We start from the raw sequence: 72,089 nt of genomic DNA, 5'->3' as shown, positions 1-72,089 counted from the left end.
AATTTCATCTGGGTCTCCCATAAAGGTACTAGGGGCACAAGCACCTAGGCCGTCATCTACTGCTCTCTCAGGGGCATTGACAGGAATTTGGATCAGGAGTAGAACGGTGAAGACTTGAATCACACTCATATGAAATGGCAGTATCCCTGGTGGTTATTTAACGTGCGTCTCTGCCATGCTTGCCCCATTAGGTAATTATGGTGGTTATTCACATCTTTTGCTCATTAGTTTGACTTCTAAATAGGTTTTAAAATTCTTTGCCTCTTTCTTTGTTTCTATTCCCCCGTTTCTGTCCCCCCCCTTTTTTGATTTGTCTTGTTTGTCACTGTTATGAGGTAAATCACTTGCCCCGCCAAGTGAAGTCATACAAAATTTTCTTCTAAAATTTTCTTTTTAGATCCAGTGGCAAGTAGGGGGAAGAACAGCATTGACATGGGACTGAAAAACACATGTTTTGATGATAGAAGGGTCTACTTTGAGTCTCATCTCTCCAGTTTGAGCTATGTGACCATATGGACAAGTTGCTTAACACTTTTGAGCCTCTTGTTTCCCACCTGGAAACAATGGGAGCAAAGCCCCTGTCTCAGGCTCTTCACAAACATTAATAAGTTAGTTTCCTGAATGGACAGTGTCTGGCCTACAGAAAATGGATTTGATTTGTAAAGTAGGTTTGAACAAGGAAAGTTCTTTAAAATGTAGAACCCTAATAAACACTGTATTCTGAAAAAAGTAGAAAACAAAATGGAGAAGCAAACAGAATAAAATGACAGAGCTGAACCTCTTTCCATCTTTATCATCCCTAATTAGCTAAGTAATACAGAGATTTGCCATGTCTGAAATAACCATTAATATTGCAATCCCAACAGGCATTGAAGAACAGTGCAATTCTTCAAGCTATTTTGCTCATCTGCATTGGTAGTCAAAATCACATCAAATGGTGAAATTTCAAGAAACTCGAATGATTACAGATGTGTAATGACTTATTGAAATTCTGAGAGGCAGCGGATATCATCTGTGTTACCTTACAAGGCAATGGCTTCATGTAGTCCCTAAAATACTCAGAGGCAGAAAGAACTATGTAGAACTATCCCCAGATGGAAAAAGCTGTTTCTGAAGAAAGTAGATTCTTTTTGCATCAGAGGAATCATGGAGGGGATATTTTTCATATCTGTTGAGCAGTGACTTCTGATCTTTACACATGGGATGTGATCAATAGTTGCCTTCTCAAATGCTAAATATCTGAGAGCCATTTTGTGTTAGTAGTCCTCCCTTACTGGACAGAGAGAGTGGGACCAGAGTTAGTTACTCATTCTGAGTTGGATCAATAATATTTATTGTTTGGATATTTATACTGTGAGAGGGGTTAGGAGGTAGGAGCTGAGCCATAGCAATGGGAGATTTCTGTGGAAGGTCTACTGACGTCTAAACTGGGGTTCTTGGAATTTCTCATCCTTCTGAGACTTGTAGTTGGAGGTCTAGGAGGAGGAACATTCTCGTGGACATGCCAATCCATTCTAGGGCCTCAACTTTTCTATGCAAGTTCAGGAATGAACTCCTCTGTGGTTTTTAAAGACCTTTAATTTTGAGAGGAATTTCAAAAAGAAAAGTGCACTGTAGCTCCTTGCAGGGCTGTTGATCCTAGAGCTGTCATGGCTCCCCATTGTCTCCTCCATCATCTGTTAAAAACTGTTTCCACCCTAGGCTTCACCTGAATATTTCGTGGATTGTGACTGAATCTTCATATTAAAGTGTCTTAACACTTGATAACCATGCAGGGCTATTTCATATGTGTACTGCAATTTGTATGGGGCGCAAGAACTGTGTCAGGCATCAGTGCATCACCTGGGTTACATACATATAACTCCCAAATGCAACAACTGTTTCTGGACTGTAACCAGAATCCAGGAACTCAACCCATGTGTCACACATAGGTGGCAAGAATGTACTTACTTGACCTATCACTGTTACCTGCCAAGGTCTGAATTAGGAGAACTGCAAAGGACTGGAGTTGGGAATCTTGGTACTCTGATGTTGATGTGGGCTTCTTGCTGAGTAGGCTCCTAAACTTTTTGAATTTCACTCTTCATGGACTCTTGTGGTATAATACTGCCAGCAGGTCCCTGAGGTCACCAGAGTGAGGCAGCAGTGTTCTTTGGCAGTGTTCTTCGGCCTTAAGAACCACCAGAGACAAGCTGGTGAGGATTGTCCATTTATTCAGCACACAAATTCCAGGGTTATAAACATTAAGGAAGGGGAGGACGGGAGGGCATGTTCCGGCAGGCCCCCCATCCGCTAAAGACACTGTAATTGGCTATGCCATACATCTGTTTTCCTTGACCTTCTGGTCATGTCAGAGGTCATGTTCCATGTGTATTCCCCCTGACCTTCTGTTCGTGTTGGAGGTCACACTCCATGTGTAGGCCTGGAACCTGTGCCTCAGGTCATAGGCAGGTAAGCTCTAAGCCACACCCACCAGATAGCAGGCAGAGACCGGGGCAGTTGCCCTTAATAGACTCTTTGAAATGACCTTCATACTTCATGAAGTCTGTATTCATGTAGATTATACACTTTCCTACTTGGTGTCCCAACACTAGTTCAGAAAACAAAGATACATAAACTCATATTTATAGGATGTCTTTTGAATCAGGTTTTAGTCTTACTATTTGCTTTCTTTTTATATGTTTGTTTTACAGATAAGGGGACTTAATTTAGAAAAAAATTTGATGTTATAGGCTCATTTGTGTGTTGAGGAAATACAAAGAGCAAGTTAGCAGACAAATACTAAAAACATTCTAGTAACTCATTATTTCAACTTTGTTCCATAATGCTGTCCTCAAAAAAACTTACCATTTCACTTATTTTCTCCTGGAGAAAATGTATTTTTCCTTAGGTCAGAGCTGTGAAGGTTTTTGATCTGCTGTTTGCACAGTATTGGAAAACTGGTCAACCAAGGTGAAACTATAAAATCCCTGTGAGTCATAGAAAATATTATCATAGGCCTGTATGGAAATAAATGTGCTTAAAAAAAGCTAGAGTTCAAAGGATTTACCATCTGGTTCAATCTGCTGAGCTAAATTTGAAGAAGATTCCTTCTTCTTCCACCTTTTTTTTTTTTTCAATTTTGCTATATGAAATCAAGCCTTGAGTTTTGTTTTGATTTAGCTCTAATTGGAGCCATGCTTTTTACTGAATCTAATTTCAGTTGGAACTAATTACAGGGGAAAAGGTCATAGCTGTACTTAGAGTATCACTCTGTTCAGAATATATTGGTACCGTATAATATTAACTCTATTTCTGTGGAGTGGTAAATGAAGTCAAAAATAAATTGCCAGAGCATTTTGGATCTTCCTTTTGTTTAACTCAGTCGGGGAAAATCCATACATGATTATTGACAAGAAAATCTTTCTTAGATTTGAATAAGTGTAAGCTTTTCAGCTGATTTGTGTCTGTTTTGTAACAATCTGGGAATTGTCACATAAGAGACATATTTTGTGCCTGTTGAGCTTGAAATGATGATATAGTTGTTTCAATTGATGTATCATACCTGGTTCTGTAAAATAACATTTTATAATAATCTAACAGTACCCAGGGGGAAGAGAAAAAGACAAATACCACTTACTATTTTTTTTTTTTTTTAAGGAAAAGAAACGTAAGTGCATGTGGGAGTGATGCATTTGTTCAACTTGAAAGTCTTTGTCTTCTAAATCATTACATCATGACATCGACTCATGCTATTACCTTTCACAGACTCATGTTGGATTTTTATTAACATGCATCTATCTGTTGATGCGTTGTTACCTGTTAACCAATGACTGTTACAAGTGTTGCTTTAGACAAAATTGGTGCCAATTAGTCATGTAAATTGACTTCAAAGAGTGTTATGGCAAAAAAAATCTACAATATGATTTCGGCAGAAACTTGTTTTTGGCTATTGTTCAACTCTGAGTTGTCATATAGAAAAAATTTTCTGTGAAACTTTGTAGGCATCTTGATTTTTTCAGTGTGAGGGGGGAGCTGATCTAGAGTGAGGAAACATGGATCCAACTAAGCACACACTTTCCTAATCTCCCTTTGCTGCATGAGCCTCTGTGTGAAGTTCCTATCTCTCTTTTGGTGTTTGAGGCATGTTGACAGCACTATTATCTGAAGAGATTTGAGAAGTTGCTGTGTTTGACTATCAAGTACTGAATGTAAATATATGTATAAACCAATGATGTCCAGCAACCTACCATGATTGGTGATTATTTGTCTTAGAATGCCAATAAAGTAATGTATAATTTTAAGGAAATATGATAATCCTAGAGGACACATATTGGCTCTGAGAAGGCTATTAAAATTGTTATATTGATCTGGAGATATGTGATAAAATATTTTTTCTTTAAAATAAGAAATCTTTGCTTTGAAACCAAGAATGCATTCACGATGCTAGGTCTCTTTAGACATGAACGTATCCTGCTTGGTAAACACTAAAATATGTGCAGTGATGAAGGGAACAGAAGGCCCTTGGGAGTCAAGTATCGTTTTGCATATTTATAAAACAATTAACTAAAAACTCCATTCCCTTTATGTATTTACTTGTATATTTATTTGTTGAAATCTTCCTGTCCAGTGCTCAACACTTTGTAAAAAACAGTGTTGCAAATGACTGACAAATGGGTCCAGAGTAATCAGCCAGGCTCCATAGTTGAACATAGGCAGGCGGTCAGTGAAACATCCAGTTTTCTTGGGCTATCCTGATGCTGACTTTGTCCTGCACAGAGCAAATTTAGCTCAAAATAAGCAAATATAGATTTTATACCCTAAGGAGCAATCAAAGATCACTGTAATTCAATGATTTGCAGATTGTCTTCTGAGGTCTCTTTGAATCTTCTGGTCCTTAAAAAAAATTGTGAATTGCAGCTGTATGAATCAGCTAAAATGAGCTAATTGCTACCTTCTGGTAATAATGGAAGGTAACTAAACACAGTTCTAGTAATTTCACTGAAGGGGAGAAACTTGTTAAAGAGTCGTACTTCATTAGGGTCTTATAAACCTGTCTTCCTCTCCCACTCAACACACTGACATTTTGTGATGCTAACATGAATCAAGAATAATCATAATACTTAGCATTTATATAGCTCTTAACAAATATTAGCTAATTAGTCCTCCTACAACCTCTGAAAGACAAGCACTCTGTCTATTGTTATCCATACTTTTCAAAACCTGGGACTGGAGAAATGTTAAGAGATTCTCAGAAAGGTTAAGAGACTTGTCAAAGGTCACAAAACAAGATAGTAACACGTTAAATTCCAGCTGAGACATCATGCTATGCAGGCATGAAGGCTCTTAGAGGCTTGAAGGCCCAATAGTCACCTGAAGCCAACCTCAACTGTGGGAAACACCCAGTTGTGCTGTGAAGAAAATGCAGTTCAGTGGCCAGATACAGGTAGCATGTATGCATCAGTATAGAAGGAACTTCAAAAATGTTTGTGGAAAATAGAACTAAAGTATAAATTTGCTTAGGTGCCAAAAAATATCTGAATGGGAAGGGTCTGCTAAAAAGTCACAGACATGCATTTTGTGAAAAAAAATTCTTGAAAATCACACAAAAAATACTTTAAAAATTTTACTGCTTTTATTCTGTGGTGGTGTCAAATTGTTAGAATCCCTCACTGAGCTATAACGTGAAAGGGGTAGCAAGTTTCACTTTCAGAGATCCAAGGACACCCAGAGGAATAATTAACTGCTTCACATATCCTACTTGTACCACGCAGAAGTCAAAAAAATTAAAAAGAGCAATAGGAAAACTACAATCTTCTAAAGCATACTTGTTCAAATGTGGAAAAAGGCCATGATTTAAATGAAGAACATTTTTTGTAGTTGCTACCAGTTTACATAAGCTTATAATATAGGACGATTTTAAATTATAGAATTACCTTTTTAGGGTGAAAAGGAAAGATGTTTGAATATTTGATATGTTTTGACAAATCAAAAATAACCCTGGATTATATTTTCTCAAAAATAATTTTCTCATATGACCCTACTATTTTTAATGAACAATCCTAGAATAAAAATATGATTTGATATTCTGTAAAGAAAAGTTTGCCCTCCCCATTAATACTAATATCTGAATTTGGTAAAAAAACAAAAAACAAAACAAAACAAAAAAACACTTCAAATTGATAGATCAAGCTGCAAAACAGTAACTCCAATTAGCTTGTGACATAACATTAACAGAGTAGTTACTGAAGAATTCTACGTGCTATTGTGGCCCTCTCCTGCTAAACACAGTATTTACTGATAAAATCTTTTTTTTCTATTCTTCCACATAGAATATTTGTGATTGGCAGCTTAAGTGTTTAAACATTTATTTCAGATTGTTGGTTACTCCTACAAAGAAGATAGAGTGATCAAGGCTAATGAACTTTTCATTGAAATGTCATTTTTATTCTTTGCCAGAGATTGATAAGGCCTGTTAGGGAAAGGGTTGCATTTGGTGATGACATGACATGACAATGTGTAAGGTGTATTTGAGACTAGACATATCCTGGGTTGATCTCTCACCTTCACTCTGAGAATGAGAGCAAACACAAATTGCCATCAGGACAGAAACACAGAAGAAGACTAAAAATCCGAACTTTAGTGGCCATTTAAAATTGCAGTGACCTTTTAAATTGCTTTTTCATGTTCAAGCAGTGGGCTGCACAACTCTAAACAACACTATTGTAATGTGTGAAATTGTCATAAATCAAAATGTTTTTTCTTATGCATCAAGACATTGTCTTAAACATCGTGTGATAAGTCAGTTAGAATTCAAGAGTCAAAATAGCAATTCATAATCAAATCCTAAAAGATTACTTCATTGACGCGTGTAGTGCTATATGATTTTTTTTTATTTGTAACATAGGACAGAAGTGTTTTTGAATCACTGGAATTCTTGGGCTGAAGTTGACAGGGTACTAATTTTCAGTTCCAAAAAAGGGTTCTCAAAGTTGAATGCTACATTCATTATTTTCTGGTGCCTTGCTTATGTAAATCGGTAATCAAATGTTCTAAGTGGCTTGTGGATAATGTTTCTATCAGCAGCATCTTAAGTCATATTTGTAAGATTTAAAAGGTCTGAGGAGTTTTGTTAAAGTATCTTTCTATTTTGCTGTATTTTCTAAGTATTAAATCTTATATAAGCATGTGGAAAAAAACTAAGAACATTTAAAATTTGGAAGGCAAATCAAATTGGATACAAAATTCTTTACTGTGCTCAATTTAGTCAACTTCTTCCTCATGAGATAAAATAGAATGAATGAACAAACTTTAATTAACTTATTGGCTTCTTGGTCACATGATTGCTGTGTTAATCCATCATTTTAATAGGCTGTCTCCTGTGAGTATTTGTATAAATGTTTGAGAGAATAAACCAACAAATTATTTTCTAATAACCCTCTATTTGCAGTGTACTTCAAATGGCATTCATCAATCTCTGATTTTAATTACAGTTCTATGGAAATACAAGTGGAGGATGCAAATTCTTTGACAGAATTTGAGAGAAATCAAATAATTTATGTAATGCTAGAAAGAGAAGTTTTGTCAGTAAAGTTTACACTTTTCATTATAGAATTGTGAGTTTTGACAAAGCACATTTTCTAACTACCACTGAAATTAAGATATGTAAGAGTTTCATCATCCTTAGGTGTTCTTTGTGTCTCTTACTTAGCAAAATAAACAAAATGTTGATCCATTTTACTGGGTTTACCAGTAGTTCAGTTCATTTTGTTATTGAGTCTGCTGTACGGATGTATCACAGTTTGTTTATCCACTGACCAATGACTAGTCCAATTGTTCTAGATTGCCTAATTTAGAGCATCTAATATTTATGTCTAAGTTTTGTGTGAATAAAAACTTTCAATTGTTATGTAAATACATAGCAGTGGAACTACCTGGTCATATGCTATGCATATATTTAAATTATCAGGCCGCCAAACTTTTCACAAGTGACAGTAACATTTTCCATTCCCATTAGCACTATGTTATTAGTAAGTCTGGCAACATTTTCAATGTTTTGGGCATTGGGCTTGGTATTCAGTATCCAGTGCATCATTTAGCTTTAGGTAGTGGTGGTTCATATTTCACTTCCATCACTTGCCAAGAACAAGAACCAAGAACAAGTGACCTACCCTACCTCAATCCATGTCATCATGCATAAACTAAGGAAAATAGTATAGTTGATCTTTTTAGAATTGTACTTGAGAGGCAGATTTTACAAACAGAGGAGAAATGAAGAGAAGGTCTCCCATCCGTTAGTTCACTCCACATATTGTTTCAGTGACCACAGCTAAGCTGATGCAAAGCTAAGAGAGAGGAGCTTCTTCTGGGTCTCCATGAGTACACTTGATGTTAGCCAAAAGGCTCAGAAATGGTAACTAAGAAAAGTAGTAACAACTGATTTAGTTGCTATGATTTCTAAAAAAAGATTTATTTTTTTGATGGAAAGTCAGATATACAGAGAGGAAAATAGAGAGAAAGATCATCCATTCACTGATTTACTTCCCAAGTGAGCGCAATGGCCTGAGATGAGCCAATCTGAAGCCAGGAGCCAGGAGCCTCTTCTGGGTCTCCCATACGGGTGAAGGGTCCCAAGGCTTTGAGCTGTCCTCGACTGCTTTCCCAGGTCACAAGCAGGGAGCTGGATGGGAAGCGGGCCATTGGGACGTGAACTGGCACCATATGGGATCCTGGTGTGTGCAAGGTAAGGACTTTAGGACTCCGCGGGGCCCTAGCTGCTATGATTTTAAATAAAACTTTACAACCTTATCATATTTTTCAGTGTGTCAGAAACTCATTCCTTGTCTCTGACAAGTGAGGAAGTGGAGAAGTGCAGGAACAAATATACGTCACTGATAAATATCATATCTTAGATTCTAAGCTTCGGGGCAGCCAAAGCAGCCTCCTCTGTTCTTCTATTCTTAGACCTTGGAGCAGACATTGCTAATATATAAGTATAATCATGATTGTGGTTTATACTAATTGTTTACTAATAATACTCATAATTCTCATTATTGTGATTTTAGGTCTCCCTACTAGCAACTCATATTTAATATGTTTGGGCAGTTTAGTTTGATTTCTAGATTTTTCCCATGACACTGCTTGCTCAACATAGACATGTGCACATCACCCACACCCTGAATTAGTTGATTTGCTTTGCTGTAACAGCAATTAGATGCAGAAAAAACACGCACAAAAGCCCCTCCCCCCAAAAACAAAAGCAAAACAAACAAACAAAAACCTTGGGGAATTTTAAAATAGGTTTATTTAGCTCACAGTTCTGTGGTCCAAGTGTGTGATGACAGCTTTTGATTCGTCCCAGTGAGTGTCTGATAGTGAATGGCAGTGCATTGTGAAGAATGATTGTAATCACATGGTGAAACAGGGAGCCAAACAGCAGAGAATGGCCAGGCTGCATGTTTTATATCAACTCACCCTCATGGGAACTGATCAGGGTCCCACAAAATTGCATGCTTAGTTTCTTTGGGGAGCGGTGCCCCCAAGAACCCATCGTTTATTTAAAGATTCGTTTTTCCTCTTGACGTTTCCAAACTGAGGACTGCGGACCCAAAACACAATCTTAGAAAACAAACTACACAAACCATAGTTTTTACAGTCATATACATACACTCCAGTTTGTGGTGAATTTTACAAGTTGCAGGTAGCATGTGATGACATAATTTGATGCATTTTGTGTAATGATTAGTGAAAATTTTGCACCTGTGGAGTGTGACTATGCACTGTTTCAAAAATATTTTCTTAACGCTGACATGATTGTGATGTATTCCTGATTGTGGGAGTTCTAAGTCAATTTCACAGGAATGGGTACACATAGAAAACTGGCCACTATTGAATTCCATTTAGGCTAGTAAGAGAAGGCTGTTTGTCATCCAAGTCAGAGAGTGTCATCTATATTGTTATGGTTTATGAGTGGTTTCTAGATATGATTCTTTTGGGGACTGTTCTGGGAAGGGAAGGGATATAACAGTAGTTCTAACTGGAATCCTACCCTAAGGGAAATTTACTTCATACCTTACCTTTAGAATATATTTAGTCCTTTAAAATAACTTTGTAATAAATCTCTGTTTTGTCATGTTTTTTATTTTAAATTGTTTTATTATTATATAAGGTGAACAAATTTCACAATGCAGATTTGGGAGCATAGTGATACTACCCATCTTGCCCATGTTCCCCATCTAGCTTCCTCCTTCCTTATCTCTTTTTTATGCAGTATATATGTATCTGCATGAGTGAAGTATTGTGCACATGTTATAACTGAGACATTTGCATTAGTGAGACTCAGAATTTGTTCTAGTCCTTATATATTAAATCTAAATAGAAATCCAAATTAAAATAATTTTATTTTTATTTCTGTGAGACTTGGTGTTGTTCACACCTTTATATTTCTGTATAGCCAGCATTTTCTTTGCAACATGGATTTCGGTTTCAAGATAGCTAATTGCTTTTATGCCATATTTTATGAACACATTTTTCCTCCAGTTGTCATTGGAGGCCAAATCATAAGCAATGTGTTTAGTCTTCTGCTCACCCAATCATATTCACCCTAAACAAATAGACTTTCATCTGAAGAAATTCCCTGTGGAGGAGGAAACACAGCTGTTTTATCCTAGTAGGCAGCCTGCAGAGATACACTGTTTTCCTTGGGGGAAAGGACACCTAAGTTTTGAGATACTAGGTACTGAACCATTGGGGAAAGCGCTGAAAAGAAAATAGACCATCTTTTCCAATTCTATTGTATGCAATATAAAGAAGCCCTTTGTTCAGACTCTATGTCCTCCTCCTCGTTGCTCAATCTTCAGTCTTTTTAAAATTCTACCCTTAACTAAATGGGTAAGCTGCAAAAAAGATTAAACTTAAAAATATACTAGGAATACAGAATGAAGAGAGGTGATTGATCTTTGAGTAGGTATCCAACAGTGCAATGAAATTCTCAAGCAGGTTCTTTTTTATTTCAAAATGGGTTTGATTCAGAGGGATTTTATAGCTGTTAAATCATGCAGTTGGCAGAGATTGTGCGTGCTTCTCACAGTTACTTTGAAAGATGTCAAATTTGGCAAAGGCAGTAAAAATACTGGGATTTACTAAGCTTCCTCCCCTCTCCCCAGAGAATTCACTAAAATCCAGCATGCTTAGAAGTCGTTACAGTACACCGAAAGTGTGTAGAACTGCAGGTCTCACAGAAAGAGTGTGGCTTCTTAGCCAGTGTGTTGTGACTGCATCCTTGGCAAAAAAGTTGGCAGCCTATGCACGCTGTTGAAAGAGGCTCCTTTTTACCACCAAATGGACTTGGTTCCATGCCCTTGCCACTGACATTTGAAGGCTGCTCATTTCTAGCATGAACTTTGCTCAACAGCTTGCTGTTCTCATGCAGAGAGAAGCAGATCTGAAGCAGCACCTCAGGACAGGTAGGCATACCTACGTAGGACTGTGGTCCTGAAGTAATGTCATACACACAGCATGAACACGACTCTGGAATTTGAATGCTTTGGTATCAATATCAGTCCCTCTGTCGACTTGGATAATGTTTCCAAGATCCAGTTTGATTATATATAAATTGAGAAAACAGACTATTTCCTTAGACTGCTTGACGGTTAAAATGAGATGTAAAGTGCTTAGGACAAGCACCAGGTAAGTGGTCAATAAAATCCATTATAATTATTTTCAGTATTATGTGCCATAATTTATAGTTGTTATTATTCATCTAAAATAACAGCAGGCTCATTCATAATATGAATGTTAATTATCATAATATAAATTGTGTTTATTATTACCACTGTATTTGCAATCTAATACCTCACTTCTGTCTTGTTTGGGGGAAAGTGATGTCCACCTTCAGTGGGTCATAAAACTTTTTTCTGTTTTTGGTCAAATTCAGATTGATCTTCCTCTCTCTCCAGATATAAAAATTAGATTTTTAAAGCTAATACTGCTTCTACAGCCAAGCTCCTTTTCCCTTTCCTATCTAAAACACCTATGGGGTCTCCAAAAAGTTTATGGATTGTACATATGAAAAAACTATGTATATATTTCAGAATGCTTTGCATTGAAGTAAATTTATTTTAAAATCCTTAATATTATCAGACAATAACATGTGCAGTATAACTAAAGGATGTACTGAACAGTTCAGGTTATCTGCCAAGAAATTGCTTATCCATAGAAAACCACATACAAATACATTCCTGAAATGCTTCTATATTCATAGCTCCAACAGGCCCTTTTATAAAGCAGGAAATCAACCCGGTGTTGTGTTTCTAATAAAACCGATTTCTGATATCAGGAGTTCTATAAACATGGGTTTAATAATGCATGTAGGTATTTATTAACCACTGTGACAATTATTAACGTTTGCTTCTTACAAGAGTACTGTGAGGTAGAAGCCACTGTCAGTCCCTTGAGAAACATTTTCAAGTTAGAGGAAAATATTATTATTATTATGACCTTTGACTCACCCTTTGAGAGTCACCCATTTCAGTAGTTTATTTTCATTCAAGCAAGATTAGTGTGAATATTATTGTGAATCTTATTGATGATTATACCCATGGTGCTTTGTACATTTTCACCCAATATTTCCGTTAAATATATGCATAGATGCTAATAAAGAAATTCTGAAGAACTATAAGAATGTCTTCATTTTCTATCCATTTTCTCACCTTTAAATTATGTAAACCCTAGTTCCTTTAAAGAATGGTGAGGATGGATTAAGGTGGAAACCAAGACTGCTCAAGCTTTAGAGATTACCTGAAACTGTGACTAAACCTCTATTATGGAACTAAAGGGAATCAGGCAGAAATTATATCATCAAGCAAGTAAGATGACCAAAATGCTTAACTTAATTTCCCAGCTCTGCCAACTGGAATAAATATAAATGAGAAAATTCAACCTTGTAGACTGTTGAAATAATTTAGAGGCCAAACCATGTGCCAAATTTTTATTCTGTATTCTCCACTGAAGCCCAAGGAGGATGTTTCAACATGTGATTTGGTTTATCCCACATCCCCACTTAGCACGTTTCCATGAATTCATGTGCTGTTTTTAAATACAGTACAATTACTTCCCTGGGCCTGCTGACCTTATTTGGTCTGACCTCACCTCCAGACTTGCTGCTCACCCATGAACTCCAGTGACACTGTTCCTTGCATTTCAGGATTCTTTTCTTACTGTTTCCTTGCATGGAAATACTGTGCATTTTTCTTCATGCCCTTTTCCTTCTGATCCTTCATTTCAGCTGAAATGTCACGCTCTCAGAGACTCTCCTTGACCTCTAAGTAGCAGTGCCTTGTTGATTCCAGCTTCTGATTAGTGTGACAGAGGGATTGATTTTTATGAAAGGTTTCCCTCAAATATGCAAAGTACATTTTGTTTGGGCAGGAGACCTTCGTTTTCCATATTGAAGACTGTTAAAATTTGGTATCTCTTCAACAAATGTTTGTGGAACTTATTATATCTGAAGAATACAATTATGGTATTATGGAATGCTCTGAAATATAGGCATTCTTCATTTTGAAGACTTGATATTTCCTGAACTGACTGCAGACACTACACGCTTGACAAAAATTAGTATCAGCATGGGAAATTGCCCGAGTCTGGACTGAAGGGATCCATGAAACCCTGTATTGGGGTTGAGCGTATTTGAATTAGATAATCTATCAGGAAAACTGCCTTTAGGAGGTTAGTGAGGTGAAGGGTCCCAAACACTCCAAAAAGATGAGGGATGACGGAGATAGTCATTCATAGAAGAAGGTTAATCATAGTTGGTAGATGTTGGCCCGGAGAGTTCTGTTTTCAAGTTTTCTTGGGCAGTGGTCAGCGTCTGGCAGATAAACACTTTCCTTCATGATGTGGGATTGTGCAAAATAGGTTTATTTTAGGGGAATGTGTAGAGACTAACAATGAGTCATTAGATGGAGTTGAGATGAAGTCTCAGGTGAATTGTGTAACTTTTCTAAGAAAAGATGCAATGGGAATATAAAATAGCTAAGATACATCTATAATCAGAGGACATCACAATATTTTATATTCATTATTCTTCTGTAGTATCCACAAATAACCCTTCTAAGTAGCTGAGAATATTTGTTATTGAAAATGTGAAGCTAAGATTTGGAAGACTTAAATAACTTTGCCAAATTCAGTTAGTAGGTTCTGGAGGCAGGGATCACATTTATGCATGATATTTCAGCATCTTCCAGGCCTGCAGAGAGGTTTCCTTTATTGCTTTGGTTTTGAAAGATGCTTGGAGTTAGGAGTTGTTAAAATGTCAGTACTTAGATATTCAGACTGAGCCATTGGGTTCCTAGAGTAAAACAATATTTTCTATATTTTTAGCATCTATACTGTTGAAATATTTAGTGTATTTTATTTTTCGCTTAGTCCGGTTTTTGCATCTGTGGATTCCTCATCTGAAAATTAACTTTGGATTGAAAATATTTGAAAATAGAACTGGCTGTTTCCTGAACACTCATAGGCTTTCCTTCTTGTCATTATTTCATAAAAAATACAGCATAAGAGCTATTTACATAGCATTTACATTGTGTTAGGTATTGTAAGTAATTTAGAGAGCATATCAAGGTTATATGCAAATATCATGTCATTTTTATAGAGGAAATTTGAGCAACTGTGGATTTTGGTATACTCTAGAGATCCCGAGACTAATCCTCATGAGTATTAAGGTGCAACCATATGCATTCTCTTCAACTGCCCTCCAGAACATTTAGACTTTATTATGAACTGAAGGGTCATTGCTAAGTGGTAGGAAGGGTAGACACATAAAGGGAAAAATGATATGTGCTCTTCTTCTCCAGATATTAAATGTGCTTGAGTATAAGAAAATGTCTTTACCTTTGACAGGTTATGCATTCATATGAATCATCTCTTTCCATCTGCTCTAACTAAAGACGTTTTACTCTATTTCCTCCATCATGAAGAGATTCAGGAAAAAATATGGTCAGACATGTACAGACTCTAAAATTGATTTATACAGGAAAATCTCTTGTGTAAATTTCTAACCCCTCTTCCTCTATGTTATGTGTGGAATGTATCTTTGTCACCACTCTGAATAGCAAGGAATACTTCTCAGGTTGGTGGTTGACTTAGCTTGGTTCAAAGTAGAAACTGAAAGCAATCAAGGTAAAGAAAAGTGTTCTTATTTTTTAGACTTTTATCTTGAAAAATAATATTCATCACAAAAGTAGCAATCTGAATGTCTACCTACCATGAGTTAGGTATTGTGCTGGTTGAGTTAAATAGATTGTTTCAGCTGATTCTTACAATTGCCGTTCTTCATCTATTTGTTAATGAATTGAGATTGGGAGAATTTCAGATGCTGCTGAGGCCATATGCTAGGGTAGGATCGTAGCTAGAATTTAAACTCAAGCTTGTTTGTTTCTCAACTTCCTGTTTCTTTCACTGTGATTTGGCAATAGAGTTCCTGAAATCTCTGCAAAGGTCTGTGCTGCCTAGTGAGCTACAATGAAAAGGGGATCCCCACACCTTCTCTTAGAATAGCAGATCCTGGAGTAACAGAAAGTGAGAGACTCTGGGAAGCAAGAATTCCAGCTGAGAGTGTGGCCAACCAGATGAGCCAACGCCTGAGGGAGCCTACAAGATAATTCAAACACTTTCTTGTATTTAAAAAGGAATAGCAATGTTTCAGACACAGACGCGTGCACACACACACACAGTACCATTTGACACATGCAAGAAGCTTGTTTTTGCATCAAAAATCATTCCCTGGGATCCTCAGCATGTGTTTCTTAGCATTCCCTGAAGGTCAGGGACCATTTTCTTGTTTGGTTCTTAAATCTATAATTCTGACTCTAAGCTGCATCCAGCAGGCACTGCTTTCCAAATGGAACATTAAGCATATTTTCTCTTTCGTTGTCTTCTCATGCAGTCCATCTCCCTCTGTTGCCAGCTTGAGGGGTATCTCTTTTTCATCACAGCACAAGGGAGATGATTTTGTAACCTTATCAAGTAGTCATGTACCCATGTTTTCTCTTTGATCCAAACAAGTCTATCTAATAGAATTGTAAGGCAGAAGCCCATCTTGCCATCTGAAAGCAGCATTTCATGGGGCATGAGACTATGCAATGACTAGGATAGCCTCCAAATCCTGTGATGTGATGATCTCTGACTAGGCTTAATTTGTCTAGAAAAAAAAAGTCCTGACACAAATAATTCCTTCTCTCTCCGTGCCATCTCCTTTCTCTCTGCCCTCTTCTCTCAACCTTGGCATTATTCACATTTTTGACTAGAAAATTCATTTTTGTGGAGCACTGACCTGTGCCTTCTAAGATGCTTAGCTGCATCCTTGGCTTCACACCAGTGGAAGTTAGCACGAACAGGTGGCAGAGCCAAATTATTTCCAGGTGGAACAGCCAAAGATATTTCTGGGCACTGTCAAATATCTCCTGGAGGGTGAAATCATCTCTGGTTGGAAATCACTGTGCTCTTGTTCTTCTATCTCTGTCTTTGGTTTATGCAAACTCCCTCTTCCTCTGAAAGTAGCACTTCTAAGGGACAGGTTTGTAACTAAATCTTCAGTTGTAAGCATAATACTTACAGGATTTTGTGCATTTGACTGTGGAACATGAACTTCTACTTCTGAAATACACTGATAAAACCATTTGTGAAAAAAGGGAAAGCTTGGGGTTGTGTAAGTTTTTAGGTGGGTGCAGTTGTTTGAAACCATCTGCAGCTGAACCAGTCCCAAAACTCTGACACACCTGCAGTGGAACTTGAAGAAGGAAAGCCAGGAGGAGGGAAATCATCTCAACTTACTAAAAATGAAAGCTTAGGAATAAATTACTTTTAGCTCCTGAACAATTCTGGCTTCTGGATTTCAATTCAAGGCAGTAATAAATGCTTCTTTCAATTGCTCTCCAGTCTGCATAATGGCACAGGGTCAGAACAATAGCAGGGAGGTCCTGCGTGCAGGGAGGCAGTGTACAGATTTGTTGGACTGATGCCAAACAGGAAGAGTCCAGCTTCTCCAGGGGTCTGGTCTAAATGCAGACTCCTTTCCACTCTGGGTGGGATTAAAATTTAAAAGCAATAACACATGAATGTAAATGATCTATTTCCATCTGTGCACTTTCACGGAGGCTGCTGAATTTCAGCCCATCATGTATACTAACCCACTGAACTCTAAGTAGTACTCAGGAGTTGATTATGAAAAAGTTCTGATTTTTGGATTCAAGTGGCTTACACACCATTTTAGGAGACAAAGCCTGCTAGGTGCCACAGTATCTGAAGACTGGCTTCATCCTCACTGAGAAGTCAGTCAGTTTCTTCCTCCTTGAGGTAATTATGCTGAATCCCAATTTTGTTTTCCACCTTTCCTCTTCTTTTGTTATGTCACTGCTTATTTGTATATGGCTCTGTGATGTTCAGCATGATGATGTATTCGAATTTATAGTCTCAGTGTCTAGCAAAGGTCTTGGCCCGGGCTTAGTGGATCTCTGTATTGCTTTTAATGATAGGGAACAATAAAGCTTTCTGAAATTCTTCACTCCTTGGCAACTGTACCACTCCTGATTTCCTCACTGATTGATTACTGTTGTTTTGTTGGTCATTCCTATGTATAAAATTCTGAAACAAAAGTATTTCTTAGAGATTCTCTTTTTTGCTCATTCTGCATGATTTCCCTAAATGATCTAATTATTCTCATTGATTTACTGTGGGCATTGTTGATTCTCACATGCACCATCTATCCATCCTAATTTAGCTCTCAGCCTCTAGTTTTGTGAAATTTGATGAATGTATCTGGCTAGAATACCGAAGAAATTTTAGTTAAAAACATCCAAAACCTGATGGATCATTGTGACTTCTTTAACCCTTGGTAAATATCTTTCTGTAATTTTCTTTCTAAAAATCTTTATTTATTTGAAAATCAGAATTACAACAAGGAGGGGGGCAGAAAAATATCTTCCATCTGCTGGTTAATTCCCCAGATGACCTCTAAGGCCAGCAGTGGGCCAAGAACCAGGAACTTCATCTTCAGCTCCTGGGTAGGTACAGGGCCCAAACACCTGGGCCAGTTCTTTTGCTTTTCCAAGGCCGTTAGTAGGGAGCTGGGTCAGAAGTAGAGCTGCTGGGGCTTGAACTAGCATCCATTTGAGAAGCATCCACCACAGGTACTTATTTATCTGCTATGCTACTTCAGTTATTGGGCTCATGATCTTCCTAATTTTTCTATTGAAAAAACATGGGGATCATAATTGACTCTTTCTTCTGCTTTTGCTTATTTTTTGTTTTTCTATCCGTTCTGCTCTTCTTACCTGCTACGTGATGGTGTTAAACCCATGTTCTTTTCTCTATTTTTATTATTGTTGTAGGAAATATCTTTAAATAGATTCTACCATTCTCTCTCTTTTTTTTAAAAGAAGATTTATTTTATTTTTATTACAAAATCAGATATACTGAGAGGAGGAGAGAGAGAGAGGAAGTGGAGCTGCTGGGATTAGAACCGCGGCCATATGGGATCAAGGCGAGGACCTTAGCCACCAGGCCACGCTGCCTAGCCCAACAGGTATTAAATCTTGATACGCAGTTGGAGGCTGGTTTCAGAGTGTGCCCCTATGCCCTGGAGCTGAGTGACCTGGGACAGGGACCCTCTCAATTCACTCAGCTCTGTTCAGGAATGAGCATGGTACCATAGGAATTTTGAAAATGAAATGAGATCAAGTTACACAATGGTAAGTTTTAAAATGGGAGAGGGTCCATCTGCTTTGATGATGGAGGTGTTTGCTCTTTGGTTCATCAAGCCAGTGTGAGTTTTATTATCAAAGTTAGCTTGGCTAGGTTAGCCTACCATTCTCTCTTAAACCATAAAGTTTAGCTTTCTCATTACAGCCAGATGTTTATCTAAAAAGTCAATCAGTTCGTCTCTTCCCACCTTTAAAATTGGTTTTCTGTGGAATAATGACCAATGTCTGTCCCCAATATGCTTTTACAACTTCTCATATTACAGCTTCTCATATTACTTGTTCTAGGAACTATGGCTAGGTAACCAGTCACCCCATAAGGGATTAGTTTAGAATAGCCCTTTATTATGCTTACATATTCTATGGATCAGAATAATCACTTCCCAAAGATCTCTTCTTTAAACACCATAGCTGGATTAAGTTTTTCATCTTCTTAGTATCACTAACTTACGACTTTGGGTTTTAAACTTCAGCATGAAATCGGGAGCCAAATGTTCAAACTATGGCAACTGTAAGTAACTGGATACCTAATACACCTCCCACTGTTTACCTACCTATGTCATCTTGTTTAATTCTTTGAAAATTATCTACCGTTGATGTTGTCTCCATTAAAAAGGTGGACCAAGTTGTAATCAGGGAGTTGAGATCATTTGCCTGTGATCTTACAGCTTGTAAATATGGTGAAGCTGTATTTGCTAGCTATAGAATTGAAGCATGAGCAGTTTAGTTTCCAGAACACGGACCTACTAACTCTGCCACTGTAGAGAACAGCTCTGTCTCCCGAGTCTCACGTGAGCACTGGGCGTTGGTGCTTCCGTCCCGGTGCCTTCAGGACAGTGAGGTTATTGAGAGGCATGCAGTCCCTTATTTATTCATCTGCTTCTACCTCTGTGCTGGTCTGAATAAGAATTATTTTCCTTACTTTCTTGGAGGCAAAGCTAACAAACAAGGAATAGGATGGAAGGAAGCATTGCTGCCAGCTAGTAACCTTTTCCTCACTAGATCCTGATGAGATAAAGGTGAAGGGAGCTAATGGTTCATTTCTCATCCCTTCAGGAAGTAGCCAGAAAGGAACCATCTGTCTGTCAAGAACAGCATGAACTCAGTTCAGTCTCTGTTGCTTTGGAATTCTCCAGACAGAGAACGTCATTGGGTTTTTCCAATGTGAAATTCACTGCATATTATTCTGACTCTTGATAAAAGGGCCAGGAAGCAGTAGCCTGGTTAAAATAGCCCTGCTAAATAACTATATTAAATGTTATTAGAGATTCAGGAGCTGGATCATTCAGGCACAAATCCTTTTTGAAAATAATACTAATATGTTTATATAAATATGTATTTATATACTTTATATAGGCTAAGCAAACTCTTCTATTTCGAAAATAGTCCTGCCACCTAAATTCAAATGACTGTATTATAATCAAGGTGCTGAGCGGCTTTATATCTCAGGCTTATGGATTTCAATTACTTCAGAGGACAATCTGGTAACTAAAGATAGACATTCCTGCCTCAAGGTGGCATTGGCAGAGAAATTTTAGGCCGTATGTTGGATGATTCAAAGGATTCCTATCAAATATGCTCTGTCTTTCCAAAATGTGGGGTGCACCTGGTCTGTGTGTGTGTAGGGGGTGTTTCTTCAGTGACTAAATGTTATAGTCATTGACAGTAAGCATTTAGGCATCCCTAGTTGTGACCCTAGAGTATTTTGTGAAAATACTTACCAGAACACTTACCCCTCTGAATTGTTACCCTTAGCCCAAGTCTACTTGTTTTCTAGATGCTAAATTTAGAGAATATTTTTGTAGCATTAGTAGTACTATTCATCATTATCATAATCAATAGTAATAATAGTAATGAGAAGAACTAATTTACCAGTTCCGCTGTTGTTAAGGTAGTTACTGATATCAAGAACTAACATTAATAGACTGCATACCACTTACTGCCCCATTTATATTTATTATTCATATATTTTATTCTTATAACTGATGTTTCACAGTGTATTACGTTATTTCACCAGGTGAGGAAATGGCAAGGATAATGGGAATTCTAATAAACTGACACTGGAATCGGCATAGGGGAGTCTGTAGGGAATTGATAGCCCCTATTGTTACAAACACCCAGAGCTAATTAGCTATACACATATGCTAAGAATTTAGATGACCAAATCTGGAGCAAAGCATATAAACAAAGGGACAAAGTATACAACTGAAAGAGTATTCTGATTAGCACCAGGCACATGGAGTTAAAAAATTTTTTGAAGCTAGTACTAAAACCCATGTGTTTTTTTAAAAAGAAATTTATTTGTTGAATTGTTGCAAGAATTAGAGTGCCTGATGTTGCAGCTGGAATCAGATATTTGTGAGACCAGAATCTGTAGTTATTTCTAGGAGTAAAGGCATGAAGGAATTCAAAGGTAAGGACTCAGTTGTGTTAAGGCCTCTCAGTGGTTGAGGTAGTAGAAAGAGATGAAGGTGGGGTCTAAAGAAGGTTGCAAGAGGCAAGAGGAAGTAAGGGTTTTTTATAAAACCTGAGCATCTTGCCAGGGCTATCCAGCTAGAGAAAGATGAAAGTCAGTTGTGTCATTCAGAGTCGAGTTAACTCTGAGACAGAGGGTGATGTTGATACAATTGTAATCACAAGCACAAGCATGCAGACATTATTTAGTGATTATCTCCCACAAGCCTGATAAGACAGAGGGCCAGCATCCCTAGTAATGAGGCTGCACAGTGACAAGTGTGAAATCAGTTGAATAGGGACATGTGTGCCAGTGGGGTGGAGGAAAATTGTGGATACAGGTCCACAGGAGTTAGTAATTCCAAAGCAAGAATTCTCTTGTGATGCACAAACTTCTTTAGCTTACTGAATAATAGCTGCTGTTAGCATTTACTGAGCACCAAGGGTTGTGTTAATGCTTTAAATTGTCTGCTTCAGTTAACTTTGTGAGCTAAATATGAGACAACCAAAAGGTAGAGAGATTATTTAATTTTTCAGAGTCAAGCAATTTGCAAGTGGGTAAGGCTAAGAATCAAAGTAGTTAGTCTTCACTCATAAAAAAGGATTATATATTCTTGATTTTCTTATCAAATTGCGGAAAAATATAAAATTGATGCTAGCGGACTTCACAACCACAGGTTACCATACTTAGGCTGTAAGCTTAGTGTTGACAAAGATCTAGTGTCTTGAATTGACATCTATGATATTTTTCCTCATAGATGGGAATTTCACAACAGTGGAAGATTCTTTTGTTCTAAATGAGTTTATGTTATCAATAACAGTTTTGTAACAAGATTTTTATCATCACTAACAATGACAACAATATGAACAGATAAAGCAGTAAGATCTAACACACTGACTGTCTACTTATGCTAGGAGTGACGTATGGATAATAACTGTGGTTTTTGCTTTCTTATCTAGTATTGGCTACTCCAGTAGGTTCAAATGTTCAGTGATATGCTTGCCCCTCATCTGTCCCTGCTGTATCAGTTGGCCACGGAGAAAATGTGTAACACAAGCCCAATGAATGAGTGCTCCTCTCTTGAGAATTTGAGTCTTGAACAGGAGTCTGAAAAATTAAAGCAATTTAAATTTAAAACAACTCTAGAGGTGGTCTGAGCATTCCGATGTCCTATTTACCCAGAACTATTCTGTTTTTTTTTTTTTAAAGATTTATTCATTTTATTACAGCCAGATATACACAGAGGAGGAGAGACAGAGAGGAAACTATTCTGTTTTTGACTTTCTTATTAACTATTTTTTTACTTTTTATTGGACTAATTCTTAGAGTCTATACCTTTTCCCCATTCTTTCTACTAGGTTTGTGGATGTAGGGCTATATGTTATCACAGTTCTGTAGCCAGATTTATTTGCTTGCAAGTGAACGAATATATGATCCTGGCTTAGCACTTGTGGTTTAGGGTTGATTTTGGAGTTCAAAATACAAAATTGAAGATCAAAAAAAAACTTAATGGGAAGATAGATCTAAAAATATGTAATTTTAATAATATTTAGTTTTACTAGAAAGATTTACAGAGAAAAAGGAGATACAGAGACAAAGGTTTTCCCCCTGATGATTCACTCCCTAAGTGGCCGCAGTGGCTGGAGCTGAGTTGATCTGAAGTGAGGAGCCAGGAACCTGTTCTGGATCTCCCATGTGGGTACAGGATTCCAAGGCTGCACCCACAGGCTTTACTTATTTTTATTAGAAAGGCAGATTTACAGAGGGAAGGAGAGACAGAAAATATCTTGCATCCACTGCTTCACTCCCCAAGTAGTCACAGGGGCTGGAGCTGAGCCGATCTGAAGCCAGGAGCCAGGAGCTTCTTTAGGGCCTCCCACAAGGGTCTAGGGTCCCAAGGTGTTGGGCTGTCCTTGACTGCTTTTCCAGGCCACAAGCAGAGAGCTAGATGGGAAGTGGAGAAGTCGCGACATGAACTTGCATCCATCCTCGCATCCAAGATGAGGATTTAGCCACTCAGCCATGGTGCCATATCCAATATATGAGGTCTTAATGCCAAAATCATTTCTCAGTGTCCAGAGAGGTAAAATTTCTTGATTTTACTGTATTTGTTTCCACATTATCATGGATGTTAGCTGAAGAATTGAGGTTCATTGTCAGGAACAAACGAATGTTGTTAATCAGGGAACCATTAACCAGAACTTCACGTTCATTTGTGTTTGTTCCTTCTCTCTTCTGCCAAGAATGGGAAGTGACATAACAGGGCGATGATGAGTGCCTGCTCTGATATTGGGGTAAATTACAGGAGAGGTACACCATATTGTGTTATTTCACTGTTTTTATTTTCTGTTGAATTCAAGCCTTTTCGTTATCAGTAGTGAGGTGAGCTCGGAAAGGCTATTCCCCAGATTTTCAAGATTGTTTTTTTGCTAACGCATGCCTGCAAGAGGGTACAAACAAACAAAGATCAGAGTCTTATAGTATTTTTTTTAAGATTTTATTATTATTGGAAAGCCGGATATACAGAGAGGAGGAGATACAGAGAGGAAGATCTTCCATCCGATGTTTCACTCCCCAAGTGAGCCGCAACGGGCAGGTCTGCGCCGATCCGATGCCTGGAACCAGGACTCTCTTCCGGGTCTCCCACGCGGGTGCAGGGTCCCAAAGCTTTGGGCCGTCCTTGACTGCTTTCCCAGGCCACAAGCAGGGAGCTGGATGGGAAGTGGAGCTGCCGGGATTAGAACCAGCACCCATATGGGATCCCGGGGCATTCAAGGCGAGGACTTTAGCGCCTGCCAACAACCTCCTGTGTTCTGCTGGTTTTCACATAGTAAGATGGCATTATTAATGTTTCAGTAAATTATAAAATAAATCTCTTAATCCTGCTTCATGTGCCTTACTCCTGTTTGTCAGAATCAGAGATAAAGGGCACAGGCTCTGTTAATAAGAGTGTCAGCTTTGCTTAGGAGAGTTCCTGTTTCTTTTCAGGCCAGCTGGCAGTTATAGAGTAGATGGAGAGTATAGGGGCAACAACTACAGCTAAACTAGGAAGGAATACGTTTATGGGAAAAATTGATGTAAATACATGGTCTGATGTACTGTTGACATCTTGTTTCTTGATGTCTTTAACAGAAATAACTTGGGATCCTATATCAAGGTGATATATGGTCACATGTAGTTGTACACAGGTTAAAAATAAAATTGTGAAGCATTGGCATTCTGGCATATTGGGTAAAACCATATTCTGCAACACCAGCATCCCATATGGGTACCGTCTGAGTCCCTTCTGCTCCATTTCCTGTCCAGCTCCCTGCTTATATACCTGGCAAAGCAGCAGATAATGACCCAGCTGCTCTGCTGTGTCCCTGTATCCATGTGGGAGATCCAGAAGGATCTCCTCGCTTCTGGTTTGGGACTGACCCAGCTCCAGTCATTGTGGATAGATTTAGGGAGTGAGCCAGGAGATGGAAGAATCATACACTCATTCTCTCTCTTTTCCTCTCTCTTTTCCTCTCTCTGTGTCTCTATCACATGTTCTCTTTATATAACCCTGTTCTTCAAATAAATAAAATAAATTTTTCTAAAATAAAAAGCATGATCAGTATTGAATAATTTTATTTATACTTATTAATAAGCATTTGATTTCTGTGAAGCAGTATTTCTTAAAATTTTTATTGGAGAGGAATATATAGAGGAAGAGAGCAAGGAAGAGAAGAGAAGAAGAGAGAGCGAGTGAGCAAAGAGAGAGCATTTCTATCCATTGGTTCACTAGCCAAAAGGCCACAATAGTTAGAGCTGGATCAGAGCCCATGCCAAGAGCCAGAAACTCAACGCAAATCTTCCACGTATGTTCTAGAGACTCAATTACTTGAGCCATCGCCTCTGTCTCTCAGGATCTACTTTAGAACAAAGCTGGAGCCAGGAGCCAGAACTAGGAATCAAATGCAGGAATGTAACTTAACTAATGTTGGTGAAACATTTAATAAGACAAGCCTTCTTGTGATCCTCCATGTAATGTAGAGACATCATTATTATGTAAGTATCAGTAACCTAGAAAGAAGAAAGCTATGATTTAGATGAATTAAGGGATTTGCCGAAGATTATGCAACTGAATCAACCGTTAAAGAACACGTCATTTTAAAAAAAGTGATGATTGCTTATTGTTGCCCTTGTGGTAGGCACCAGTATTCACTAAGCATTCCAAGAGGATTGATATTTGAGGCTCCTATGTTCCAGGTTTTTTTAGCAGCTAGCTCTGACTTGACGGAATATCACTAAGGTCTGGCCATGGGGTTGTTAAAGTCTTTGATTGTTGCAGCAGGAATAATTTTGGAAGGGAATGGTATTCCATGTTGTGTAGTCTGTGTGGAATGCTATTTCTTTGTTCATATAGGAATTCTTTCATCTTCCAGATTTCAGTTCATGACGCTCAATGAGGCTTCCCTTCTCACAAACTGTATCCATGAGCTTCTCCTGATAACAGCATCACAATTACCAGAATAAATTTTTGTTAGAATGTTTGTTAGAATGAAGAATTTGTAATTAGGGCAGTCATGAAGGGCAAAACCTTCTTGACTTTGGTGGACCATCTCGTGTTCAACATGTAGCCGAATTTCTGAAACATCCCCAATTATTTGAATGAATGACCATGAAAGTACCCTCCATATGGTTTATAGTTGTATTCCTTCAATTTTGACATTGTAGTAGGTTTTTAAGCTTATTTTCTAGAATAAAATAAGTGGATGACCAGGACTGAATGGGCTTTTTTTTGAGTTCATACAGCTTACTGCTGATAGAGTGAGGGTTGGAAACCTGGTTGACATGTCAGTCAAGCCGGTGCTTCTAACAACCACACCAAATATTGCATTTATGTCTTCAAGGAAATAATTTTGCTCCAAGCAACTTTCCTTTTCCTTTGTTCCCCCACAAACAACTCTGCATGGACCTTTTTCACTGATTACTTCAGTTTTCTGTTTCCTTCCTTATTTCTAGCTAAAAGAGCACAAAGCACTCAGCAGGAGGTAACCAGGAAGGCGAGCTGGCTGGGAAGGAATCTATAATTAAGCAAACAGGTAATAACAGACAGTATCCATGGGCAGCACCACCTGGACTGTCCTTCCAGCCAATGCAAATGTGACCTTCCCAGAGACCTGGGTATGGGGGTATCAGAGGCCTTGGCTGCCACAGCAGAAATCGCTTTGGGAAGTTAGGGGAACTGGAGAGAGGATTTTGTTACATGACTGTATGTTCCCTGGGCAAAAACTGCGGACTTGGTCTTCAAAGGCTTACTGCTGTTTGGTATGTTCAGAAGCAATTTGGAAAATGCCATCATGTCAACTTTATTTCCCTGCTCTCTAGGGGTACTCAGTGGTTGCCCATAAATAATCCCTCATGAGGCTGAAAGTTACCATAAGGTGTTCACTGCAGTGGGCTTAACTTCAAATGTACAGAAGTCAGAATTTTTAATGAGCTTTATCTTAAAAAGCTTATTGATTTTTTCTAACTATAAAAGCAATGTGCACTCATTGTGGAAAAACTTGTAATGAGTATTAAGCAAACAAGATTATATTTAATCCAGGTTTTTGTCTTATATTTGCTATATAATTAACACCAAGTTTCTTAGAAAGTATCATGAAGTCTGTATTTACAAAAATGAATGTTTTGGGGAGATTGGACATTTGAAACATCAGGTAGTTTCGTAAACACCAGCACCCTAAAAATCTGGTTGCATTTTATTATCTAACTGTAGCATGAAAGAGTATAACTTCGGTGAATGGAAGTACTGTGACTGTTTTTCCTGTCTGTAGGTCAGATGTTCAGATGCTCCTGGTTTTTGCTTTAGTCTGGACTTACTATCCACTTGTTTTCTGGGGCTAGGTGTATACCTGCAGCCAACAAACAGCTTTAAAAGCAGCTCTGCATGAGAATGTCACTTACTGGATGGTGAGATCTGCTGTTGTTTCTGGAAATTAATAAAGAATGACTCAACTAAAAAAGCAAACAAGAATGTGTTGAAGTAGATTTTGGAATCTTTTGTAGCTGCACCTTAATTTCTTTTCATAATTTTCTAAGCAAGTTCGGAAAATTTTCACAATAATTCTCAAGGTGATTTGCCTTCCATGAGGCATTTTGTAACACAGCCTTAGATACATTTGTCACATTTTGGTGGGGTGGGGGTGGGGTTGGCTCCTGGACTCTAGTTGGCAAAAGCCAGGGATACTGCTAAATATTCTACAGTGCACAATCTATCGCTCTATAATAAGGTATTATCAAATTGTGGTTACTAAAATGTCAGTAGTGTCTAGGCAGTGTTTGTGAGCATAAACGTAGGTATGCTTTATTGCTGCCATGGGAAATAGGAAGTAGAAGACTATAAGAGTGAGCATAATGTGTAGCTACAGGTCAAACATGCAAGATTTCTGTGTGCAACTAAGATTATAAAAATGACAATAAAACAATACCATCTCTTCTGTTAAAGAAAATATCTTTTCTTGGCACAGATGGTCTCAGGTCAGTAAATCTGCCATTCTCTCAGTAATCATGAGAAGAAAAGGGATGATTTAAAGCAGTTATAAGGTTTATCTTGCAGAAGGAAAGTGTGAATGTCTGAAGAAGAATAGTAAACATAAATTCTGTTTTACATCTGAGAAGCAAAGCCATTTAGAGTATTACACAGCTTTCATCTGAACTGTGGCTGAAAGGGAGGTATAGGATATGGTCAGTGATTTTAAATGATTGATGAGGACTTTTGTAAAAGAAATACAAAGGCCTGGGTAGAACAAGGACTTTCTGATATGCCATGATAGATTTTTATGCTGTTTTTCTCACAGTCAAATAAAGTTCAGTAGTGTAGATAGATTGTTACCTCGTATTAGTACTTTCTAGGCTGCCTGTCAGAATACTTTATTGAAAGAGACAGATTTATATTTCAAGAGCAAATGATTTCTAAAGCTTTTTCATTAATAATTTTTCCATTGAGATAAATGCAAGATTCAGTCATCCCACCCATAGATTGGGAGATAAGCCTAGATGAACACAGTGCTTGAAATACTTTTTAAGATATTTAAGTAAGGAATAATATCATAATGCTGTGAAAAAGAACACAAGAAAATGACTGATTTCTTCACCTAAAATGCCACTTATATTTTTCTTTTGTGTTTCCAAAGCCCTGAAATTAACTTATCAAAAATGTCCTTAACAATTCAGTTTCTCAAGTATCTCAATGCCAAACATTTATAAGATCTCATGCAAAGATTCTTCTAGGGCAGAACACACACTTAGGAAGAAATAAAACATTATTTTTAAAAATCAATATTTTTTTCTGTTTTCCTGCTCTTCATTAATCAAATCATTGATTTCCACAACAAAGCATCCCAGAGTGGCTACATCTGGTCTGTTACCTTCCAACCATTAGCCATCAGTGAACAAGCCAAACACCTTGGGTTTCCAATTGTCTGGTGCTGTCTAGGGTGCTGAATGGACAGACTTGTCAAAGGCATGTTGAAGAATTGGTGTGTGGAGAATGACCTATTAGATAAAGGGCTGGATTAGAAAGTGAGATCCTGATTCTTACCTAGTATGACTCATTAGCCCTGTGGATTTGACTAAGTCTTTGAGACTTTTCTGTAGAAAATGCTTTATCAGATGTCAAGGTAAAGTGCTACAGAAATGCGATGCAGTGATTAAGGGAACAGCAACTTCTAATAAACATTGAACTCAAGTAAATTCAATAAACATTCATGGAGTAATTATTTTGAATTATGCACATATTGAATAACTGAAAACAGATAAAAATGAGCCCTTGCCGCCAACTAGCAATCAAATATTTGATCTCATATGTGACTGTTAAGCTAAATGAAGCTTAACAACACTTGCTATAAAAGCAGCGAACTTTAGACTTAATTTGCTAGTGAACATTTGTATGCATATATGTGTCTGTGCACATGGGCAAAAACATTAGGTCCTGGGTAGACTATTTGCATCTTCACATCTGCTTTCTATACTGAGTTCTACCCTGACAGGAAGAAGGAGACCAGGGTATGAGAATTGAAGCATTCAGTGCCCCATTTGAAGAAAATTTCCCCTCTTCTTACTCCATAACACTTAGAGGTGGGAGTAGTACTTCCATCTCATGTGTCCTTGATTTCACATCCAGGTGGGTGTTTGGTACAGCTGTTAAAGTGTAACTTGGGACTCCTGCATCTCACTTTGGAGTGCCTGGGTTTAAGTCTCATCTGTTTCTGATCCAGCTTCCTGCTAATGCACGTGCTTGGACGCAGCAGGTCATGGCTCAAGTATATGCTCTCCATGTGCGAGAGACTGTCGGGGTCTTCCCTCCCGCAGAAGAATTCACCGACACTCCAGGCTCTGTTTCTTAAGAAACTTTATTTTTCCAACCAGTCTGTTTCCCAGCCGGTCGACTTGACTTCCACTACCTCCTGTTTTCCTTCCGTTTCTCTCTGCTTCATTCCCCAATCTCCTTGTCGCCCCTAGTCGTCTTCTGTCTGTCCGTCCCAGTCGTACCCTGTCCTCCGTCTCAGTCCGTCCGTCCGTCTCCATCTCCGTCTTCCTGTCCTGTCCTCCTCCTTCCTGAAACCCCCACCGCTAAATACAATCCTAGTCCAGTCAGCATAAAGGTCACCGATGCACTCGGCAGGCACGCCAATCATAGCTCTGATCACACGTAGCACAGGCGCCAAGCATGCAGCTATGGGCCAATCAGAAGGCACTTCCTGAAACCTGTGTACCACCAAGCTCCGGGGGGCTTGGCGAGAGGTCTCAGCACTGTCTTAGGGCACACGTGCAGTACTCCCGACAAGAGACAGGTTTCCCACTCCTAGCTTTGGTCTGGCCTAGCCCTGACTGTTGTGGGCATTTGGGGAGTGAAGTACTAGATGAATATATTAGTCAGTCAGACTGCTTTTAAAAATGAAAAAAAAAATAGAGGAACTAATTTTTTAAAGATTTATTTTTATTGGAAAGTCAGATATACAGAGAGAAGAAGAGACAGAGAGGAAGATCTTCTGTTTGATAATTCACTCCCCAAGTGTCCACAAGGGTTGGAGTTGAGTCCATCCCAATCCAGGAGCCCGGAGCCTCCTTCAGGTGTCCCACGTAGGTACAGGGTCCCAAGGCTTTGGGCCATCCTTGACTGCTTTTCCAGGCCACAAGCAGGAAGCTGGATGGGAAGCTGGGCTACTGGCACCAGAACCAGCATCCAAATGGGATCCCAGTGTGTTCAAGGAGAGGACTTTAGCCGCTAGGCCACCGTACTGGGACCAAGGAACTAATTTTCAAAGTATTTTCTTCATAGGTCTGATTCTGTGTGTTTATTCCTTCCATTTTTAAATTGAATTCATTATGTAATCATATTTCATTTAACTTCTGTGTTAATTTGTAGACATTCTTGTGCCTCTGAAGCCAAATGAGGGGATAAATCTCAAATCAGTCAATCAAGTAAGTAGGATAAAAGCTCACTAACTGGGTTATCTTATACTATCAAAAAATGAATTCCCAAAGTATACAAATAATATGAGTTCTGAAATAAAATGCCATCTGCTTTTATAGCAAAAAAAAAATCACATTAATTTTACATCACAACATGTTATTCTGTGGAAATCCAGTTGAGCAAGATAAATAAGGAAAGTATCTAAATATGTGAAGCTCTTTACCTTTTTGTGTTTGCCAAATTAAAAAATAGTTTTTTGCAATAATGTGGACTTAACTGAGTTAGATTTTTAAAGTCTGGAGCTGGCAGATTTCCCCAGAGTTGCATCAGATATCAGAATCAAGGGTTATTAACATTACAAAGAGCACTACTGTCCTACAGTGTCCCCTTTATCATTTTGAGCAGCTGCCTCAAGGCAATGTGTTTAACCTTGGGAAATGTGATAGAAATTCTGGATAGTCAAAACCTGCAGGTAGATTCCCTCAACTGGGATCTACTGTAAAGCTTTATTTAGCTGCAACACAGGCAAAAGATGAAACCCTTATCATTTGATGTTTATCATTTTCATTCAGTGCCTCTAAATCCCCCAATACTGTGTTACTTTTACTTATAAAAGCAATACTCTATTTTCTGGTAGGACATTGTTTGCCCCACTGAGAATGTTATTACAAAGAAAGACCTCTGAGAAAGATGTTCTAAATATTTAAATATAGATGTCTAGATTATTTTAGTTCAGGCGTTTTAAAGCTAGATGCAAATGTGACTTTTTTTTTCATTTTCTGTGGAACGTTTTACCTATTTTGGCTGTAAAAGACTGGTGTTTGTGTGTTTGATCGATTAAGATTATAAATTAATTTGAAACAGTGCTAGTGACTGATGAAGTAGTGTGTGCGTATCCTTAAAAACATTTCTGGGTGTTAATCATTGACATAAACCCTTAAAAAAGAAACCTAAATCTGTACCCAGAAACCATCAAAATATTAGAGGAAAACATAGGAAGCACTCTCCAAAATACAGAAATAGGGAAAGGTCACCCAAACCACAGGCAGTCAAAGCTAAAATAAATAAAAGGGTCTGCATCGAATTAAGATGCTCTGTACAACACAAATGATCAACAAAGCAAAGAAGCAACCAATGGAATGAGAGAAAACTTTTGCATGCTACACACCCGTTAGGTGGCTAATATCCTGGATTTATAGAGCTTCAGAAACTTAATAACAGCAAAACAAACAACCCTGTGAAGACATGGGTGAAGGAAATGAACGGACATTTTTAAAAAGAATAAATTCAAATGGCTAATAAGCATGAACTAATGCTCAGGCTCACTAGCTGTCAGAGAAATACAAATGAAAACCATATGGAGGTTCCACCTAACTCAAGTGAGATTGACCTACATTCAGAAATCTAACAACACCTGCTGATGTGGATGTGGGGATAAAGGTACCCTCCTTCACTGTTGGTGGAAGTGTAGGCTAGTACAACCAGTATGGAAGTCAATATGGAGAGTGCTAAGAGAACCGAAAATAAGCTGACGTATGACCCAGCTATCTTACTTCTGGGATTATATCCAAAAGAAATGAACTCTGTATATGGGAAAGGGATCTGTAATTCTACATTTATAGCAGCACAGTCTATAATAGCAAAGACATGGAAACAACCTAGAAGTAGGTTTAAAGAGGAGTGGATAATGCAACTATGGTATATCTACTCCGTGAAATACTACTCAGCCACTAAAAAAATGAAATACTGCTTTCAACTTTGTGGTGTGAATTTTCTATTTTTTCTTCCTAGTGTTGATTTTGTTTTATAGCTTTTCATTTAAGGGGATGTATAGTAGCTGTGTAATAGAGACTATCATATCTAGATGTGAAGATATAATGCAATATGTATCTCTGCTTCCAAATCAAAGTGTTAAATGTATGTTGACAGAGGTATGCTGAACTCTCTGCCATTTTCTGTACCTACAATGTCAGGATACACTTAAACAGCAGAATGATGGACTTCTGACTGTTTATGAAGGACTATAGTATTGTAATGATGTAGGGTAAGTTGGGGGGGTTGGAGATTTGAGGAGAAGGGAAGGGAGATTCTAGCACTTATGGAACTGTGTCATATAGAATAGATTTAATAATCAAAAATAAAGTGTACAAGGGATTTTCAAGATGTTCATGGAAAACACACTATCAAAAAAGCATGGATTTCAACATTTTTGAACCAAGTAAACTTGTCTTTCAATTTAATTTTCCATAAAATTTTTGAGGTGCCCTCCTGTAATTCTATGGTTTTTCATGAGCTCACATATACAAGGACAATCATCACCACAACTTAGAACATTTCCATCAACTCAAAAAGATAACCTTGTGTCAGAGTAACCATGGGTCTACTTCCTGGTCTACAGGTTTGCCTATCCTAGACATTTCATAAAAATAGCATCACGTAATGTGTCACTTTTTGTGACTGGCTGATTTCACACAGCATAAGGCTTCTGTGCTATATATATCAGGACTCCATTCCTTTCTGTGGTTATGTTCTGTCATTTGGTTATTATACCTTTTGTTTTTCCATTCATTAACTGTCAGACATCTGGGCTTCTTGTACCATTTTGCTGGTATGGATGTGATGAATAAACATCAGTGCACTTAAAAAAAAGAAATTGACTAAAATAATTTAATGATGTTTACACACAGATGTCATAATATAAAACATCAGATGTTTTCTATCACATTGTCATTTAAAACACCAACTTTGGGCCTTTGGGAATTTGAAAGAGAATTTGTGTTTTACAAATCATTTGTCTTTTATGTAAAATAATGACAGTAGAATTATATGTTGTTAACTTTAATTTTTGAAAAAGTAAAATTATATACCTTTGGAGGAAAAGAAAAAAACCTGGAGTTGCCATTGTGGCACAGTGGGTTAAGCTGTCACTGTGAAGCTGCTGTCCTTTATCAAAACACTGGTTCAAGTCCCATCTTGGCTTCAGTCCAGCTCCCTTCTAATCTGTGTGGGAAAGCAATGAAGGACGGCCCAATTCCTTGGGTCCCTGCCACCCAAATGAAGATATAGGCTGTTGGTTTTACCTGGCCTACCTCCAGTCCTTATGGCACATTTTGGAGGTAAAGTCTCTGTCTCTTCTTCTTTCATTCTGCTTTCCAAATAAATTTTAAGCAACAACAATGACAAAAACTTTGGTAGGATTCCTTAAGAGATTTCAAAAATTTCTTCAAAATAACTGATTCAGAAATTTCTGTACTGCATCTGTCTCATGGATCAATTAATTATAAAGAGAATGGGCTAGTATTTTATGCTTAAATTTTTAGAATAATCTATGAATTCAACATTTCCAATGAGAAAATGGAGATGATTTTCTTTCTAAGAAACTCAGGAAAAAATAACTCTTCAAGCCAAAGAGCCTACCAGTTGATAAGTCACTAGATTTCAACACACAAAAGTTCAAATTTAAGGCATTTTGTATTCTGTACAAGTGCTGATACCTGGTATCATAGTGAATGCTAAATCTTGGGTTTAAAATATTCTAATATTTTCAATTTAAAGATGTGGCTATTTGTATCTGTGAACTATTTGCCTACTCAGATAGCTTCATTTTGGTTTGATTGCTCATTTAGGAAAATTATGAGAAAATACATTACTTGATTTTAAATGTATAGTAAAATTTGCATACTCTAACATTTAACCTACGAAGTGACACTGATGGAGCAGCCTAATTAGCCAATTTGTATCAAGGTTATTGCAGTTCCTCTGGAAAACCACTGCCTTTACCACTTCTACTACATTTGTAGGCAGGGAGAAATCCCTCAATTTGAGTGACATATCTGAGATTAAACTTCGACTCTGTCGCCTAGATTCCACATCGCAGATCCTGGTTTTTTGACTTCCCAGCTCTAATCTCACCTTTTAGTTCTTTCTGTATGAAAGACTGATCTGTTTCCTTCCTGCTGGCTTTCTGACTGCTTTGTCCTGAGGACTGTTGACACAACATTCCTCCAACTTAAAAATTCATATCCTTTTCTTCTAGTAAGTATGGTAGTTTTCATTATTTTCTCAGCCAAATCAATGTTTTAAAAACTTGCAGGCTGGTCCTACCACCACTTTTTTTTTTTTTTTTCCAGAGCAGGGCTATCCCCTAGAACTTTCTACGATGGCAGGAATGTGCTGTGTTCATCCTGCTTAGTGTGATAGTCATTAGGCACATATGACTCCTGAGAATATGTGAAATATGAACATAGCAAATGAGTAATTGAATTTTTAACTTTTACATTGTTAATGAATTTAAATTGATGTTATCCTATGTGATTGGTGGCTACAATATTAAACAATTATAGATTTACGATACCTTATATATTAATAAAATCCTAACTGTTTAGGAAAAAACTGAAGCAATTTATTTTCACATTTCGTTAATTCCTTTTTATAACCTGTTTATCATTTTATTTCTCCATCTTTGTTTTGTTTTCCTTCTCTTTCAGAAAGGGTCTTTGATACATGGTCAATAGTGTGATGATGGGAAATCTCAAAGATGCATGGGGTTTATTATGGTTGATCATAAAAAGCCGTAAGAGAGAATTGGCTATGGAGAATCGCTACATTCCATGGAAAGGAATTCTCTCCAAGAATAAAAGTGGATGTTTGACAGTAGTGTCCTCTCGGATATCTAACATCCACGAATCCAGAGCTCCCAATAAGTTTTCTTCCCTTGTAAACTATATTGAAATTGAATTTTATCAGTTGAAGCCTCTAAAATGTTAACATACAGACCATTTAGATTAGATATGTGCAGCAGTTTGATGTTGTGATGATGCAGAAAGCATTTTCTTTTTTTCCCCAAATTTCATCCTGTACTATATCAGAATGGTTATTTTTGCTGAATCTATTTGCCTAATATGGTTGGAAAGTCCGTGATTCTCATGGTTTCTGAGCAAAGAATTGTACTGTGGAATCTGTGATTCTTCTAAATGTTATGCCTTCCAATCTCCTTAAATACTTGGATAGGTGTGAGTTCTTTGTATTTTATTAAATGAGTCATTGATATCTTTCTTTGGCTTGATGCCATACGACAGGCCATAAGGTTTGCTGCAGCTTGGCAGTTTGCATGCTGGGCACAGCTGTCAGCATCTCTCTGCCTTCGTTTCAGAGGATCTGATGCTGCTGGCATGAGATCAGAAGGCAAGCCAGAGAATAGCTGGGGTTTCTCTTTAGCAGGAGAGAAATGGAAAGATCATCTTCCAGACCTTTCCTCTCCCTCAGCTGTTTTTGGGTAGTTTCTCCATTTCTTTGAGGAAAAAGGTATGTTTTCCTTCATTCTTTATTTTTTTTTTCTATTCATGTGCCCACATTCACAGTGAGAAAAACAGGATTGTCCCATTTTTATTACACTACTTGCTGTTTTAGCACAATACTGTTCTTGGAGTTATAGCACACAGAGACACCTGTGCTATGGAATGCATATGCCCTGCCTGCTGGGAACAGACTTTCCAGATCCATCCCCAAGCCATGCATTGTGAATCACCTTATTAGTCTTCTCTAAAAGGCAAATGGAAGTAGAAGGTGTGTGCCCCTTGGTTATCCAGTTGTCTGGCTCATTAATATGATTTGGAATTGCAGTGAGAGGACCAAGAGAAGCTCAAAGTCTGACTTCTTAAAGGCAAAGAATAGAATTATGGGCAATCACAAAAAAGACATAGAATAATCAGATTCAAGATCGAGAGGCAATAAATGCAAAGTTCTTAAAGTGAATAAATAAAATTACAGTAGGGAATATGGAATTTATAAATGGCTAAAAAAGCTTTTCTGGTGCCTGTTGAATGTTTAATGTGATAGTTTTAAATATAAAAGCCAAATGATCTGTCTTTGAAACACATTCATAGGCACGATCTATAATGTTGATGGTAGGAAGGCTTCCAGATGGTAATAATAAATATTTGGTAGGAACTCTAAACCATGTGAATAACCTGTTAACATAATTTTATTTACTTACCACAATGTTTCACAATAAGTACAGCTCTTCCCTGACTGAATTCCAGTTAAGACTTATGGATATTTTTAAGAAAGTCAGATTTTTTGTTTATTTGTTCTTTAAATTTCTTTTACATGAAGGAATATAAGTGGAAAAGTGAATTAAAAGTGTGGTTTTATTTTGGTATAATTTTTTATAATATGAAGATAAATATAAAATATGTAGTAAATAGAAAATATGGGGATAAATGTAAAATGTTTTATAAAATAATTTAAAATAATAAAAATTGCAGGGAAAATGATGGATGAGCTTCAGTTTTTTTTGCACCAAATAAACTCATATTTTAAATTCTGTTTTCTGGTGCTAACACAGTGGCATGTCAAGTTAATCTTCAGCCTGCAAATGCCAACATTCCGTATGGGAACTGGTTTGTATCCTGGCTGCTTTATTTCCAATTTAGCTCCCTACTCAGGGTCTAGGAAGGCTGTGGAGAATGTCGAGAGGCCTTGGGCCTCTCCATGCATTGAAGAGGCTGGGAGGAAGCTCCTGGCTCCCAACTTTTGATCAGTTCAGCTCTGACCATTGTGTTTCATATAAAAGTAAGTAAATATTTTTAAATAAAGATTTATTTGTTTTTATTGGAAAGTCAAATATACAGAGAGTTGGAAAGACAGAGAGGAAGATCTTCCGTCCACTGATTCACTCCCCAAGTAGCTACGATGGCTGGAGCTGAGCCAGTCCAAAGCCAGGAGCCAGGAGCTTCAAGCTTCTTCTGAGTTTCCCATGCGGGTGCAGGGTCACAAGGCTTTTGGTTGTCCCTGACTACTTTTCCAGGCCACAAGCAGGGAGCTGGATGGGAAACGGGGCTGCTAGGACATGAACCAGTGCCCATATAGGATCCTGGCACTTGAAAGGCAAGGATTTTAGTTGCTAGGCTACCACATTGGGCCCAAAAGTAAAAAAGATATTTTTAAAAGTTTGTTTCCTGGAGTCTTTTGAGTTATTTTTTGGATTGTTGCTAAAAAGGCTTAAAACCTTTCCAAAATGCATGGGATATATTAAACTACCCAAGTACAAGTATATGGTGAAATCATGGCAATGGAAGAGGACAATAGAAAAGTAACAACAGTTCAGGGTTAACTTCAAAACAAAAAGGGGAAGTGAGCTGCTTATTTGGATCTTCATGGAATTCAGTAGCACTATTCAATACTCAAATTTTTCCAAAACTAATTTCAGTTTTGAAAGGCAGAGATATAGAAACAGACACAGAGAAATTTCCCATCCAATCCACCTGTCATTCCTCCAATTTTTATAGTGCCCAGGGTTGAGCCAGGCTGAAATCGGGAGCCTGAGACCTGGGTCTCCTACATGGAGACCTCTGCTGCCTCTGAAGGCACACAGTAGCAGGAAGGTAGATTGCCAGTAATTGAGCCAGGTGCCATGATAATGGGATTCGAGTGTCCCAAGTGGCACCTTAATTGTTGTACCATTTGGCTGCCCCTGCTTATTCCCTCTGATTATTACAGTTTGTCTTTAATTTCATGAAATGGTGAGCTCAAAATCCCATGGAACAAGTGCCACAACAGATAAGAGCAGACCTAGTAGTTGATTCAGCCAACCCTGAGGCAAACACTAGCATGCCAGTTATAAACTTGGAGGCCCTACACAAGGTCCTCTAGTTTTCTGTTTGCATCAAACAGCTCCAACATTTGAAATTGTGTGTGACTTTATAGTCTGTATGTTAAAGTGTATGGTTTTCTCAAGTTGCATTTTACTAACCCGCCTCAATTTCTACTCACCTTTTTATGTTTATCTGTTTACAGTTTTAAGTGAGTTTATTGTAGCATTCACTTTTATTCTGAGTTGAAAGCACTTTAATTTTCTGAAATTGGCTAGATTTAGTGCTTTCCTAAATTATTGCTGCCTAACATTCAAACTTAATCATGGGAAGCCAGTCATTTGATTGCATTCTTGAGAACTGTGGGTCAGAAATTAAGAAAGAATGTGTAGGGAGGGGTTGGTTCTCTGTGTTGCATGATTGTTAAGGCTGGAAAGAATTGAGTGACTAAGATCATTGAGAAGTTTCTTCATTGGCCTGCCAGGGTCTTGAGCTGAGATAACTGGATGCCTTTGCCCAGCTGGGATGATGGTTTCTGGTCCCTACTCAGGGACCATTTCACTTGGGGTTTTCTTGAGAACATATGTGCAAGAAAAGTAGACACAATATTAGTCACAAGCTTCTCCTTGAACTTCCTAGATTCAAGGGAAGGATACATGGATCCAGATCCCCTACTGGGTGGGTTGTAGCCCTCTTTTTAAAACCACTGTTGCAAAATAATTACATGCTCAAGGCATAGTGCTTTTGTGTAAAGAATGTGGCTTGCAGGGCTATTAGCAGCATTAGACATCATCTCTGTCAAGGGCTGCATACTTTATGTTGTTATTTTTATATATTTTGAAGTCATAAAATGGACTATAGAAAAGATTTGCCTTCTGCTGGTTCACTCTTCACATGCCTGCCATAGCCGGGTCCAGGGTCAGGATGCAGTGTCAAGAGTCTAAAACTCCATCTAGGTCTCCAGATGGTAACATCGCACAAATACTTGAGCTATCATATGCTGTCTTCCAGGGAGCATACAAGCTGAAAGCTCTCTGGAGAGGAATCTGAACAGGAACTCCAATATGGGATATGGACATCCCAGGCAATGTCTTAACTCTGCAGCATCTGCCCTGCACAGTTCCCTATAAAAGACTAGACAGGAAATATTTCTAGCTTTATGAGTCATAGTTTCTGTCATACATGACAGCAGCCATAGGTAATACATGAATGAATGAGTGTGGCTGTGTTTCCATATGTTTATGGACACTGAAGTCTTGAATTTGACATGATGTTCATGTATCATAGCATCATTCATTTAAAAAATATTTTAAAGCCATTTTCAATGTAAAAAATACCCTTACCATGTGTGTTACAGAAAAGTAGCCAATTAGGAATTCATAAAGCATGTTAAGTGATGAATATTTGTTGCACATGTGGTTATTTGACCTGCATTTTGTAATGTACAATTGAGAGACATCTTTCTGATTGTGATTTTTCTAGGACATTATGTTACATAATACAATCTATAGGTAGAGGTCAACAAATTGCCGTGGATATTGTTTAGATGATGTAAATGTTTTGTAGTGTTATGGATTGGTGAAAAGTGCACAGATACAAGCTGACTTTCACTATTTACTGTCTGCTGGACGTTTGTGAGTTATTGGACCTCACTAATAATGAGATCCTGATTGCCCAGCATTGTGGAGATTCCCAATGGGCCTCACCCTCTTTGGAATACACTTCTCTGTGTTTTTTGCCAAGTCACCTAATTTCCTTCCTCCCTCCCTCCCTCCCTCCCTTTCTTCCTTATTTCCTTCCAATCTTCCTTTTCTTTTCCTTTTGTTGTTGCAGCTCTGCCAATTTTTTCCTTAACACCATTTGTTAGCTACATTTTCTTTTGCTGGTATTCAGCATCATTTGATATATTCTAGATTTTCAAAGTATTATTTATTAAATAAGTGCACTGGGACTGAAGGAAGTGATTAAAAACTTGGATTCTGAAGCCTGAAGCCCTTGGATTCCTCAACTGGCTTCTATCCCTTATCACTTGTATGATTTTGGGCAAGTTAGTTAGGCTTCCAGAGTTTGTTTTCTCATCTGCAAAGCCAGGATAAAAATTGAAATGTCTGTAATTCGTTGCTAACATTCAGTAAGAGTGTGTCAATGGTCTTTTTTTTTTTTGTTTCAGATTTATTTATTATTTTTATCACAAAGTCTGATATACAGAGAGGAGGAAAGACAGAGAGGAAGATCTTCCGTCCGATGTTTCACTCCCCAAGTAGTCACAATGGCCAGTGCTGCGCTGATCCAAAGCCAAGAACCAGGAACCTCCTCTAGGTCTCCCTTGCAGGTGTAGGGTCCCAAGGCTTTGGGCCATCCTTGATTGCTTTCCCAGGTCACAGGCAGGGAGATAGATGGGAAGTGGAGCTGCTGGGATTAGAACTGGTGCCCATATGGGTTCCCAGCACGTTCAAGGCGAGAACTTTAGCAGCTAGGCCATTGTGCCAGGCCCGTCAATGGTCTGGTTTATAGTAAATGCTTAAATACTTGTTACAAGCACATGTATTACTGCAATGCACCTTGAAATTCCCTGGTTTATTTACTCTACTGAATCATTGCAGCTTCTTTGCAGACAGCATTAAGTCCAATTTATTTCAATTATACTAGAATTTAATATTGTATCTTTAAATTTTTAGTTGTAATTTTCTGGAATAGCATAATTTAATCAGTCTGCCTTATTACCATGAAAATAAATTAAGCACACAAAATTTATACATATATTTAATAATTATGTATTGAATCTATTATCTGGTAGGAACTATTTACTGAAGGTACTTTCTGGAGGCTTTTAAAAAATTGTTAGACTTCGTTCCCACATTTTGTATTTCTAGTTCTTGAATGACGACCTACATGTGTATTTCTTACAGATCACCTATCCTGTCCTTCCTGTTCTCAACGTTAGTACATTCATATTTTTGTGCACAGTAGCTCTTGTGTATTGAACTAGATCCTTTGTACTGACTACAGTATCCCCTAGAGTAGACAATAGAGATGTTCATTCCTGCCCAGTGCTCAGAATAGCTAACATATGTAAAGGAGTTGCATTGTGCCGAGAATTTCCCCAAGTACTTATAAACATCATCCCATCTATTTCTTTAAAAGGCCCTATGAAACAGACTATTTTTATCCTCATTTTGTAAATAAGGAAATTGAAACACAAAAAGGCTAAGCACTGTGTCCATTGTCCTTCTGTGACATATAGTGAAGCTAAGCATTTAATTCAGGTAGTTTTGCTCTCATGAAGACATTCTTCGTGAATGACTAGGAGGAGTATGTTATTTTTTCAGGCTGCTGTAACAAAGTACCACAGAATGTGTGGCCTGAAAATGACTGAAATTTATTTCACACAGTTCTGAAGACAGGAGCCCAAGGTCACTGCACTGGCAGATTCAGCGCCCGGCAGAAGTCTGCTCCCTGACTTGTAGATGGTTATCTTTTTTCTGCATCCTCACACTGTAGGCGGGCAAAGGAGCTCTCCAAGGCCTTTTCTGTGAGGGTTCCTCCTTGTGACCTAATCACTTCCCAAAGTCCCTGCTTTTCCTGAAGATGTCAACAAATGAATTTTTGGGGGAGCACAACCTTCAATCTAGAGTAGTGAGATTTCTATAAAGATAAATGGGAGAAAGCAGGACAAATTTGTACTTAACTGTTGTTGGATGTAATAATTACCACAGTAAGCTAGGGGAGTGGGGTTGGGGGAGCAGCTTATAAAATACACAGCTAGGACCTCCTTGCTTAAAAAATATTAAAAAATAAACATGTACACCTCTTCTTTAGTGGCTCTGAAAGATAGTTAAAATGAAGTTCCAATAATGTTAATTATAAGAGTAGGAAACCTCTTCCGAAAGCACTAAGTGCTGTATAAGAGTAGGTGTGTATGGGAGGGCATTCATGTGACTTCTCCAGACATCAATATGCATTTGAGAAAATCTTCTATATGTGCTTGTCTTTTAAAGGTTTCATCTCTGTTAGGTTTCACCATCTGTCTTGTATTAGATAACTCTAAGCTGCATCAGGCCTACCGTGCCTTGCTGTTGAGCCCGCCTTCATTTCTTAGTTACCCTTTCTATAGAAAGAAGAGTAGGTCTGATACCAGTACATATTTTTAATTTAAAATTTCAGATAAAAATATTTACTGATGTATAACACAATTAAATTTTATATTGTGTCTCCAGCCTCTTGATAAAACCATTGTCTTGTTGCTTTTCCTGACGACTAGTTATTTCACCGTTTTTAATGTCATGCTGAAGCCCCCCTCTGCACCTCCCTTTAGAAAAAACTCTGAAGGGAGATATCTACTGATTTAATCCTCAATTGCCTACAGTGGTAGCGGGGTGGTGGATGGGGGATTCTGAAATAGGCAGTTAGGAAGTCAATCCAGGTTTCCCACATGGGTGTCAGGGACCCAAGTGCTTCAGCCATCATTGCTTCCTCCCAGAATCTACATTAATCAGAAGCCAGATGATGAGTAAAAGTCAGAAGTCAAGCCCAGGTCCTTTGATGTGATACATGGGCATCCTAATTGTCATCTTAATGTCTGCAGCACCTTGAGCTAGACCTGAAAATGCTCAGTTATATCCAACCTGTGCAAGCAGTCGTATTCATCTATGCCTGTTAAAAACAAACGCCTAGGGCCTGGCACAATAGCGTAGTGGTTTAAGTCCTCACCTTGCATGCCCGGGATCCCATATGGGTTATGTCAAAATAGAAGAAGGATTCTAACTTCCTTCCTGGCTCTAGGATGGAAAATTTATAGCATAGCATAATGTCTGCTGGATTCATTTTCAGAGTTAAATTCTAAGATGACCAGGCCCAGGAACTGTGTTTATAAAATGAGCTCCTCACCCTCATTTCCACCCCAATCAGCAACCCACAGGGCCAAATCTCTTCTTCAGTTGTAATTGAAGGGAACGCAAACAGCACAAAATTGCAATGATCTTTTATGTCATATTTATTTTCTCATGAATTATTAAATGATTTATCATCTGAATTTAGTTAATGTACCTGCTAATTAGAAGGTGGGAAGGACCCAAATCCTCACATTCATTTATTTAATAGGCATGCCTAATTGGAAATAAAAAAGGTTCTCTGCTCATAGCATGAACTTTCCAATCAGTTGCTTAGTGGAATGTCTTAATATTAAAATGAAAACATCGCCCTATAAAAATGTGTTTGTACATATGTTCCCCTTGTGTTATCATGACATAGACCTAAAATCTATGATCTTTTAGACTTTTAAGTCTAAAAAGCAGGTATCTTGTCGGTTAGTTGGAGTGTATGTCTCCTGGGAATACAAATCCAAAATGTGAAATTGAGGGATGCTTTTCTGGATATAAATTTTTGTTAATCTGGATCATTTCTACAAATTAGGCTGTGTGCCATGAGATACATTTCATCCTGACAGTGAGTGCAGAAGAGGAAACATCCCTAAGCATAATATTTTATTCTACCTAATACAAAAAATCTTAAATGTAAATTACTGAGAATGATTGTTGGAAATATTACTTTGTTGTTTAGTTTCAAGACTGAAAGCAGTTGCAGTTTATGGGCTAACAATTGAGAAAGAAACTTAAAATTCTGCTTTATTATAATACTGTCCCTTGGTCTTAACTATAGAAGGAAATGTTTCATAGTTAGTACTCCAGAAGTATGATTAAAGAGTCAAATAATATGTGTCAGTCCACATTACCTTGTACAATGGAAGTGTGGAACTAGTAATGCAGTGTCATGTTTTTCTTTTGTTAAAGAGTTGTTGTACTTACCTGAGTTCCTTCTGTGCCCACTACTGTGCTAGATGCTTTAATTATGTCATCTTATTAAATCTTTGTAGTTCCACAGTTGCTATTTTTTTTTAAAGATTTATTTATTTTATTACAAAGTCAGATATACAGAGAGGAGGAGAGACAGAGAGGAAGATCTTCCTTCCGATGTTTCAATCCCCAAGTGAGCCGCAACGGGCCGGTGCGCACCGATCCAAAGCCGGGAACCTGGAACCTCTTCCAGGTCTCCCACACGGGTGCAGGGTCCCAATGCATTGGGTCGTCCTCAACTGCTTTCCCAGGCCACAAGCAGGGAGCTGGATGGAAAGTGGAGGTGCCGGGATTAGAACCGGCGCCCATATGGGATCCCGGGGCATTCAAGGCGAGGACTTTAGCCACTAGGCCACGCCGCCGGGCCCCACAGTTGCTATTTGTAACAGCTGGGAATTTAGCAATCTGAATCCCAAAATATAAACTCTAAAATGTTAATAACTTAAAATTTGCTTTCTTTCTAAAAGTAGTAACATATTTAGCTTTATAAAATTGTTAGATTTATTCATGTAAAGAAGCAGATACTCTCTATTCTGCATTATGAACTTCCCCAACAAAGTTTGTTTGTTTTTTTAAGATTTATTTATTTTTTATTGCAAAGTCAGGTATACAGAGAGAAGAAGAGACAGGAAGATCTTCTGTCTGCTGATTCACTTCCCAAGTGACCACAATGGCTGGAGCTGTTGATAGGAAGCCAGGAGCCAGCAGCTAGGAGCCTCTTCCAGGTCTGCCATGCAGGTGCAGGGTCCCAAGGCTTTGGGCCATCCTCAACTGCTTTCCCAGGCCATAAGCAAGGAGCTGGATGGGAAGTGGAGCTGCCGGGATTAGAACTGGTGCCCATACGGGATGCTGGTGTATGCAAGGTGAGGACTTCAGCAGCTAGGCCACGTCGCTAGGCTCCCCAACAAAGTTTTATTTTTTGACTTGATTGAACTGTAAGTGTAGGAAAACTTGGGCCAAAAAGGATCCTTTGGGAATCGAGAGAACTATGAAATGCTGAACTTTCCAAAGTATCATAATCGATTTCAAGGCAATTAATATAGTTGGATTATAAAAGCAACCTGGAAAAATTGATCAGCATCAAAGTAAATATTACAATTCTGAGTATTTTCAGTATATCAGCAACATTAAATATCTTATTTATAATTTTCACAAAGTCCCTGAAAATGGGAAATTACTGTTGCAATTCTATAGATTAAAAAATTGACTCAGATGAATCAGGAGCTTAAAGTCTCATGTTTTCTAACATTCGCAGTTTCTTTCCTTTAAGGAGTTGTATCTCCTGCATTTTCTCCCCTGTACTGGTTACTAATGAAAATACCTATAATAAACACAAAAAATTCTAGTCATAATGGTTAAAATAATATATTTCAAAAATGCCGAGATAGTTTGTGAATGAAAAGATCAGTTTAATTGTTCAGAACTCTGTTGATTGTGAACATGGTAGCAAAAAAATCCAATGATATTAAAACTGGTTCCATTAAGGGAGATAAATATTCAGGAGAGAGATTAAAGTGGTAATTTGGCAGTTGTAGCCACAGTACAGATGAAATCAATTCCCCGTGTAACTTTATGTCTTGTATTATTTGATTTACCATCTATTTTGATTAAATTATACCAAATAATTGCCAAATTTCCTCTTCTGTCTGTGTTACACAGGCGGCTGAAGGGATTACATTGGAGTAGAAAAGCATTGCAGGTAAATGACTGGATTCAGTATTTTTCTTGGCCCGTGAAGCCATCTGACCAATTGTATAGAACATTTTAGCCTTTACATTCAGTGTTTTAGCCGCATAACAGGTGCTGTAAATGTTATGCAAACATCTATAGGACATCCATAATTGCATATGTACCTGAAAACATGTCAGTAGAGTCCAAAGATGTCAAACTGCAGTTTCTGGGACTAATCATTATTACTGCCTGACTGCACTGCCTTCCAAAACATGGTGTGGCTTAAGATGCCACTTACCATTAACTTTATTTTTATTATCATGAGAAAAATTGACAACAGTGTGCCTTAATTTGTGCTTCCCTGGCAGCAGGTCCATGCTAAAAGTACAATTAGCATATCTGAAAGATGATTCCAAGAGGAACCAGTAGACAAGGGAAGGAAAAATTATACAGAATGCATTAATTAGATGATTAGTGCTGTCAGCCTTGGGTTTTATTTCCTGTATAAAACCCATATGGGCATTGAGGATGATCCCATAAAGCTTTCCCATCTAAGATCTGAGGATTCTGAAATATTCACTAACTTCTGTTGTCATTTGTTCTATCAAGGCATAGTAACCATTAGTTTGAGAATGCTTAGGTGACAACAAACACTCTAGTTTGTTGCCTGTGTTTGCCTTTTAATGCCATTGATTAGTATAGATCTCATAAGTGAGATCCAGGGACTAGAGAATTAAGCATCAACTGGTATCTGCTACACAATGATAATATGAGCCAACAGTTTTATTTATTATACCTCAAAGTTTACAGAGGACCTATGAGGAACTGGGTTAGATGCTGTGTAAGATAAAAAAAAAGGTACTATTGCCTGTTTTAAAATTTACCATTTCTAATAGTGTAACGCTCATCTAAAATGATTGCTCCTGTTATCCTGAATGTTCTATCACAAGTTCCGAGTTACTGCTGTCAAACAAAGGGAGAGGTGGCATTTTAGGACTGTCAACATGGCTGATCACCAGGACATCCCTTGAATCAAGGATAAAGAGCTGTGCCATTCCTGGTCTTCAGTACTATTGTTCCCCATATACCTGACATTATATTCTATCTCTTATTCTTTGTTTTTTAAAAATTGCATTTGGAAAAATATTATTTCCTTGTCTCTGAACTCCTGTGTAATCATTTTCTCCTTTATTGACATTTTATGGTTACATCCACAATACCCAAAAGAATAATTATGAAAATATAATATGAAAAAAGAGAAACATCATCATTTTAATTGGTGAGGACTAATCAAAGCATAAAACCACTACATGTTAACCTAAAGGAACTATTACAGACTCCCACCTCCACCGTTGATATAAAAGAAACCTGAGCTCTCCAGTGAGGACTGTTTGTATCTATTAATTGTTATAATACAAGTTATACTGGATCTTAGCTGGTTGCCATTTCTTCTGCAATTTGAAATGTGCTTCTCAGCAGAGATTGGAGGATACCATTGAGACTCATTTGAGTCTCACTTTCACATTAATTTTGCTGTGCTTTGAAGAGCAAAGACAAAATCAATGTCCATCAGTGATTATTCAAGGTAGAATATCTAGTGATATTGAATACCAATGGCAACATCAGGCATAAAATTTACTTAAGGTTTGTTGAGTTGACAGCCATTTATTCCAGTCCTGCTTCATTTTCCATGTTGCACTTAAGAAATACAAAGGAAAAATTCTATTTACTGATTTGATTTTCCAGAAACCAGATATATATTAGAAGGATAGAGAAGGATAAAAATGGTAGGGTTTTATAAACCTAAGAAAGAATAACATCTTTGTAATTGGCAAAAGCAAAATATTTCATAGTGCAAATTTACACAAAACCATGTGGCTCAGTTAAACTTTCATAATTAAGGTTCTTTGTAACTTATGACTGAGCATGAAAAACAAAGGCCTGGAGCTGTATATTGGGTCTTGAATGAGTATTCTTAAGATAAACATGTTACTGTGCTAAAGAGTAGTAACACATCTGGATTTAAAAGTTTGCTTCAAGGGCCCGGCGGCATGGCCTAGTGGCTAAAGTCCTCGCCTTGAATGCCCCGGGATCCCATATGGGCGCCGGTTCTAATCCCGGCACCTCCACTTCCCATCCAGCTCCCTGCCTGTGGTCTGGGAAAGCAGTTGAGGACGGCCCAATGCATTGGGACCCTGCACCTGTGTGGGAGACCTGGAAGAGGTTCCTGGTTCCCGGCATTGGATCGGTGCGGACCGGCCCATTGTGGCTCACTTGGGGATTGAATCATCGGACGGAAGATCTTCCTCTTTGTCTCTCCTCCTCTGTATATCTGACTTTGCAATAAAAATAAATCTTTAAAAAAAAAAAGTTTGCTTCAAGTGTTACGATGAAACCCAAATATGCTGTCACTGATGCACTATGTTTTTTAAGCAATTATTAACAAAACCTAAGCAACAATACCAAGAAAATCTGAAAGCTGTCTTTATGTTATCATGTCCGAGACTGCCCTTTAGGCTGCCTGTGTAATATATTCTGTTTTGGGTTGAACAATGCTACAAGAAGCGGCTTGGGATGGCAGAGAATCTTAAGTCAGTGCTTTGGAAGAAGCTCCTGATTCCTGGATTCAGCCTGACTCAGTCCCAGCAGATGAAAGATTGATTCTCTCTTTCCTTCTCTCCGTGTAACTCAAAAAAAAAAAAAAAATCTTAAACAAACAAACAAACAAACAAACAATCAAAGAAAATAGAGAGGCAGAGACAAAGAGAGATCTCTCATCTACTGGTTTATTACCCAAACAATCCCAGCAACCAGAGTGGGACAAGGCCAAATCTGGAATCTGAAAACTCAATCCAGGTTTCCCGTGTGGGTGACATGGGTGACAAGGACTCCCTGACTTACTACCTGCCGTCTCCCAGGGTGAGAATTGCAAGGAAACTGGAATTGAGAGTAGAGCAAGACTGGAAAGCAGTCACTTTGATTCAGGATATGGATTACCTAAGTGGTGTTTTACCATGACAACAACCTGAAAAGTATTTGGTTAGCCAAGAATAATTTTTCCTTATGTGCCTTATTGCCAATTAGTCATAGTCTTAACTTTTCTTTGTTTATATAGTAATGTTTGTCATTTCATTCTTTAAAATATTTTTTCTTTGTTAACACATAGTTACATTTATGGAATACTGCATGATATTTCAGTACATGTATACAATGTGGATCAATCATACTGGGTAATCAGCATTTCTGTCTGCTTATCAGCTTTCTTTAAATGTTAGATGCTTTAAAAAAAATTTATTTATTTGAAAAGCAGAGAGCAAGTGTTAGTTACACATTCTCTCTTTTCTCTCCCTCTCTCCCTTCCATTTACTGCTTCACTCCTCAAATCTCCTCAGTAGTTGAGATGTGCTCAGGCCAAAGCCATGAGCCTGGAATTCAATCTGGTCTTCTGTGTTACGGCAGGAACTCAGTCACTTGAGTCTTTATCTGCTATGTGTAAATGGGCAAGTGGAATAAAGAGCACAACCAGGATTCAATCTTAGGCGTACATATTAGGGCATTCACTGGCATTTTAACTGCTACTCTAAATGTCCACACCCGTTAATTATTTCTTCTTCAAGCTTCAGTCTTACAGTTCATAATAAGATATGCAATAGGTTTTATGAGTGAAGGTACTCTTCGTGGTGAACTTATTCTTCCTATCTAACTGTATTTTGGGGCCCATATCCAACCTCCCTTAATACCCCCTACTGCCTAGTCTTTCTATCTTGTAGCAGGGACTGTTTTCCTCCATTCAATTTTGAGATAAACTTTTATGACTTCCACATATGAGAGAGACAATGCCATATTTTAGTGCCTGGTTTATTTTTCTTAATATCTTCTGTTGTTATCCATTTTGCCACAAATGATAAGATTTCGTTAATTTTTATGTTGAATAATATGCTGTCATGCAAACATACCACATTTTCTTCATCCATTCATTCATTGATGGATATCTAGTATGATTTAAAGTTTGTCACAGATTTCCATGTCTGCACAGCACTTGAAAATTAGTGTAGACTCCATGATCCTGTGTTGATTGAGTAATGACTAGCTAGGAAGAGGTAACGTGTCTGGAAGTTCATGTTTTGATTTTCTTGCTAATTATTCACAGAATATTTGCTTTAGGAGCTTCAGTGTTCTTTATATGTAGAATAAGAGGTTCAGTTACTCATGATCTAAATGGGATAACAATTAAAAATTTTACTTTCATTTTGCCTGTCAGAATTTAATGTAAGTGGAATCATGAAGTATGTACTCCTTTGTTTATGACTATTTTTTCCTCAGAGTTTTTGAGATTTATCTATGTTGCTAGAAGTATCTACACAATAGTTAACTACTTTCTCAATGGCTGAGTAGTGTTTTATTGTGTCGATAAACCACCTGTAAAATTTTATGAATATCTTATTTGAATTGCTTCTACTTGCTAATTATTATAATTGATCTGTGTTGAATATCTTTGTCTTTCTTATTCTAAATTTACCAAACAAAAGTTGAGATAATACTGCATGTTCCCATATACCTCTTGCATTATTTCCCCTATTAAAATTTCTGATCGGTATATTCTTTACCTGTAAATTAACCACACCCAGCTTCCACTCAGTGTTTTTGCATAACTCCTTTTAAATACTTCTTTGCCCACTTTAATTTTATTCTTAAAAATCAAGTCCATTTGTTATGGGCCATAATAAGTTTGTTCCTTTTCCTTTTCACCCATACAGATGCATACATAGAAACACACACTGTAGTGTCTATTCCTTTTTCTATGTTTGTCCAGATAAATTTTGAATACATGGAGTTCCCATCAATTAAGCAAGTGGATGATATTTCCTTGCATTCAAAAGACATATTTTTACAAGAGGAACATTGCATGTGTTTCGCAAAGATAAGCTCTTTCTGGTGACAGGCTCCATTGACTTCCCATCAGATAGCTCTATCTTGTCATTGCTGTCCATTATTGATGGTTCAGTATCTGACCTTTTGGAAAGAGCCAAACCTAGCCTCATTGGCTGGTATCTGGTGACATGCAAATTGATGTCAACGTTGCTATATTAGAAATTTCAGCATTCTCTTTGTTAGCATCTTAGAATAATATAGAAAGCTATATCACAAAGAGCAGTCCCTGTTACTGTATTACTGAATCCAATCAAGTAGCACAATTGCTTTTCAGTATCTATCAGTAATCAACTGACTGGCAAATTTTGAGGGAAACTGCTGTCTGACTGTTGATTGGTATAAGAGGGTGGTTAAATGGAATTTAAGATTAATATAGTTGCAAATAAAAATAATTATTCTACATGAATAATATCCCCTGTTCTTGATTTTTTGGAGATAATTCCCAAATACATTTCATATTTGAAATTCATCTGTACTCTTGATAGCAATGTAGTGTATTGTGATGTTGGGTGTAGGTAGCATTTTAAGTATATAACCATAGAGGTGTATGTAGTTCTTACTTCTTTCTGCTGAGCAAGAGTCTCTTTACTTGTTATCTTCCTTATTTAATAGAGTAAATTAAACCTTTGATTTTAAAGTAGATTAAAAATATCTCAAAAATCAAAAAGGAAGAGAAAAAATGAAGGTGTATTATGTATTGTTAGAATTTTTCTAGGAACTGTATTGAATCTCTTTTCTTTGAATTAATATCATATTACACAAAAATTGATGAGAATTTTGACTTTATGAAAATTTCCATGCACTGTGATAATTGAGACTCTGTGACTCTGATAAATCTAACATATTAATTTACCCAGCCATTAAAAAGAATGAAATTCTACCATTTGCAACAAAATGGTTCCTACTGGAGTCCATTTTGCTCAGTGAAATAAGCCAATCCCCAAATTTTCTCTCTGGTATAAGAAAACATTAATGTAAAATATAGAAAATCTGACATAAGAAAACATGCATGTAAAATGTAGAACAAATAGATACATAGGTAAACATGTATATATGTATATTCTCACTGATGAACTGTGTGAATGAGACTAACATCAGGAAGTATCTGTACGATACTCCTGAATAAAAGGACTCCCAGTGAAATAGTTAAATTTACCTTGGCAATATGATACTAGATTTTCCACCATTGTCAATATCTACAGTGCCATGACACGCTTAAATAACAGAATGTTGGACTTGTGACTGTTACTGAAGTACTATACTGTTGTAATAATGTGGGGGAAATGATGGGGTGGGGAGGATTGGGAGAATAAAGGGGGGTGGAGGAGGCAATCACTATACCTACAAAACCATGTCATGGATAATGATCATAATTTTAAAAAGGAAATAAGAAAAAAATTAAAAGTGTGAAAAGGATTTCTAAGCAATTAAATTTAAACAAGAAGTACTTGTCAGATATATCCATTTATCCCCCACATCAGACACAGATAAACACATACAAGCCATGATTTACTCTAGTGAAGTGAGCAGTAGGATTGCTGAAGTGTGTCCGATGTCTGAAATTCTTCAACCGAAATGCTCAGTTTATGTTTAATCCTTCATTTCTCCCTTTATTTCATCAGATGTGTGTTCATTATGCTGCACAATGTCAAAAGTATCTTGTAGTTGACTTTTATCAGTATATCTATATGGGGATCTGTCCTCTCAATAAAAATGTGGACTCTTGTAAAGTAGAAACTCGAGCTTTGTAGGCCATGACAGACAGTTATGTGGGCACAGTGTTTATAATTGTTATTAGTCTCTTTCTCACCCAGCCCCACATATTTCCAAAGCCATAGAATCAGCAATCAGCGTGTCCACCATCTGTGAAAAGAATAAGCTCCAAGTGGAGACCTGAAATGCCAAGACAAGCTTCCCAGTCTCCACTCAGAAAAACAGAAAATGACATTGTTAATTGAGGAATGGATATCTGGAGAGTTGTGCCAATATTCTCTTATTTAACTGTCTTTTCAAAACTGAATATACTTGCTGGAACCACTGGATCAGATACTGTCCCTCTTCACGTTCTGGGGGAGATAATTTCGGGACTTTTTACTTAGTTTCTGTTCATCTCAGATTATATCAAATTTGAAAGAAGGTGAAACCAAACACATTAGTTCCATTTCACGTTATGGAGAAATAGTTGAACCCCATTATAACAGTCTTTTATTTTCATTGAGAAATGTTCATCACACCCAGTGCAGAGTTAATCAACTTATAGACAAAGCAGTTAGCTACTGTGGGTCTCTAAGATGAAATGTGCTGTAAAACTGCATAATGGTAATAATTAGAATCATAATATTAATGATGGTGAAATTAAACTTTAACCTTCATCTTCTTCCACAGGTAAAAAAAAATTGAGCATCATTTATGAGGGTAAATCTGAAAAAGGCTTTTCTGCACCTTGTTCTGCAAAGCAATTAATTTCAACATGATAATTGCTAGCATTCACAATAGATTTCAAATATAATATTAATTTGCAAGTATATTACACCCCAATAATTCAAAGTAACTCTGGAAACTTACTAATGACATCATCTTACTTACTATTCCAGAGAGATAAGTGGTAGATAGTAAGCATTTGATTTTCATTTTCTTGATACAGTGATAGTATCAAGTGCTTATTACATGATGACATTTTAACACTTGAAATGTTTGGTTTTAGTAAAACAAAAACAAAGCCAACAATGAGCAAACAAAAACCCTCAAAAATAAAGGTGCCCAAGCTACCAAAAAAGTGGTAAGTAACTACAAGGAATGAGTTGCTGGTCAGATTGGAGAAACAGATTCCAGAGTGGATGGGAACAAAAGAGAAAGATGAGTAGTTCAGTGTCAGCCAAGCAGGGAGACCACTGTGGGCCTCAGCAGCTGCTCCCCAGAGGATCCTGGAATGTTTTGATATTGAATAACAATCATCCATTCCCACCAGAGAGATGGATTATGCTTCCTTCCTTGCAACTCCTAACCTATAACCTATATATAAAGATTCTGCTGATCAGCTGCTCAAGAGAAGAGCTGCCCCACCCCTGCAACCACTCATATTCCAGATTCAGGCTCAGTGATGTCTTGTGCCAGTCGGTATCAGACACCAGAGCCATAAGTGTAATGAGGTTGTCTGCACACTTGCCAGGACCCAACTTCTTGCTGTGCATGGCCCCATTATCCAAGCATCAGCTCAGCTTTCATGGAAAACAAGAGCCTGTCTTGAATCTGGATTCCCTCTGACTCTGCCCAAACCATTCTCCTAAGCTGGTGTCTGGGCTGCTGCCCTTGCATCCTTGTTCTGAACGCTGTTATCCAGTACCTGTACTCCTAGTGTGATGAAGCTCAATCCAAGATACAGTGTAGTATTAAGAGGGAAGCCTTTTAGGAGGTAGGACATGAGAACTCTACTGTCATGAGTAGATCAATAACTCACAAAAAGGCATGAGGGGGAGGGTTCATTTCTCTTGTTCTGCTGTCTTTGAGCCATGAGTCAATATCATCAAAATGTTCATATTACCAAGAGTAATATATACATTCAATGAGATTCCAATAAAAAATACCAAGAACATTCTTCACAGAGCTGGAAAAAGCGATACCAAGGTTCATCTGGAAACAGAAAAAAACAAATAGCCAGAACCATCCTGAAGAATAAGAACCTAGTGGGAGGGATCACAATTCCAGATCTTTGGACATATTATAGGGGAGTAGTTATCAAGACAGCCTGATACTCGCACAGAAACAAAGAAGAACACCAATGGAGTAGACTAGAAACACCAGAAGGGGACCCACACATGCACAGCCATCTAATCTTCAACCAGAAAGCAGAAGAAAAATCCAGGAAAAAGGAAGGTCTCTTCAATAAATGCTGTTGGTACAACTGGTTACCAGCCTGCAAAAATAAGAAGCAAGAACCACACCTTTCACCATATACAAAGATCAAATCTAAACAGATAAAAGATCTAAGCCTATACCCAGAAACCATGAAATGTTTGGAAGCAAAAGTTGGAAATACTCTGCAATATGTAGGCACAGGCATGGACTTCCTAGAAAAATCATCAAAAGCAAAGGAAGTCAGGACCAAAATAAACAAATGGGGCTACATTAAGCTAAGAAGCTTCTGCACAGCAAAGGAAATGATCAACAAAGTGAAAAAAAAAAAAAAACAAGCAAGCAACAGAATGGAAGAAGATTTTTGCACACTATGTAGGAGACAAGGGGCTAATTTCCAAAATATACAAAGAACTCCAGAAAAACCATAACAACAAAACAAATAAACGAGTGAAGAAATGGGCAAAGGAAATGGGCAGATTCTTTTCAAAGGAACAAATTCAAATGGTTAACAAGCATATGAAAAAATGCTCAAGTTCACTGGCAATAAGGGAAAGTCAAATAAAGACAACACTGAGTTTCCTCTTAACTCCAGTAGGAATGACCCACATACAGAGAACTACCAACAACACCTGCTGACAAGGTTGCCGGTAAAAAGGAACCCTACTCCACTGCTGGTGGATTTGTAGGCTGGTGCAACCGCAATGGAAATCGGTATGAAAAATACTTAGGTAACTGAAAATCCACATACCATACGACCCAGCAATACCACTTCTAGGAATATATTCAAAACACTTGTTAAATGGGAAAGCAACGCGCATCCCTATGTTCATCACAGCACAATCAATAATCACAAAAACATGGAAGCAACCAAAATGCCCATCAACAGAGGACTGGATGAAGAAACCATGGTTCATCTACTCTATAGAATACTACTCAGAAATACAGTTGTTTATAGCCAAATGGGCCAAACTGGAGACCATTATGCTAAGGAAATGAGCCAGTCCCAAAAGATCAGATATTATATATTTGTCCTAATATAATATGATATCTAAGGATTTTTTTCTGTGAATTCTACCTTATTGCACTTCCTAAATATTTGTACCTTTTGTAATAAGATCTTATGATGTCATCCATAATCAGTCATCCATTAGAGACTGATTGCTTGTAATCACCTAAGATTGTCAGTGTCCCTTGTATCACTGTTATTGCTACTGCCCATAAATAATGATGATCTAGTTTTTATCGTACTCTCATCAGTGCAACAGAGGACACATACTGGCATTTATTACTATGTGAAGATGCTGGACACCCTTTTCCACCACCCTAGTGTCACATTGATACCTTTGTTATATGTTTGTCAGTCTCATGTGGATGAAGGTTGACTATTTTTTTTCCTTTTTTTCTTTTATGTTCTTTTTTTTCTCCCCGTGGTAGACTGTACTCAAGTGGATGCCTAATGGAAGTATAGTGGAAATTAGTACGTTCATAGGTGGAAACAGTGAAAAGTATGTCCTTATGTACGCAGTACAAGGAAGGATTCACAGTGATGTGGCTAATCTGCATTGTTGGGAGACACCTCAGTGGCAGCATGATGGACTTGTGAAAATTCATGAAAGACATCCATTGTAAAACTTGGCGGGGTGGTGGGGGAAGAAATGTGGAGAGGGAAGGAACTTAGGGACGGTAAGGGAGACCCCAGTGCCTATTAAACGGTGTCATAAAAAAAAAAAGGTATAGAGCAGTTCTCCTCTTCCAGAGGATTCAGCAAAGGGCTCCATTTTGGAAGAGATAGCAACCCTTGCCACATACACTGCTGGAACCTTGATCTTGGGCATCTCATCCTGGAGACTCGTGAGGGATAAATTTGTAATGTTACAAATTTGAAATAAATTTTCTTTTAGTACATTAATTGTAATAAGCTTGGAAACTAAATATTATATGACAAAGAAAAAGATCATTATCTAATATTCTGTGAATGAGAAAGTAGTTTGTGACATGGCACACTAATTCGTTCTAGTAAGTTTTTCTGTGCATGTGAAAGATTATAAAATGCATATACAATATGGTGTGTACATATAGGGAAACTTTCAGTTTATAAACCAATATATATAAAATGATGTATATAGAATTAAAAAAATACTGTGGATTTCTTAGGCCTGTTTTGGAAATATATAAATAAATATGCAAAAGATAGTGGATAATAATAGCTGTGACCATGTTCATTATTCAATCCTGTATGTTACCTATGACAGCTAATCTGTGTTCAGGTATTAATTTAACTCTTTGCATCAAAAAGGCCAGAAGTTCACTTAAAGGGAACTAGCTAACAAAAACCAAATAGCAATAGAGGGTATGCATTTGTGAATGGCAGATCTGCGTTTAGAGCTGAGAGCTGTTAGGGGTTGAGGCAGCTCTGGGCAGTTTCTGTCTTCCTCTAGACTGTTTTTTTTTTTTTTTTTAAGGTCTCTCTTGTTCCTTCTGCAAGTCCTTTTGTTTCCTTTCATCAATTAGCTTATCTTTGCCAGTCTTACAAAAAGCTTCAGGAGAAGCCAGTCTGATTGGTGGTGGTATTACAGTTCTGCTTATCTAGTGTGAGAGAGATGACATGTTCACAACATCACATGATGTAAACATGTGAATGTTTTAGCTATTTCAAAGCCCTCCTGTTCATTGGGCTCTGTTTCTGCTCAGTCAGTGGCCATGTGGGAGGTCTTCAAAGATTTCACAGAAATGAACATTTCTGTTTCAGTTCCCTTCTGCTACAAACCTTTTGAACTACCTTTGTACATGTATCCCAGCTTGTTTTACTAACTAAGCATTTTGGGTTAAGGTGCATCTACTAGAAGTATAAGTTGAACAGAAGTCTCGTGTGTGTGTGCTATATGTTATTACAAACTCATTACTAACATTCAGTCTATCAGATATTTATGGATTGTGCACCATGTGATGCCATTTCTATGTGACAAGGATACAGCAACACACAAAGCATACAACCCCAGCTTTTAAAAATGGGCTTGCTATTCAATTGGGCCAAAAGAGATAACTTGTAAATAGAGTGAATGACTGAACTTCATAGTGTATTCCATGGTGATGTGTGTTTGGATAAAAAGTAAAGTAGGAAAAGGCAGTCTGGCGAAACAAGTAGCGGAGAACACTTGAGTGGGTTTGGGCATGTGTGGAAAAGGCTTTACGTTAGCCCAGCAAGTACTAGATAAGACGAAATTTGACTCAAGCCTTGTGCAAAGTAAAGGAGAGTGTCAAATAATTTGAATTATGTTTTTATTGGTTTTGTTACATTGTCCTTGTAGCTATAGCTAAAACTTGTTAAGTAAGTCTTGATGCCATATCATAATTTTAATCATTCTATACCTTTTTTCTTGATCCTCAGCATCCCCTGTTTGAGTTAGGGTTTACCACTGCATTGATTTCAGAGATGAGGAATTGATAGCTACCCCAAGACTGACAATTTGGACATCCTCTTTTAGTAAAAAAATAACCTTAATTTTAAGAGATTTTGGGGTCCTCTGTTAAATGTTATTGGATCTTCTTGAGTGACATACTGCAGTCATTCTTTCACTTTTTTTTAATTATGGTTTTGCTTTCCGAGGTTTCCATTATTCATGATCAACAAGAAGAGGGATGAGTATACTTCAGTAAGATATTAAGTGATGCAGAGAGATAAAATGTCCAAATAGTTTTTATCAGTGTATTTTTAGAAAGGATTTATTTTTTTTTATTGGTGTGGGATATACAGAGAGGAGGAGAGACAGAGAGGAAAATCTTCCATCCACTGATTCACTCCCCAAGTGGCCACAATGGCCAGAGAGGTGTAATTTAAAAAATAGCCAAAATAAATCCACAACTCTACGAAGAGGAAAGATAACCACAGTGCAATTCCACATCCAGAAAAGTAAGTATGGCTGCATTTTGATTTAATCTCTTCCAGACACCTGAGTATGCGACATCATTGATGGTGTGCCTTTCACCCAAGCCAGATGCTTCTGTGCATGCTGTGCTTTGCATTCGATACTGTGTCATGACCATATTCCCAACAATAAATGTAGATCTGTGTTATTATTTTTGTTATTTTATAACCTTTTGTTTTATGGATGTGTTGGCATTTGGGCAGCTTTTTCAGTCATTGAACATTTTTAAGTAGCTTGTGATATTTGAGCTGTGGAAACCAATCTGTGGAAGCAAAACCATATATTTTCTCTCCTTTTAGATATTTCTGATAGCTGGAGAGGCTTATTGTACAATTAATGTGGCCCTCTAGCAGTATTGCCCATTGTGAGGCAGACTAGAAAGAAAAGAGCCAGATGTTACATGCCCCTAAAGGAACAGAAGCCTCCTGTGCCTTCTACATCCAGTGGTTTAGGAATTTGTTCATTTGAAGCATAAAACTAGACATTTCACTAATTTCCCATTTATATGATCTTGGTTGTACTTATGGGGTTTGGATGAGTCAGTTGTTTATGGTAGGATGTTAACCCAGAGTTGAGCACCACCTCCTCCTGGAAGCATTCCAGCTGTCTCTGTTATGGTAGACACCCTGGCTCTTTGCTCCTGGGACTTTCTGTCCTCTTCCCAATTCCCACATTGTGTGTACTTTATGCCAGTTACTGCTTCACTTGTCTGTTTTCACCACTAGATGAAAATTAGTGTTTCCTTAATTTCCATGGATTTATCATAGAAATCACTTTTTCTGGTATTTAATATATACCTTTGAAACATTTTAGAGAAAGAGAAAGGTAGGCCTCAAGGTGAACTAAGAGCAAGTTTAGTACCCTTTGAGGCCTTTTCCTTGATTTCTTCCCTCTGTTCTTTAACTTTGACCAAGGAAAGGGCCTGGTGTGGTGGTGCAATGGATTAAGCCCACCTTCCATATTGTAGCATCTAGTTCAAATCCTGGCTACTCTGCTTTCAACCCACCTTCCTGCTAATGAGCCTGAGAGTCAATGGATGTGCTTCAAGTACTTGAGTTCCTGCCACACATTCAGAAGACCTATATGGAGTTTCTGATTCTTGGCTTAATCCTGGTTGTTGAAAGCATTTGGAAAGTGAACCAGAGGGTGAATCTCTCTCTCTCAACTCCTCCCTGCCCTGTGTCTCCTCTTCTCTGTGTCATTCTTCCTTGGAAATAACAATACATTTATAAAGTACAAGAGATATAATAAAAGCTGGGAAGTCCAGTCTTAAGGCTGGAAATACTGATGCTATCAAACATTATAGTAAATAAATATAATCTGTGGTGAATAAAATATTTGTGATGGAAGTAATAGATTCATTTACTTGATTGTAAGCAATGCTTTAAAATGTAAAGTCTGCAGTTTTTACTGGTAGCTATAGGAAAGCATTTTATCTCCAGCTTAAAAATTTTAAATTCAATTTCATGCTACTGGAGGTAACATTTAATTCATTTGAACTACTTATTGAGGGCTTGCTCTTTATATGGAACTACACTAGCAAATGGACATTCAGATGAGAGTCAAGCACTGTTTTTAAGAACAATGCACTGGAATATGATATTCAAAAGTGTGGTAAGTACAGTTATGGAAACATGTTTATTATTCAAGCTTACCCCCTCAGAAGAGGGCTTGCTTCAGAAGGTGACATCTTTACGGTGATAATAGGAGTGTATGGAAAAAAGGGAGAGAGGGGCAGATGGAACAAAGAGGTAAGCAGGTGGCAGATCATGGCAGGCTTCACGATCCAAGCTTGAACTGTACACTAATTTTGATGAAGATTCAACAAAGCAGTGACTAAATTTCTTAGAGCCTTATAAGCTGACTACAAATTGCTGTTACAGGAGAGATAAAGTTAGACAGGGTAGCTTCTTTTTTATACCAAAAGGTGAGCCTTTGGGGATGAGAGAATCTTAGAACAGAAATCATGTAAACTCTTGAAGAATCCTTGGAGTTGTATGAATAATAGAGTCTACACATTTTTATAAGCCCTCTGAAGTCAAGATTGGTTAATCAGACATATTATACTTTGGGGAAAGTCTTATGCAACTGTTTGTTCTTAAGGCAGAAGAGTCCTTTAGATGCAAATGAAACTTCTAGTAAGACTTCTCTACCAAACAGTAGAGGTATGGACTGTTTTTTTTTTACCCAAAGAGTTCAGCTGCTAATAGAAGAGCATATCTCAGAAGAAGATATTTTTTCCCTTATTTAGAAAATTTTATAGCTTGAGTTCACGTCCTATCAGGTCTGAAGTCATACTTGCAAGCCATTGTTCCTCCCTCCTTAGCCCCACAGATTGGAGCATATCTTCTTTTCCGGGTGGTACACTCCTAGGTTCTTCAGTCATCATGGTGCTCTATGGTTTTACACCCTTCTGCTCCCTCCTTCACTGTGAACTTACTTATGACCTGATTGTGCCCTGCCCTTAGTGATGCACTTTATAAACTGCAAGATTCTAAATTAAGTGACTAAGATAAAAATTCCCAGTGTCATTGTTGTGAAGGCGACACACTCAACTAAAACACACAACATTATACCTGTATGTTGGATATAGATCTGAGGAGAGAGGCACCTTTCAGAGGCAATTTTCTGTGCAATATTAGCATTTATTCAATTCTGACCTTTGAGCTACAGGCAATGAGAGGCAGCTTTTTATGTTTTCTCTTCCTTAATGCTGATTTTCCAGGCATGAAGGTGCCAGCAGGGACTGGTAAATATCACAGCCAAGTGTTTCTGCCATTCCTTTCACTCTCCCTGACATCTCACGAAGCACTCTTGTTTGATCAGTTCTTTCTCACCTGCTAAAGAAGAAGCCTACAGAGCTTGCCCCAGCAAGACTTCTCAGAGGCTTCAAATGAATACTGAGTGGTCCCATAAACTCACAAGTCTGGTGAAATATAACTGGAGTTAAAAGTTCTGAGATCCTTGATGGCAAGGGAAAGTGAAGGATCCTGAGTCTGCTGTACTTTTCACTGGGGCCACATTTTTAAATTACGTTCTGGTGGAACAGAGTCCATTTTTTAAAAATCATCCTGTTTTAGTTTAAAAGTTCTGCTTATTCATTACAAGTAAGTATCTTCCTGGCAACTACTGTGCCCCAGGACCTGTGTGAAGTGTTTGAAATATATATGGGGAAATCATAATTCCTACTCTTTGGAAATTTATATCACATACAGATAGGTATAGAGACACATTTCATAGACACATATAATGGGAGAGAAAGGGCAAGTGAGAGAGACTGAACAGGTTTTAGGCCTGCTTAGTACTTGTCAGGCTTGAGAAGACTCAGAGGTAAGTTGGACAGCATAGTCAGAGAATGCTAGGCTGAGGTTGAATGATGAAAAACAGGAGAGCCAAATAGACTGGCTACAGAAGGACTAATTCTGCGTGTTATTGGTCCATATATATAAAATGGAATTGCTGATTGCTGTGATCTGATCAGAGTGTGCTATATACATGTGTTGAATTGTCAGATTGTAATTTATAAAGCTATAGAGTTATATTAACCAAACATCATTGGATTCATGTATTGAAATATCAGTGTGCCTCATCAAATCCAGTAGGTATTAAATGTTAGAGGAAAAGTGAGACTAGCCCACCAAAAGCACTATACACATACAAAAAATACACTGGATGGCTTTGAACAGTAATTTATTGTTTTTCTGTTTCGGAGGCCAGAGGTCTAAAATATTGTGTTCACTTTAGATTATACCCCTCTGAAGGCTGTAGGGGAGGATCTGTTTTGGGCCTCTCTCCTGGCCTCTGGTAGCTGCATCTTGTAGATGTCCATTCGTCTGTGTGTTTCTTCCCACATCTTCATTCCATGTGTGTCTGTGTTGATGTCCAATTTTTACCTTACGCCTTTTATCATAAACATACTGTCATATTGCTGCTTAGCTTTGTGAAGTAAAAACACATTGCATATTCCTAAAGTTTAGTCTTAAATATATCCTTTTGGGAGATGTAGTTCTCCCTGTAAGAAGCAGGGAGCACGTGTTCCAATCTTCAAGTTAGAATGGAACTTGGAGGCAATGAAGGCAATTGGACATTGTGCCTCAGTGGGTTGTGCCATCCCAAGTGTGTGAGTTTGAGCTCTTGCTGCTTTCCCTGCAGTGTAGCACCCTGCTCATGCCCATGGGCAAGTAGCAGAAAATTGCCTGAGTGCTTGGGTTCCTGCTACGTACAAAGAATGAGAACTGGAATAGAGTTCAATGATCTGGGGTTGGGCCTGGCAGCCTGGCCAAACACAGCTATCTGTAAGTAAGCTGGCAGATGAAAGAGCTCTTTGCTTCACTAGAACTTTGCCTTTAAATAAATAAGCCTTTTTTTTTTTAGAAAGAAACTTTACTGTTTGGAGTTGGTTGGTGGAAAGGATAAGAGTGGCGTAGTGGGCAGCTGGAAAAAGAAGCTGAAGAGCAATTCTTTGGCAGCTATTAAAACAACAGCATGAATATTCATTGATATTTGCTACCAACAACTGCTGCAGGATCTTTTGGGGAACGTACAGAGACTGCTAAGACAGTTTTGTCTTTCTCTCTCTGCAGTCCTTGGAGCACAGCTAAAAATGGGAGGTCCCCAACCGATCACTGTAGTTGCCAACTTAGGTGGAAAAAAATGATTTCTTCTTGCAAGTCAAATTGCCACTTTGTGTCCCTTGGCTGGACCAAGAACCACAGGAGCCGTCCTGTGAATCATTTGCAAACAATACTGTGAAAGATAGTGGAACATGGACTTGACACCATATCAGATCAGATGCCAAGGATCTTACTCCAGGGATCACAGCTCTGTGCTGGCTGTGAGGTTTGTAAGAATTATGGAAGGAGAGGACATAGACGAGGTGAAAATGAACATTGTGGAATTATGATCTCACTTCAGCTAAATTGCTTCAGGCTCAGTGTATTCACAAAACTGAACTTCAGGTCATTTATGTCTTCCACTTGACCACCGTTATCCCCTGAGCCTTTTTAATGAAAAATGTATTCACACAAATCTTTATCTTATTTTTTTATAAACTTACACATTTTTAACATTAAGTAATACATTTCATGCAAATAGAATTTTAAGAAGATAAACATATTTCCCACCCTTCTTTTCTTGCTCCCTGAACCTCTCTTTTCTTCCCTTTTTCCCACTTGTTTTTCAATAATATACTTTCTTTTCTTAAAATGTTTGTGATAATATATTTTATCTAAACTAAAACATCCAAGATATTATAATTTCTGCACGTGATTAATTTAAAAAAGCTCATGAAATGTTTTAGAGGGATATTAAAATCCAGTGTGTAGACTGTAGAACATCTCAGTTTAGACTAGTTACACTTTAAATGTCCGATAGGTATATACATGGTTAGTAATTATTTGGACAGTGCAGAAAAATTTTAAGTCTTTTTCCTATATTTTATTCTTGAAATATTTATAAGTATAAAGAGAGCAGGTTTCAGGTATTGACAGAATTCTGCAATGATACTTCCTTCCCTCCTTACAGCACTAATTCCCCTATCTTCCTTCCATTTTGTGCTAATTTTAATTTTTGTAGTAACAGTTTCAATCTATGTAATAATCAAAGGCTTAATGTATCACTAACCAAAGTGTTCAATAAATGCAAAGTAGAAGGACCACTGTTCTACAGAGATCTATACAAGGACTAAAAATAATGATAAAATAACACATCAATTTTATTCTTACACTTTTTTTTTGTCTTTTTATACAAATGAAAACATATGCTTTAGGTTTACTTTATAGCCACAGGCTTAATGCATCAATGACTGTAATAATCAACTAACACCACTATTTCAGAAAAACATAGACAAAGGTTATATACAATAATCAGATCATAAGATGTCAGTTTAACTTTTTTTTATGCATTCTGTATCTACTGACTCTATACCAGACACATATGTGTATTTTATAGATTGGTTTAATTTGTATTTTGAGGAATAAGCATAATGTTCTACAGTTGCATATGTTATGTTGCAAAAGACAAGATTTCACTCTTTTTCTTCTTCAAGTTGAGTATTATTCCATCATGTAAATTTATACAACTTTATCCAGTCACCGGTTGATGGACATATGTGCTCCATATCTTACCTATTGTGAATTCAGCTGTTAAAAACATGGAGTACAAATAATTCTTTAATATTTTGATTTCATTTCTTTGGAGTAATGAGGTTACCATTTCAGTTGGCTGTCTGGGTTATATTGTAGATCCAGTTTCAGATTTATGAGGAATCTCCACACCATGTTCTGTAATGGTTGTGTTAGTTTAAGTTCCCACCAACAGTGAATTCGGGTACCTTTTTCTCTACATCCTCACCAGCATTTATTATTTTCTTTCTTTCTTTTTTTTTTTTTTTTTTTTTTTTTGGATTATAGCCATTCTAAGGTGAGTTAAACTTCGTGGTAGTTTTTATTTGCTTTTCCCTAATAGATAGTGAACCTGAGTGTTTTATTTTTTCATGTTTCAGTTGGCATTTACATTTCATCCTTGAAAAATGCCCATTCATGTTCTTTGCCTACTTCATAACTGGATTGCCTGGTTTGTTGTTTTCTTGACTTCTCTATGTGTCCCGGATATTGATTCTTTATTAGATGCAGATAATTTGCAGATACTTTCCCCATTCTGTCATTTGTTTTGCAAGACCATTTGTTGAAGAGATTGTACTTTCTCTATAGACAGATTTTACCTTGTGGTCAAAGATGAGTTGGATATAGAGGCATGGATTAATTTCTGGATTTTCTATTATGTTCCATCGGTCTTTATATCTATTTTTGTGCCAGTACTGGGCTGTATTGATTATAATCTCCCCTGATATGTCTTGAATTTGGTATTGTGTTCCCACTGGCTTTGTTTTGCTATTTATATTGCTTTAGATGTTTGGAACCTCTTATGTATCTATATAAATTTTAGAATTTTTTTCTGCATATGGGAAGAATGTTCTTGATATTTTGATTGGAATCACATTGAATTCATGCATTGCTTTAGCTTTTATGGGCATTTTGATGATATTCAATCCACAAACATGGATTTTTTTCATTTTTTGTGTCTTGTATTTCTTGCCTTAATGTTTTATAATTTTAAAAATAATTTATTTCTTTCACTGTCTGTATTTACTGTCAAATATGTAGGTTTATATTTTTTTTAGCTTACATATAAGTCCTGGAACAGACTCTCTAATTATAATGATTTAATAATATCTATTTGTAAACATTTTATGTGTACATTGTCCCTTTAGCCTTTAACTAAACTTCCAAAGCAAGTTATCTCAACTACATTTAATGATAAGGAAATGGAAACATGGAGAATTAATATGGTAATAAGAGATTGAGGAATATATAATATTAGTGTCATGAATAGTTTTTCAACTACTTGGGTTCAAGTCCTAGTTCTAACATTTACTAACTATGTAGCTATAGTTAGATATTCAACTTCTTAAAGTTTCAGTCTCAATAAAATTAGGCTGATAATGATATTTAACTATTAAATAAGAATCTATAAAGGACTTAACTCAGTGTCTGGCAAATGTGTAAATGCTAATTATTGTTAAAAACCAGGTATGGATCTCAGATTAATATGTTACTAGGTATATGAGCTTGGGCATTTTTTAAACTGTTTAATCTTCATCTTTAGGATTTTCTTTACCAGCCAGTGTACCAAAGCCTTACTTACTATGATGATTGAAGAAGACCATCCTTATGGAATATTTGGCTCCCTATCTGGCCCAAATGAGCGTTGTATGAGATGAAGTAAAAAAGGGAAATGATATATGGTTTTGTAAATAAGGATAAACAATTTGCATTTTATTAAGTGAACTAAGAATTCATTAGGCTATTTTAACTAGAAATGTATTTTAATTTTTTTAAAAGATCACTTTGGCTACTGTGATTTAACAGAAAGATTGTCATTGAGCCTGGCAGCTATTTTAGACATACAGTAAGTAAGTAAAGGTAGTATCCAGGACTGTGGAAGAAATGGAGGCTGAGAGAGGCAATCTGATTTACGACCTATTTTTTAGTTAGTATCTGGCCAACTGGCTTTGAAAAGTGAGAGACTGATGTTAACAGCTAGAGGATAATGATGCTGTTCACTTGGAAAGACAAGTGGGATGGTGACATTTGAGGGGATTGGCATGTGTTTTGTTGGGACACTTGAAGTTTGTAGCGTTAATAACAGATAGAAGATGCTACTTTGATTAATAAAACGTTTGATGTTCTGTATGAGAAATGCTGATATCACAACCTCCCACCCCCATCTTCGCTGTGGACAAGTTGAGGAGGTTTGCATTGATATTAACATTGACAGTACCTCTACTGAACAAGTACCCAACGATTGATGTTCATGGAGGTAGGAGGAAAGCAAGCACCTCAACAATAAAGTTAATTGAACTGTGATGGAATATGTGGTTTGTATTTCAGCGGTTACTAAAGAAGTACATTATTTTTCACTACTTTTAAGCATGTTGAAAGTCAGAAGTCCACAAACTTGGCATTGGGTAGAATGTGGTTTTCTTTCTCTTAAGTAATTGAAATGGATGGCATATTTAACAGTGTCTTTATACATAACCATTAATTTTAAATATGTTATCATGAATTGAGATAAAATGATAACCTTAAAACATAGCCTCTCAATATTAATGGTAAAGGTCAAGATCATTCTTTTTTCCATTTTTTGTGTCATGTGTAGTTAGCACAGGCTCTGGTAAAGTGTGCTTTTTGAAACTATTGAGTAAAGAATAGGAGGTTGATGGAGGGGAAGAAAAAGTAAGGGGCAGGTACTAAGCCATAATCAATACTTCTCTTCCCATGACGCCCTCATTGAGGATACAGTAATGTCTCCTAAAACTCACCAAAAAAGATTAGTGTTACTAGAATTCATTTGGCAACTGTACCCAAGGTGATGCTAGATGGGACGTGATAGCAAAAGCAGTGATACTCTCCCAAAGCTCAGTGTTTATAAGATCATGTGTAAACAGGAAGTTTCCCAGGGTTTCAAAGCAGATAGTCTCCCAGTGTAATGGGCTGCATTGTGTCACATCATTCATGTGTTGAAATTCTGTTACCCTCATATCTGCAATACACTCAGAACGTGACCTTATTTACAAATAGGGTTTTTACTAGTGATGTAATTAGCATGGACCTGAAGCTATATAATTGGTCTCCTTATTAAAAGGGGAAACTTGGGAAGAGAAACACCCAGAAAGAGGATACTTTGAAGGGACATAATAAGAAGGTAATTCTCAGCTTAGCTTGCTGCTGTTGTGGTCGCTTGGGGAGCGAATCAGTAGACAAGATCTTTCTCTCTCTGTTTCTTTCTCTCTCTGTAGGTCTGAATTTACAACAAAAATAAAATATACATATATATATATACACACATACATATATATATATATATATTTTTTTTTTTTTAAGAAAGATAAGTCTCCACAGGTAAGAAAAAGGCCTAGGACAGATACTTTTCTTGCAAAGTCAGTTTTGTCAACAATTTGATTTTTGACTAACTTCCAAAACAGTGACAGTAAACTTTCTGTTGTTTCAGCCACCAAGCCAGAGCACTTTGTATTGGCACCCTAGCAAACTAACAATACACACAGGCTGTGGAATCCAGGTTCCAACAATATTTAAACCCGAGAGCCAAATAACCTTCCTATTATATTTAGCTATATATTGTCTACCAGTGCATCTTACCCTTTTAGGCTCACCTGGAGAGTTTATTGACCCCTCACATTAGATACTCTGTTTCAAAAGGTTTTGGTTGCTGCCCAAGAATTTGCCTATCTCATCCATCTCCTTTGCTGCCAGTCTGCAGATATGGCTTTGAGGAACACTGGTCTAGGACAGCGAGGATGTAGCAGATACTCAATTAAAATCAAATGAATCGACCCTAGGAATTCTTTGGACTGTGAATCAAATGAATCAGTGTTTACTCATCTCCTTCAGTGATTCTCTTTGTTAAACACAATTTATGTATTTGTTTGAAAGGTGAAACAAGGGATGGGGGGAGGAAGACAAAGAGGTGAGAGGAATGGGAGAGAGGATAGGGATTTTCTGTCCCCTGGCTCACTCTCCCAAAGTTTCCAACAGCCCTGGTAGGCTAGGCCCAAGTCAGGAGCCAGGGACCACTTTGTGGGTGGCAGTGACCCAAGTATTTGGGTTATCCTTTGCTGCCTTCCCAGGCACATTAGCAGAAAGCTGGTGGGAAGCAGAACAGCTGGGACTGAAACTGCCCCTCTGCAATGGGATATAGGCATTGCAAATGGTGGCTTTGCTGATTCTACATCGTCAGCCCTGTCAGTGATTTATGGGTAATACACATGAGATTTACTGAGGAATATCTATGAGAATGCAAATTCGGGGGGAGTGTGTTTAGAGTATTTGTTTTTTGTTTCCGAGTTGCTCCAAACAGGGTGTGCGTTGAAGCAGGTGGCCTTAACAAACTTACCCTGTTGTTGAGGAGACAGGTTTTGAAGGATAGAAGTAATTGCTGCAGCCAGATGTCTACAGCTGCAAGTGATTGAAAATGGTGGCTGGGTCAGAGAATGCTAATCATCCATGAAGTGGGCTTGCCATGAGTCTGACACCGTGTCTCCTGGTGCACTCTGCGGTAGGTGCGTCTTTGCTGAATAAATACAAAGTGAACCTGACGGGAAAGGAGACCTCAGCAGTCCTGCAAAGGCAATTTTGCAAGCTGTCTGGCTGTGGAATTAGTGGAATGTTTGCTCAGGGAGAAACAGCTGACGTCAACTTTGCTCTCTCTGTATCTCAAGGGCAGAGTTAGCCATGCCTCTGGCCTGCTCTGACACCCACAGAGGGAAGAATGGCTTCCAGAGGAAAAGGTTAAAGAACAGGTCAGCTGGGCATCCATGCTCCCTCTTCCTCCCTCCCTCCTTGTGTCATCTTTCTGGCAAGGTGAATTCAATGCCCAGTAATTCCTCCTGTCTTTGTAAGAGATGTGGGACACACAAGTGTGAGAAAAGTCACTCCAGCACTAATAGGATTAGTGCTTCATAACCTAACTGCTTTGACCAGAGAGAATAAAGAAGATGGCAATAGGCAAGACTTAGGAGATGTAAGGATAAGTGGCATGTTTTGTTTGAACACTAAGGTGTGAGTGTGTTTTGTACATGTGTTTCACATGCTGGCCTCTTTTCCATCTAAGAAGGTCTGATAAATATGCACTCGGTACATGTTTTATCTCCATGATCCCTAGAAACAATCCCAAGGCTAGCACTTACATTCTGTGAAAGTTTTCTTTTATGATTAAATCAGGGCCATTCTGATATGAACTTAGTAATAGTGCGAGTAGCAATTAAGAGCAGTTGTGTGTGTGTGTGTGTATATATATATATATAAAGAGTACTAGAATATTTATACATCTATACAGTTAAGAACAGTGGAATATATATAAACATCAGAAAGAGGACTGCTTCTGGTGATAGACTACAAGTTCTAGTTTTAGTATCATGTGCTGAAGAGGCTTGAAAAAGGGGAGTTGGCCTGTAGGGAATCTTATTTATTAGGAAAAATAAAGAGATTAAACTACTTTGTATAAATATTTATAGGCGAAGTGCAATGCCATGTTCTATTGGGACATAACTGATGAATAGAATATAGTGAGTTAACTTTGGACTGTGTCTTGTATACCAATCAATACTTCATACTCCTGAGAATAAGCTGGTTTCATAATTTGGATATGCAATTTTAAGCAGGATAAGTGTCTTCCATGAGTAGTTCATGTAATAATGGGAAAATAGCATAATGGCTAAATCATGGATTGTGGAATATAGATATACCTAGTATTTGAATCTTATCACTTACTACTTTTGGGATATTAGGTAAATTAATTAACTTGTCTGACCTTTAACTTTCTTATCATATTACCAATACTATGTAACTGTAACTTTAAAGCTAACACTTCTCCATTTTAATTGTTTAATTTTGATAGTTTTAGCAGGTTCAATGTAATTTATAGGAGCATTTTTCAGTTTATTCCATTATTTTCCATGACAGACTTTGTAGATATAGAGATTCCCCACTTTCCTTCTTCTTTCCATTTTGCCTTCCTACCATTTCCTCCCATATCATTACAGTAGTAACAGTTACAAGTTTAATATTCTGCTGTTTAAATGCATTATGCCATGTAGATATAAGAAAAGATAGAAAATCTAGTATCATATTGTCTAGGTGTATTTAGCTGTTTCATTGAGAGTCCTGCTTTTGTTTGGGAGTAGAGATGCATACTGTAATGTGTCTTTACTTCCCAATATGCTGGTCTCCATTACACAGTTCATCTATGAGTTTATATATGTATCTACTTGTTCACCTATTTATCTATTTGTTTTGTATTTTACATGGAGATTACGTGGAGGTAACATGATGTTGCCCTTTTGGAACTGGCTTATTTCACTGAGCATAATGATCTCCAGTTGGGACCATTTGCTGTAAATGGTAGAATTTCATTCTTTTTAATTGACTGTGTGGTCTATTCCATATAGAAGATGTACCTGTTTCTTTATCTATTCCTCTTTCGATGGGCATCTGGGTGTTTTCATGTTTTTGCTGTTGTGGCTTGTGTTGCTGCAAGTCACAAGAGGGCTGCAAGTTGCTTTCCTCCTTTGCAGATTGCACCTCCTTTGAATTTATTCCCAGGAATGGGATAACCAGAGCATTCAGTAGATCAGCTTTCAGTTGGATATCCAGGTCTTTTTCAAGACCTTTTATTTAGCTGGTTCTTAATGCCCCCTTTTCCCTTTGCTTCTCCTTCATATGAATATTTGGTCATTTAATGATACCTGTATTTCACACAGATTTTCTTTTATTCTTTTAAATTGCTTTTTCCTTTATTCTTGTCTGATTGGATTATTTCAAAAGTTTTGTCATTCAGGTTGGAAACTAAACACTCAGTTGTATTTTTATTTCACTGATTGAAGGTTTTATACCCCAAATTTTTATTTCTTCTTGTTGATGAGTTCTGTGTCTTGTGAGTTGCATTTGTGTCACTCACTGGTTTCCTCATGTTAATCTACCTATATATCTTGCATCTCATTCAATTTTCTAACATGGTTTTTAGTTCTATATTTTGAACCCTATATTTGTCATTAAGTAGATTGCCTTCATTTCAGGATCTAATTCCCAAGGATGATTGTTTTGCAGATGTTATACTTCCCTACATCTTCATGTCTTCTGTGTCCCTACATTGACATCTGTGCATGTGTGCATGTGGTGTAGATGTCCCTTATTTTTTATGGAGTAGGTTCAATTGAAAAAGACTTTATGGTTTAGCTGGAAAGCATAGCGTCCCTTGGATAGTTGCTTTAGCTTGAGTTGTAGGGTGTGACCAGGAGTGTAGTTTCTGAGTGAGTTCTTTGCCTTAATCAGTGTTGGCTATCTTTATAAGTGATTCAGTGGACTATTCTGCTGCACTTTGTGGGGTTAGAAATGTGGCTTTAAGATGAAAAAGGTCTTCTTGGGTATGTATTTTTGATCTACTGAGAATTCAGTGTCAGTTTCCCCGGTGAACGTCATGGCCAGGACCTTGTTCCTGATGGTGAGGGAGGTAAGGCTGACTATCTCTTTGTCCTTTTGGT

Source organism: Ochotona princeps, chromosome 16 (assembly GCF_030435755.1).
Source record: "Ochotona princeps isolate mOchPri1 chromosome 16, mOchPri1.hap1, whole genome shotgun sequence".
In the NCBI taxonomy this organism is placed as follows: domain Eukaryota; kingdom Metazoa; phylum Chordata; class Mammalia; order Lagomorpha; family Ochotonidae; genus Ochotona; species Ochotona princeps.
The sequence above is the reverse complement of the archived record's forward strand: the minus strand, read 5'-3'. Positions refer to the sequence as shown.